At 35.5% G+C, this 72,089-nt stretch overlaps 1 pseudogene; it reads right to left on the reverse strand.

Moving 5' to 3' along the window:
• Window positions 1-9,547: 9,547 nt before the first annotated feature.
• Window positions 9,548-34,706, reverse strand: LOC150095825 (neuropeptide SIFamide receptor pseudogene; annotated as a pseudogene).
• Window positions 34,707-72,089: the final 37,383 nt, after the last annotated feature.

Below are 72,089 nucleotides of genomic sequence, written 5' to 3' on the forward strand. Positions count from 1 at the left end.
CTGACCCTTGATGCAAGCCAACTGTTACTTGAAAATTTTCTGTCTGTCCCAAACAGGTCCGAACACTTGTCTTCACATTTCTGTACATTTCCTGCACCAACCTGACATATTTCTCCGGCACCTTCTTCTCCCTCAGACACCTCCAGACTTCTTGCCTTGGCACTCTATCGTATGCTTTCTCCAGATCAATAAATACCAGATGTAGCTCCCTTTGTTTCTCTCGATATTTTTCCATCATCTGCCGAAACCAAAGATAGCATCTGTTGTTGATATACCAGGCATGAAGCCAAATTGTTCCTTTGCAATCTCCACCTCATTCCTCAATCTACCATCAAGAACCCTTTCTAGGATCTTCATTGTGTGGGATATCAACTTTATTCCTCTGTAATTTTTATAGTCTTGTGCATCCCCTTTACCCTTGTAGATGGGGACAAGAGTACTCTCCCTCCATTCCTCGGGTATATTTTCCTGTTGGCAAACTGTCATGAACAGGTCCCACAGCAGGTCAATTCCCTCCTCCCCCAGTGCCTTCCATGCCTCCACTGGAATTCTGTCGGGGCCCACCGATTTTCCATTCCTCATCCTCTTCATGGCCTCCGCCCTTCCACTCTACTGATGTTCTGCACCATCCCCTTAGAAGGCTGCCCATCTCCTCTGAGAGTCCTTGCATTTTCCTCATTCAAAAGTCCCTCAAAGTATATTTTCCATCTGTTTTTATAATGAGTTTATACACTAATATACACTTTTGGTAGCAGTTTTCTTTTACATGCACAAGTGCAAGCTGAATGGCATGTAACTCTACTGTATAATTACTGCAGTCTGGTGGGATATGATTTGAGATAATAATGTCAGGAAACACAGCAGCATAGCCAACGGAGGTGTTAGTTCTTGAGCCATCAGTACAGATGGGTAAGAAATCAGCGTGTGCTGCTCTGTGTGCATTAAATAATTGCAGGTAAATGGATGATGGGATATAAGATTTCTGTAGCTGACAAAGTGAGAGGTTGCAGGATGGTGTGCAAACCTGCCTTGCTGTTATGTTTAGTGGAATGCTGTTATGTTTAGTGTAGCTAATGTTATCAACATTTATACTAACAGCTTGCACAGTTTCTTTAATACACATACCAAAAGGATGTATATCAGTTTGATGTGTGTGATATTGAGCTTCCCAATGCAGAGAGAAGATACTATTCCATGTAGGATGATCTGGGAGAGATTTTATTTTTAGGGCATAATTAAGAGACAACTATTTCCGTCGAAGTGATAGAGCCGGCTCATTTGCTTCAACATAGAGACTTTGAGTGGGTGAGGTACGAAAGACACCAGTAGCTATCCGTATACCCTGATGATGGATGGAATCCAACCATCGTAGGTTACTCTGTCTTGCCGAACCATAGACTTGGGACCCATAATCCAACTTTGAACGTATAAGTGCACGATAAACATGGAGCAGTGAAAGTCGATCAGCACCCCACTCAGTAGAGGATAGAGTGCGAAGGAGGTTCAAAGTTCTTTTGCACTTTTCTCTTAGTTGACGAATATGGGCTAGAAATGTGAGTTTACTGTCAAAGATGAGTCCTAATAACTTGGTTTTTGTAGCTACTGGAATAACAGTATGTCCCATTCTTAGTTCAGGATCTCGGTGATGAGTGCGGTTTCGACAAAAGTGTACACAGACACTTATTTCTGTTGAAAACCTAAACCCATTATTAAGAGCCCACAGAGAGACACATGATCAATTGCTTGCTGAAGTTGTGTTTCACTTACCCTCATGTTACGTGAGTGAGAGTAAATTGTAAAGTCATCAACATATAGAGCATTGTCTACAGCGGGAGGAAGCAGTTCAATGATTGAGTTAATTTTAATAGCAAAAAGGGTTGCACTTAAGACAAAGCCTTCGGGAACACCTTGTTCTTGATGATATGGTCGAGATAGCGTACTTCCCACTGTAACTTGGAAAGTTCGCCTGGACAGAAAGTTGTTAATAAATATAGGGAGGTGTCCTTTGAGACCTAGGTTATAGAGGTCTTTTAATATGCCATATATCCAGGCTGTGTCATAGGCTTTTTCAATGTAAAACAAAACTGTGACAAGATTTTCTCGCTTCAGAAATGCATTTCTTATACAAGTTTCTATCCGAACTAAATGGTCTAAAGTTGATCGATGTCTGCGGAAATCACATTGTGTATTGGAGAGAAGACTGTTGCTTTGTAAATACCAGAGAAGTCGGGCATTAACTATTTTCTCTAGTATCTTACAAAGACAGCTGGTCAGAGCAATGGGTCGATAATTATTTGCTTGTGTTAATCTTTTCCTGGTTTTGGGATAGCAATGACAATTGACTTATGCCAAGAATTTGGAAACTCTTACTCTGCAAGTATTCTATTGTATAATAGGAGAAGAAGATCCATAGAAGATGATGGTAGATGTTTTATCATTTCATAATGGATGTCATTAGGTCCTACTGCACTAGGGTGAGATTGTAGGAGAGCTCTTTTTAGTTCCTCCTTGACAAATGGCTGAAGAATGTTGGTAGAAAAATCAGCCTTTGTTTCTCTTGCTATTCTTTCAGTATTAAAAATTCCGGAGAATATGCAGCTGTTGCTGAGATTTCAGCAAACGTTTCTCCCAAAGTATCTGCAATAGCTTTGGGATCAACAAGAACACTTCTGTTATAGCCTAAGGTGGGCAAATAGTGTGTACTATATCTGCCTTTCATTTTCCGGATTTTATCCCATACAATTTTTGGACTGGTTATTTGATTAATTTATGTAGTAAATTGGATCCATGATTATTTTTGATTCTGACGTCTTACATAACGTGCTTTGGCTCCAGCACGCTTGAAAGTTATTAACGTTGATGTGGTGGGGTATCTACGAAATATGCTCCATGCTCTGTGTTGATCTTTTTTTGGCTGCCTGACATTTTGGGTTCCACCAAGGCTTCGGATAGACTGGAAATCGAGATGATGTTTTTGGGATGGAGGTTATTGCTGCCTGGAAAATGCATTCTGTTATATATTTTACAGCTTCATTGCTAGGTGTTTGACTGATAGCATCAGCATTAAATTTTGCAAGATGAGAGAAAGTGTTCCAGTCAGCCTGGTCCATTTTTCATATAGGTATCCGTGTGGATGAACATGGTTCTTGTGAAGACATTGTACAAAGAACAGGAAATTGATCACTTCCATATATGTTCTCTTCAACGTCCCACATGAGCAGTGGAAGAATGGAAGGGAAACAGATTTTAAGATCAACTGCAGAATATGAGCCGGTAGGCATATGGAAGAAAGTATTGAGTTTATTATTTAGAAGGGAAAGGTTATTATTATCAAGAATTTTTTCAATGATTCGACCTCGTCTATTAGTGTTGGCACTACCCCATAGAGTATTGTGACCGTTAAAGTCACCCATCAAAAGTATGGGTTCAGGCAGTTGCGAGATAAGGTTATAAAGATCAATTTCATTTAACTCAGCATTTGGTGGTAAATAAATTGAACGTACTGTAATAAGAAATCCCACAGAGAAGCGAATCGCTACTGCTTGCAGAGAAGTATTAAGTTGGACCTGATGGAAAGGAATATGACTGCCCACTAGGACAGCTACTCCTCCATGAGCAGGACCACCTCCAGTTCTATCCTTACTTAGAACAGTGAAATTCCTAAAGGTACGGTCCTCATTCGGTCTTAAGTAAGTTTCCTGTAGACAGAAACAGAAACAGAAAGGCTTGTGTTTCTGCAACAACATCTTGATATCGTCAATATTCTGGCGGATCCCACGACAGCTCCATTGTAAAAATCTTCCTATTGTCTTGATTTCATTGACTTTTCTGGTTTTCGAGAGGTTGAAGGCTTACCTTTATCTGATTTATATTCATCCACTGTTTTAAGGAAATATGGACGGCCAGTGTCCATCTTTTCCTCTGGTAGAGTGTTCAAAACATCAGATGTGTTAGGGTCAGTTGGTATATTTAGTTTGCTTTCAGTGGGTATCGAGGTATCCATTTTGTCTGTTCGAGTATCTGGTGGTTTATCTTTGAGTGAAGTCTCCACGATAATTTTTTTGACAGTGAGTTTTCATCGAATGGGACCATTTTTGAAGCTGTCTCTGGAGTAAGGCCATAGGTCTTGTGATTAATGCGCTCAACAGAGAAGCACTTGCGATCTTAAAGTTCAGGTATGGTGAAATTATCAAATGGTGGAATAGACATACATGTTTGAGTTGCTGTCAGCACTTTTTTAATCGTTACGTTTTCAGCATAAGAGGATCGTAGAACAGGTGTAATGGTGGCAGCTTTCTCTTTGCATCCTGATATGTTATGTTTTGTTCTGTTTTCATTTTTTGTATCTCTTTTTCATCTTTCCATTTCTGACATGCACGAGAGTATGCTGGATGATCTCCCTGACAGTTGACACATTTAGCTTTTTTTCATAGCAAGATTTATTATCATGTTCTTTACTACCACATCGGGCACAGGTAGTAGAACCACGACAGGCAGTTTGAGCATGACCATACCTTTGATATTTAAAGCATCTCAGCAGGTTAGGGATGTACATTCTAACAGGACAGCTGAGATACACTGCTTTTACAGATGTCGGAGGCCTAGGTGTATCAAAAGTAAGGATGATGTTCTTGGTTGAGACCAGACGACCATCCCTGCGTATCAGGATGCGCCTAACACCTATCACTCCACGATCTTTAAGCTCTGAACATATCTCCTCATCAGGAACATTAAGGAGATCCCATTGTGATATCACTCCTCTACAGGAATTGAGTGTTCTGTGTGGTATTACTGCAATTTGTATTCCACCCATTGTCGTTGCTCTCAGTAGTTTCTCGGAATGTTGTTTGCACATTGTTTCCGCGAGGATATCACCAGAACGCAATTTCTTGAGATGTCCTGCCAGTCCTTCTAAACCGTTTTGGATAAAGAAGGGTGATATTTTTCCAATTGGTTTTTCACCTGTTGCATGAATGATTAAAAAGGTTACTTCTGTATTTCAAGACATTTTGAAGACATTACGAGGATTTTTAGAATAAAGGATATCAAGGAACTCATTAAATTCGATTTTTTAAGGAAGACAATTTAATCACAATTACTGAACATGTCAGAACATCTGTTAAATTAGTTTTCCTTACCTAATAGCGTCGTTAAATGTTGTGAATTGTTATCATCGGCAGCATCTTAATCTGCAGGAAGCTTTGTGCATTTTTTTAGGAACAAATTGTATTTAATATTTTTGCTGCATTCTGGATGTTATGCAACTGGAACTGTCGTGAGATTTTTCCAATTGTTGCTTTCATCCATAAAGAAACACAAAGTTTACCAAAACGTTTTATCATAAAAACAAAGTTTAATTTAAAAAAAATTAAGTTGCCTTGATTGTTTGTGAATTGCAGATATTTGTTTGTTATTACTCAATCTCCCTGGTGTAAGTTATCGAAAAATAATCAGACCACCATCATGGTCTAGTATTATAGAATAATTCTCACAAGGCTTTCTTGGAGCTTGTAAAACACTATTTTTTGATCGACTGTGTTTGTTTGTTTGTTCGTTTAATGCGTGATTTTACTAAAAAGATGACTAAATTTTCAAATCTGGAGTAAACTGACTTCTCTTTAATGTTTCTGTAATGGTCTGTTGCGTGCAGAAAATCGAATCATCTGCTGTTGTATGTAGATGTGTCCTTAATCATCAACTTTAGGTGTGCTTTGATCACTAAAACACAGTCCTAAGAAATTATATCTTGCAAGTATTTCATCCTTCTTTAATTCAACTGAGCAAATAAAATCTTGTTCTTAAGATATTTTCATGAATGGAATTGCATAAAAATTAAATTCCCATCAAACTGCCTTTTGCATCTCATAACGTGAAGCGGACTCTCCTGTTGAGGCTTCATTTCGTTGTAATAAGTGGATGAAACACCCACCATTGTTACTTGTATATGGAAATATCGCTTTTGTCTTCGAGAGGCAGCTTATGAGTTACGGTTCTCCAATTATCATGTGTACAGGTGCATTTTATTCAGCAATCAAGCGACATTTACTCATCATGGAGTGAAAAATCCTGCAACATGAGCATCTATGAGCTTATTAAAGCCATCCAAGAGTTGGATCAAATTTTCAGTTAGGACGAAACATGTTTAGGGATTGTATCCGTAGGAAAACACTATTGCAGAAATAGTCAAGTGATATTTGTGAAATTGCTACTGTTTTGATGTACCAGAGTATCTCTCGAAAAACTAGATAAACAGAATGTAGAAGAGAGAGAGACTTTATTTCTTTTTTCCGTATCTTCTTCGCAAACATTCTTTGAAGGACAGCACGCTCAAATGTTAATGCACCTCTTTGATAATATACATTATCTGATCAACAATATTTGTACACCCCTTCGTTGTAGTGGATATGACTGTATACATCATAACTTTGGCTCACACATACATCAAAGGAAGTAGACTGTCTTGCAATCTTCATAGACAAATATTAACAGCAAAATTGACCGTACGGAAGAAACGTTCGACGCAGCATTATCATAGGATACCTTTTTTGTAGTAATTCATTTCGGAAATATCGGCCCTTCACAGCTTCCCTGATCAATTGCAAGCAGTGTTAACCTGAAGTGGAGACGCAGAGTAAAACACCACTCACTGCTGAAGCGTGGAGTATGATATAATCGCCTGTCCTCTGTTAAAACACTTGCGATGGAGTTCCGAAATGCTTGTGCAAGCAACGCAGCACGACATCTGCTCGTCAGGAGTCGAAGAATATAGACTTCCATGAACGAGCAGCCCCACACAAGCGTAATGAACAAGGTCAACTACAAGCGTTTTCTGTGGAGTGGTAGAAAGCTCGCCGCCATTGGACTCCGGATCAGCGACGGCATTGCGGAACAACGCGTTGTTCTGCAGTGCTAAATCATGCTTCACTGTTAAGCAATGAAACGGCCGAGTCTGGGTTTGGCGAATATCAGGACAGCATTACTTGCCCGAATGTTTTGTGTCAAGAGTGAAGTTTCGTGAAGGAAGAAAAGGCACATGGCTTTGGGGTATTTTTCATGGTTCGGACTCCTCAAGTTCAAGTGACCGGATATCTTAACGATGCGGCCTGATATGACATTCTAGACAATTCTGTGCTTTCAACTTTATGACAACAGTCCGGTGAAGGCCGTTTCCTGTACCAACATGACAATGCCTCCGTTCCCAAAGTGAGATCTGGGCTGAAAGTGCTTTTTGCGTCATGAGATTGGTATTGAAACACTTGACTGGCCTGCACTGACTCCTGATCTCAACCGCACCTAACAGAATTGGAACCGATTGCGAGCCAGGCTGAATCATCCGACTTCAGTGACCGGTCTCACTAATGCTATTCTGGAAGAATGGAAAGGAATTACCATAGCAATGTACCAAAATCTAGCGAAAAGCTTCCCAGAACATTGAAGAGTGTTATAGCAGAAAAGAGCAGACCAACTTCATATTAATACCTTTTATATATATTAGTGAGAGTTTGGATGAGCAGGTATCCTGTTCTGGTACAGAGTTTTCGGTGATTCATGATAAAATACCACAACGACACCGATGGGTGTTCGGAAGTTGTATAGTTCAAGATCATTTTCAGTAATGATATTAGAGTTTTGGGGATAGAATATAAAATGCATCAGTTTAAATGTATCATCATTTGTTGCAAGATTCGTTTGGATATTGAAAATATGGGATTCGAATTTTCAAACAAATCAGTGACTGATATTACGTAATATTTTGGTTGCTTTTGTATTATTTGCTCCTATATTATTTATATATGATTTTAAAATCGAGTTTGGTAACTCACTTTGACTTTTCAATCATCAATTGGCATTTATAAAGTCTCTCCCTCGTTGTGATGTTAAACAGAAGGATTAACATTTTAATTATTTTTATTTAATGTCAGATGAATTTATCATTTAGTAATGTTCAGCTATTTATATTATGATATCAGTTAGTGAAATTTTTGATTAATAAATGGCTCCAAATGACTGTGTACACACATTCTTTATTGCAATGAAAACATACAAATTAACTTGGCTGAATTTATATCAGTAGCATTTTCCTTGTAATGTGCAAATAGTGGCTTTCAGATTGCATGCTGTTCTTTGTGCATTCGGTTAATACTTCAAGGTAAAATCAAATGATATATGAAGAATAAGCACTTCCAAAACGTTTTCCAAAGGTTCCTGCAGAGTCACAAGTGTAATGCAACAGGTTTGATTCGTTTACTGAACAGCATATCCGCTCTACAAATTCATATCTGCATCTCACCATTTGCAAGACTCTAATTCGGAGGGACCATCGAGATCATCGCCCTGCTTATTGGAGGTCTAAAAGTAGTTTGAAACAAAAAAAACATGTTTTCCCTCGAGCAGGTTCTCTGGATTATGTGACTCTTAGCCATCCCCGGTTAATACGTTTGCACCTTTCATGGGATTGACATAAACAAAAAGAATCTGTATTAAAATTATTCTCATGTTTTATTGAATGCATGACCAGAACAACACACAAAACTCAAATTTTACATCTACACACCTAGAGAAAGAAAATACTAAGCATTATGTACAGCTAATCAATAAACATAAAACAAACACATCACGTAGATACCATTAAGAGTCAATTGACGTTCATACTGCTGTATGCACTGTGCTCCATCAACTGTGACATATTTATATATATGCACTCTTAAAGAAACACATGTCTGAATATCGAAAGATGGATGTATTCCATGCAAGTGCTATCACTTCTTATTACAGAAAAGAAAATAATATTATTGGTGCTCCTTATACACAATGTTGATAGTTTCCAAGCTACAATATTGGATGTTCAAGATCGATACACATTGAGCCATACAGTCAGCAGTGTAAAAGTATATCGGTCTGTCCATTAGGAATTACGTAGCAATGCGCCAACAAGCAAGAGGTTATTGTTGATGAGCACGATAACACTGCACATGTTCGCTTTCCAAATATTAGAAAGTTGCTGTACACTATTTCAGCATGCACCACAATCAATACTCATTATAAAGTTGACGATTATATTATAATAATTCTTAGGAGGTAAAACAGTTTTACACCTGTTTCTAATGTCTGTACGTTGTGTTATTTTTTATTGGTTACACTTCTGAGAGAAGCATAGTTTCTTGGGAAAATGTCTATCCCAAATGTGGCCAAACCTATCTAGTTGGTTCCTGCTGATACATACGATAACACAGAATATAAACGTTATGGCATTTTTTCAAATTGTTTAAATATATGAAAATATTTTTGAATATCATCATTAAAATTAATATTACGTTTTATTGTACTGAATTTATTTGAAATATAAAAACTTTTTTATTACAAGCATTCATTAAAAATCGTTACAGTTTTTTTCTTGAGCCAATTAGCTACATTTTCAACTCATTAAATGGAAGTGGGATCTTTTCGCTTCTCGTTTTCGTTACGAGATTACTACTTTATAACTCTCAAATTGTAAAGTTCATTTAAAAACACGCATGCTGTTTTCAGAGAGTGGAATAGTAATAAACTACACTGCCGATGTTGAAAGGTAATCACACTGAGTTTCGTATCTTGAAGTTATTCTAAAAGCAGACTTCAGGACTGTTCCTCTCTTAGGCCTAATGTCGCAATGCAAAGTCGCACAACAGCTCTTGCTCTTAATGATTGCCAAGAAACCTCTCCTGTATTTGCGATTAAAATATGCGTACAAAATTGGATTGATGCAGCTATTCGAAGCACCTAACCATTGAGCAATAGGAACAACTATGCTAATAAAATTTTCTTCATGACTGTCCGATTCCAAATGGTCTCCTAGCTTTATTCGAGCAAACACGGCATAAAGAGGAAGCCACGAGAGAATGAAAATAACAACAACAATGAACATCATCTTCACGACTTTCAGCTTTGATCTTTGCATCATGGAACTGGTGTGGGTGTCTTTGGTTTCTCCAGGAATACTCCTTTTCCATACTTTCATCCATATGCCGAAGTAGCAAGCTGTGATAACGCACAAAGGTAAAAGGTAGCACAAGCCAAGATTGCACAATAAGAAATACAATTTTCCAGATTCTTCATTTGGCCATTCTTCCATGCAAAACCGACGATCAGACATTGTAGTATGGTATGATACCTCCTTGAAATACAAGGCCCAAGGTATGGTAATAGTCAACGAGAATAGCCAGATAACCATAATAATTCTTCTTGCAGTTCTTCTGGTGATCTGCCATTTAAGAGGATAGCATATCGCTACGAACCTGGAAAAAAAAGTTCATTCGAAAGTCACAGACATACAAATTTGGTACAGGTGGAATTGTTCATGGGTACTTTAGAAAATAGAGAAAAGACTGTTCAGAACTATTTTGCAAGCAGGCTTTATAACAATATCAATATGGACATTTCTTTGAGTATAGATAATTTTGATATCTTAATAATTGATTCTTAGAAATCTAGCTACTGACTTTAATAATTTATGAGCAGCTGAGCATTTAGTTGTTATGGCTCAGCAAAACAATTCTAATGGTTCAGAAAATAAATTCATCGTAGTTTTAAATGGTGCACAACACCAACGTACACTATTATTTTTAAGGGGATTAGAAATCAAAATCTAACCATAAGTGTTTTCTATAAAAATCGTAAACGAACAACACGAAATGTTTCGGATAATAATGAAACCTACTTAGTATTTCACTCTAAAACATTCCGCATCTTCACAGGTGAAGGAATGTAATTTAAAATTATTTTTAACGTTAACGAATTAAGTGTGTTCATAAAGTGCCTAAATGATGCATATTTCGATCCTTACCGTACTCGTAAATATTATAAGAAGTAATTATTATAACTGAAGAACTGAAGATATAGGTAGACATGATGTTGCAAAATGGTTCCTACCGGGTCAGTTTCGGTTCTTGTTTGTTTGCTTCGAGATTTTTTACAATGCCCCAATGCACGAAGGTATCATACGTGTTTGTATTCAATTTTCTTTTAAAGTTGGTAAAAACAGTTAGGGGAACATGGTTTGCTCTTCCGTAAATTGCATATTGCTTTTCCAAAAACTGCTGGGTGGTGTAATGTTAGTCAAAAATGATTAACAGCGAATGAGATCGATGGCCAAAGAGTCTGAAATTTTTATAGGTTTCTAATATAGCAATATTAGAAACAGATTTCTAATATTGCTATATTAGAAATCTGCAAATTAAGTGCATGTTTTCAGATGAGCAAATATTCCTTTAATCTTGAGGTTCACAAAATTCGGAAAGTATTCGATTTTGAATAAAACCATTAAAAGATATTGGACAAAGAAATGTTAAGACATCTCGAAAACGTATTTCGATAATTTTAACAACAATCTAGAAACGATTCGCAAACTTTGTTGCTGCGATATATAAGTAAGGCCAAAATGATCTGAGCGATTAAACTATTTGAAAAAAAAAAAGGATTGGGCCCAATGCTTTTTAGTTCCAAAAATATGAAACTTACAATACCCTGCATTTTCTGCCAAACAGATAATATCTGCGGTTCAATCGTTGCAATAACTCAGTGTATGCGATTGTTCGTGCAATGGATGTTTAATACACATAATGCATTTTACGTGAAATAGTTAAGCAAAGGGAGCTAGGGCCGACGCCAGTGCAGACTACGTTCGTTCAGTCCGTTGGCCAGGCAAATGCGTATTCAAAAGGTTTGTCACTGGATGATGGATGTAATGAGGTACTCCATCTTGTTGGATGACAGAACTGGCTTTTTTTTCTCTCAGGGAGCTGCAGCAGTAACCATAACGACATGTCGCAGTATCTACTTCCGGTTATTATTTTTTTAAAGAAAAATAAAGAATGGTCTCTAGATTTTGTGACATATCATAGCACAAAAAATAATAACTAATGTACCTTTGAATGCACAATAGCGATACGTGAGTTTTCATAACCCGAATATGGCTGTTCATTTTCTCTGATAAATGAAATGATGGTCCTTTAGTGAAACAAACTGGTGACCGGAATGTTGCTGCCTCCTGGATGAGGGTCATCATATCATTACAAAATTCTCTGAAGGTCAATGTGTCGTTCGGGAGTAATGGCCAGCAATGTGTGCAACTAGAGTGCGAGGTCTTTTGCAGAATTCGACACGGTATTCTATGATACATTCTCCACGAGCTACATTAGCTGGTCTATTTCGTATAAACGATTGTCTAACACAATCAACTGTTTCTTCACCCACACGTAGTCGGCCAAGACTCTCCTTCTTTCAGATGCTCCTAAATTTTGTAATACCACTCGCAAATGGAATTTGCGTTTGGATAATTTTTTTCATGTTTCCTTCTAAATGCTCACTGAACAAACCTGAACCAAATCTCGTCATCTTTCTCAGTACTAAATCAGCAATAGAGTACATCATGAGTCTAGCGGTAACCGCCCGAATCTAATTATTGCACCTACGTCTACGTACATACTAAAGCATTTTATTATTATTATTATTATTATTATTATTATTATTATTATTATTATTATTATTATTATTATTATTATTATTATTATTATTATTATTATTTCGGGCGACTCCAGGAGTCCTTAGACTCATTGAGGGAGGCCCTAAACATCATGTCCACACAACTATGCGATTACATTCTCACAGTATCTATCATACCTTGTCTTGAACTCGTTCACCGTCATAGCTCCCACAACAGACTCTGGCAGCTTATTCCACTCATTTACCACCCTAAAAGTAAAGAACCCAGCTCTAACACCCCTGCTAACCACACTCTTGCCCAGCTTCCATAGGTGTCCCCTAGTTCTCCCACCACCAGTCCTGATCGCAAAAATATCCTCTGAATTAATCCTATAGAATCCCTTTAGCAATTTGAATGTCTCAATCATATCTCCCCTCCTCCGCCTATCAACTAGTTTCTTCAACCCACAAATCTTCAACCTGTTCTCATATGGTTCATTCCATAGACCTGTTATCATCTTAGTCACTCGCCTCTGGATCCTCTCCACCTCCTCCCCATCAAGAAGGAACCGAGGTGACCAAATCTGGGCACAGTAGTCGAGATGAGGTCTTATCAAGGCTCGGTACAGAGGTACAATAACTTGCTTGTCTCTGCTCGTCAAGGTATTTTTCAACAACCAAGTGAGTTGATGAGCTGATTTAGCTACTTTTGCAGTGTGCCCCCTAAACTTCATCTCCCTATCCACCAACACTCCCAAGTCCCTGGCCTCATCAAACTCTTGGAGTACAGTTCCACCAATGTGGTATACTGCTGCTAATCTTTTCACCCCAAAATGCATAACCTTACATTTTGTCACATTAAATTGACATCCATTCTCCTTAGCCCAGAACTACAATCTATCTAAGTCATCCTGCAAGACTTTGACATCTTCTGCATTCACTATTGCCCTACCCAACTTTGCATCATCAGTGAACAAATGAATTGTTCCACTTAGATCCTTCCCTATATCGTTAATGAACAGATTAAACAGCAGTGGTCCAAGAACAGAACCTTGCGGCACACCACTAGTCACAGGCCGTCTTTTGGAATCTACTCCTGAATAAACTACTCTTTGATATCTCTCCATCAACCAACCACCTATCCATCTCACCAACCCTATATCCATTCCCATATGTTGTAGTTTACGGATTAGTATTCCATGTGGTATCCTGTCAAACACCTTTGCCAGGTCCAGCAGTATCACTGTAAACCCATTTCCCTTATCCAGTTCAGCCGTCACCTTTTTATAAAACTTGAGCAAGTTACTGAAGCATGATCTACCCTTCACAAGGCCATGCTGTCCCCTGTACAGTATCTCGTTTTCATCAATCCATTCCTGTATTTTTCCCTTGACTACTTTCTCTAAGCCCTTGACAACGACTCCTGATATGCTGATCGGTCGGTAATTTGCAACCGTAGTCTTGGATCCTCCTTTATGCAGTGAAACTATTTTCCCCTCTTTCCACACCTTCGGGACTAAGCCAGACCTGAGACTCAGATTAAACAATATGGTCAAGGGCACTGATAATTCTTTAGCCGCTTCACGCAAGACCCGTGCCGGTATACCATCCAATCCCACAGATGTGTTCACATTAAGGTTCTGTAATAGACTAGTCACCTCCACTTCATTCATCACTATTCCCGTATAAACTAATGGTTCCTTCATTTTTTCAATGTCACCACCTGGATGATATGCTTTTGCAAAGTGCGCGCTCAGTAACTCCACTATATCGACTGATTCAGTGACCTCCTTACCATCGACATTCCTTAAAATCATTTTGCCGTGTACAGTTTCTTTTCTTGCTTGCAGCATATTGAAAGAACTGTTTTGGATTCTCTTTTGCTTGCAAAGCTAGTTTCCTTTCATAATCCGCTTTTGCTTTTTTTACCACACTCGTTATCTTTCTGGCCTGCACTTTATACCGTTCGTGTGCCTGCAGGTCACCCCTTTCTTTAAATTCCCTCCACAGTTGTTTCTTTTTTTGCAGCTCAAGCTTAATGGTGTTATTCATCCATTTAACCCCTACTTGTTTTACTATTCGGACCCTAGGTATACAATCAGCCATTTCCTCCTGTAAATGCTCCTTGACCACTTCCCATGCTCTATCGACGTCCAGCCCTTGCAGTTGTACATGCCATGGCACTGATCCAAGCAATCTCCTAAGCTTGTCATACTTGCCAGCACGGTACTGCTTTTTCAAATTACACATGTTACATTCTTCTTCTTCTGCTATATACGGGTATATACTTGACAAGCTGTGAAAGCTTTGTGAGACTTGTGAGACTCTTCGATGAGCTGTGAAAGCGCGAATGTACTGCAGTATTTTGCAACGTACGACTAATCACTGAATAATAATAAAAAAAACTACATGGTACAGTTATCAGAAATCATTCAAACGAATTAAAATGTTTAATTATCGGTTGTGCGCTAGGATGTCAGCCATTCTGCAAACTCATGTAGAAAGATTAGCATTTCGATTCTCTTTTTTCTGTGGTCCGGAGTTTCCTGCAGTTCATAACAGAAAATTTTAACAGTCGTAAATGCGGGGATTTTAAAGCAAGCGATCGTAATGCGGATGTATACCGTATCTTAGCAAATTCGTGAGAGTGCTCCCACCACTTGACACTTAATAAATTTTTAAGTGGTGGGAACATTTCTAGGATATTTCGGTGGAGTACTGTTTTCTCTTCGAGAATATTGTCTCTAATGTTTGTGTGTGCGTGCGTGCGTGCGTGTGTTTTCAGTTGAACATTGTGTCATCAAGAGTTTGTATATTTAGCAAGCATGTTCAGATATAACAGTGATGGTTTCGCATTAAAATAATGACACTTCATCGGAAATGCTCTTTTGTATGCATGCATACATGCATATAAAATCCTTGCATGATCCAAAAAAAAAAAAGAAAAAAGAAAAAAAAGAAAAAAAAAGATGTATTTTGAAATCGGCTTAGCCAAGTTACGCATAGTGAGTTCAGAAGGATTTTGAATGAATGAAGTTGCCTTCTAAACTTCATTCAGAATGCAAATAAACGAGCTTCGACTAATTTGAATGTCAGGAGAGCAGCAAACAATTTGTAATATATGTTAACGATTCACATTACAGACATTTGAAAGAATTACGACTTTCGACTAGTTAGTACTTGCTTTATTTTTCGTCTGTCACATTTGAATAGTAAAAATTAAATTAACATTAAATTTGGAATTTTCAGCTCAGCAAATACCCACATGTCTCTATATGTTGCAGTCCTATGTTCAGCGTCAGAAATTCACTGCGTTGTGTTACATAAATAGCATGTCCAAATAATGAACAGTCACCTGCTGTAAACAACTTTATTATAACGGTATTTGATTTCCCCTGTGACTAATTTTGTCTAAGAATTATCGGCTCAGCACTGTCTTGATAATGTTTCGAAGCTTCTGTTCTGTAATTAATTAATTTTAGAAACTCCACTGAAGCGAGTTCGATCAAGTAATGGTTTTTTCTGGACTTTTCAACTAGAAGAAATTAGGAAAGTGAATCAGTGCAGTGCATGCAAGTATAAGCATCGTATGTATGTTTCTTAAATAATTAGAAGATTCCAAATATTTGGAAAAAAAACCACTGTTGTTTGTCGGTGTGTCTCTATCGCTGACTGGCTTTTTCAACATATATAGAAGCTCATTTTCCTAAGATCATATTGCATTAGCATATGATACGTTTGTTCAAAACTGTCACAATGTTGAAAGCAGAGCTCCAGATCATTATATCTTCTCCCAACAAATTTCACAAATTGCGACGGCGCATTCGGGCATCACCTCATTCGACTGGAAACCGGTCTGTCTCGTGATTTGTTCCGTTATACAACGCACTTGTAATACTGTAAGGAGTAGCCGTGATGTTCTTTATACTATCATAATCTGCACTCTTAGATGTCATGATTGATGTCTGACAATGTTAAAGATTGTTAACAATATGTTAACAATAGAACCCGAAACTAATTTTTAACGTAGCATCCTACTCCTAAATTGAATCTGTGTAGGCTCTTTGATCATTGTACTGTCGTCATTTCCGTACTACCCTGGCTTCCTATGCTCTTTTGTGCATTCCTTGGCTGAAGCGCACCCTTATATTTCCATGCTGATAACGGTGACTTTGAGTGAATGCAATTTTACCAATGTTACGATAGGCCACTGACACGGCATCCTATAACAGCATATCTTTCGTAGTCCGTGATTTCATTTCATTCTAAAAGAGATGAGTATCCCAATACTCATTTCATGACAATTTATTACATGTGGTGTTATCATTTATAGTGGAATGTCAATCCATGGAGTTATTATTATTATTATTTGACACCTCCAGGGAGTCCAAAGACTCATCGAGGGAGAGTGTGCCAACAGCATCGAACGATTGGTGCCCTTCCAACTACTAACCGCTCAAACTTACTTAACTGAGCCATTAGTAGCAGTGGCCTTCTACCAATCGACCAACCTTTGCCGGCTTAGTGTACTATAGTTTGACTAACTGCTTATGGATTAGTTCCCCATAAAAAAAAGAAGAAAAAAAAGAAAATAAATAAGATCTCCCTATTAAACTGCAGGTTTCCTTAATCTAGCAAATTGTAAAAAATTATTATTGCACTGTGTTCTTACACACATTCTTGCGGATTGTGGATATTAATAGCAAAATAAAGGATTTTCTCATTAAGATTAAATAATGATATTTCTTTTTATGCAGTTAGTTATGAACAGCTCTTTTATTAGCAATGGCGTGAAGGTCTTTCAGCTTAATTATTTATTTTTCTCACCTATCAAGTGAAATTGCCACAAGTGTGTTGATAGAAGCACTGACAGACACTCCCTGCAGGTATGATACCATTTTGCAAGTGAACCATCCCAGAGTCCAGGCTAATTAAAAAACGAAAAAAATTAGTAAAACATTTTAGAATTTTTTTTCAAAAAAACGTAAAAAAATAAAAATTATATTCTTCTTAAACTTTTAAATATGTGGAAGAGTTTTCAATATTTTAAAAGAAAACATTTAGATGCACACATTGCATTCGTTGCTCAGCTCGCAGTGAGACGCATTCATTATTATCATGAAACTTACATATTTAAGATGTGAGTAGAATCATTGAGATATTAAAATTTAAGACATTACAAGTAACCATCTCATTAGTATACTTTAAGGAAAACACTGAAAAAAATAAACAGATAAAGGGACTTGTTATTCTTCCGTTCAAGCAATGTTCACATGAAATTAATTCTTTACAGTTCGTTCTTGATGTGATGACTCAGCACTGATGGGCTCTTCTATTAATTACTAATGGAATTGACAGCAGCTGCTTAATAAAGATCCTAACTCAGGTGTTCAACGTTAAAAAGAATTAATTATTTATGAAAAAAAGTCAAAGCAGTCTCGTGCAATACGACTTGCTCAAGTAGTGGCTATGCATTGTGATAAACTGTTATTAAATTCTTAATAAATACTGGAACCAAGCTATTATTTTTTCTTGGACAACTTGTCGTGTGTGTGTGTGTGTGTGTGTGTGTGTGTGTGTGTGTGTGTGTGTGTGTGTGTGTGTGTGTGTGTGTGTGTGTGTGTGTGTGTGTGTGTGTGTGCATTCGAAATGTGCCTTCGATATTCTTCTCTTGGTTGTTTGATCGATTCACAAGAAAGCGACGAATTTCTCTGGCTTCAGTTTCAGAATTAAATTTCGGATTTCTCTAGACAACTCAAAAAATTTGTTTCTTATAAAACAGAATGTGCGTTTAAAAAACATTGTTACAAATACAAGTTTGGAAGAATTAAAGCACAAAGTTTTGTTGATCTAGAGGGTTATATGAATTTGGAGAGCATGTGATAATTATTATTGCACAGATGTAAAAACTGTTACAGGAATGCAATTTTTTACATCTTGCATTCCACAAAAGAAAACAAATCGTTACAGATAAAGAAATAGTAGGGTATGTATTGGCTTTCATTTAGGTCAAAGACTTTTTTAACGATCAAAATAAAAACAAATCCAATAACATTCTTAACTGCAAAGTTAAGAAACGAAGCCCATTCTGCCATTTGTATGCTGCAACGTCGATTCGCCATTTTTGAATTATTGTTCTAGTTCGAAGATTGTATTTTTGAATTTTCAGTTTGCTAGCAGGAGCCCGGCCTTGATTTTAAGTTCAGACGATCTGATTCCTTGCAGTGTTTGCTATTGCTGAGGTAGGATTTGGTAAGTATGACAGACCTGATGGGAATTTGGCCTCCAGAATGCTTGCCAAATATTCTATCGAATATTTGGCAAGGTTCACAAAGATCGCTCCAGTGTTGCTGCTCGTTGTATCCTTCGCTGATATTTTCCTTATCTCTAAGAACCTGTTAGTCTGTGGAGTGGTTCTTCAGGAATCCACATTACTTATCAAAGATGAGATTTAATTCTATAGTGACTTTCGTATTGGTATAAATCTCTCAGCTGTTTTTCTAGGTAGGCGAGCAGGTTGATTGGCCGATGCTGTACAGACCAAACACGGAACTTACTTTTATAGCCTCTTCAAGCTCCAATAACGGCAAGAAAATTCATCTACTACCTAATCATCTAGAAGCTTCCATGATTGCAATCCAATACATGGCTGTTGGTTTGAACAAAAAATTCGCGTTAATCTTTTATCTTTATTTTCTTATTTTTTTAAAGTCAGAATACTTTCATAGACACAACTTGTACGACTTTTTTTTTTGAGAAATAACAGAATTGAGAAAAATATTCATAAATTGCTATCGTAATTACATACTCAATGTAATTAAGTTGCTGATTAATTAAAATGCAAATAAGTTGAACATTAATTAATTTCAGTGTTAACGTAAATACAATTTTATACTTATGACATTACGAATTTCGCTTATATGTATTTTTAATGTTAACATGGAAAGTTTATGTTAGAAATTATTCGAAATGGATCAGAAATTAATTAATACAAATATCACTTCGCCAAACACTACCAACGTAAAGGTTTTAGAATAACACTTTACACATTCGGCGATTTAAACGTGGAAACCGATTATTAAATGCGCTTAATAATTTGGTAAGTTTTACCATCCCTATATTAACTTCTAACTAGTTCGATGTTTAACAAGCATGCATTTCTTGCACTACGTAAGGGAGTTCAATTTTATTCCATTCATCCATTATTCGTAACAACGTCATTCATGTTTTATTCATTTCACTGTTTCAATTGTTCGGAAGCATCATCTATAAGGAACATCCTTAGCGAAACTTCCTTAGAGAGAAGTATCTCAAATTGCACATCCATTTTGTTGCAGCCTTCTGAAGATGTTCCCTTCCGTATGCCAATCATGGCAGCACACTTAATGCTTTCCTTAATGAAGTCAGTTATTCAACCAGCGACAACCGAGTAGCTCAGATAACTCGCATGCTTATGAAACGTCGCTGTAGACCCTTATGCTAGTAAACGCTCTGCAAAAAGAGAGTTGACAGATATCTACGTCCTCAAATTCCATGCTATCGTTGGAAAGATATTTTTCCAACTCTACTCTGCTAAGAAATGATCGGAAGAATTTTTGGATCTTTGAAAACCATTAATATTGAAAAATGCATATCCTTTACCTTGTTCGGTTATGCCAAATGTGAAATATACATAATAACTGGTGGGAAGCCGGTGATTCAATAGCAGTTTTATTATTATTATTATTATTTTTATTATTACCAAGAGTAAACTCTCCGACAAAATTATCTAAAAAGAATCTGTCGGAGGAAAAAATATCAATGTTTTTTTCAGCAGTCTAAAATGTTTATATTTTATAAATCTCCTGCAGTTCGAATATGTTATTATATCCTGCTAGCTGACTACTCTGGACAAAGCTCAGTCCGAACTGGCATTCATCTCTAGCATTAAAAATCAAATCATAAAGCAAGCGTGGATTATATTTATGGTGTTATTTTTCACTGGCAGATATTCTCCAGCAAACTCTGTTCGTTTGCGACCGGAAAAATTCTGCCACGTGTATGGGCAGAATCTACGAGGGTGGTAGAGAGAACAAGCGAAGAACTAATTATAATATGCAATTGCATTTTTATACGTTTTTTAGTGTTAAATGTAAATAGGAATGCATAAATTTTAGTGAATAATAGGAGGCCATTGAAGTCTGTGATTTTTATGACAATTTGTATTAGACGTTGATGACTGGTTCTGTTCTGACTGCATCAGGCTCATCAGAACTGGTCATTTCACTTACGTTTTCAAAACAACCATGTGTTTATTTTGATAAACTACGATTTATTTTGATATTCTCTTTGAGATAAAGTACCTTTCTCGTGGTTTTCAAGCAGTTTCTTACATTTGTGCAGAATTAAAATGCTAAGTAACATCGGCTAGAAATTGTTGATACCATTAGAAAAGCCAAATTGATGTTTGCCTCAATCACACTTTCCAAGTTATTTGGTGTCCGTTATCTATATATATAACGGACAGCAAGTTGTATCTTATGAATGCCATATGTTGTGTCTTTGTGTCGTTTGAATACCATCTTTGTACAGTAAAAAGAGCGACATTTCGCTTACTATACAGCAGAATGACCGGGAAGTCTCCAGTGAGAGCGGAGGAGGGATCCGCACTTTGAACAATTGATCTAAAAAACGGTGTTTACCAATGTTGCTGTAATAAATTCGTATCCATTATTATATTCTTATGATTTATTCTTATGTGTTCGCATTCCAAGAAAGAATACAACTCTAGGTTATAAATAACAAAGAAAAAAATTAAAAAAAAGGTCATGCATAAGATTTCTTGTACTTCGTATTTCTAAGGTTATTTTTTTCTCAGCCATAGCAGCTAATCTCTAGCAGCAGCTTTAAAAATATTCTTAAACCCACGAGATGGCGTGATGCTACAGCAACATTCAAAATCAGCATCAACAGGTTCCCTTGTTTCTCCTCCTTGACTCCACATGCTTTAGGTTTTACACAGCAGTGCAATATATGAGGAAGTAGGCGAAGGAAGGAAGGAAGGAAGGATGTGTTTCTCTAACAGCTGAATTCAAAGTCCTTGAGAAAAATGGAACGAGCCAGAGGTAATTGATTCGCTAAGCTGAACTACGTACATGTGTTGACCAACGGCTGCTCATGTCTTTACACGAAAATGTAAAAGAACTTTAGTGTAAACCCTTTCTTGTGTTTTAACAAGGTGTAAAATTACTAAGAAAGTGTAGGAATAATATGATAGGGCCAGTTTGGTGGGCAACAAGGTCACCTATTCAGCAGATTGCCCGATTTTGATTAACATCAAGCATTTTGAAGAGGTTTGGTTTCGAAATTCAAATCTGATAGATGCCAAATGCATCTGTCAAATGCATTTTATTTTTGATTCACTAAAATCAGGAAAATCAAGCTGAGATATCTTGACACAGAGGTGGTGGAGAATCTCCTTGCAGGAGATGGATGGAAAATGAAGCTTACCTTAGTCTGTTCTGTTTAAGAAAAGCTTAAACACAACAGACATAAATGTTATCATACATAAAGATGGCTACATTTCAGAAAAATATTACTATTGCGAAGAAACAGGATTTTCGCATACTTCCGATCAGAAACTTATAAATCCGATAAACAAAAGGCGCAGACTTGAAAATGATGAAGGAAAGAGTAAAGTAATACGGCTTGTTTTTCTACAATAAAACCGCACAGAAAAAGTTAAACCTCTGTGTGGGAAAATTGAGGATTTTCCTTACCGCCAACAAGAATGCTTGGATAACAGTTTTTCGAGGAATGGTCTGATAACCTTTTGTGACATCAGCACGTGAACATTTGAGGAATAAAAATATGGAACCGAAACCACTTCTATAGCTAGACAATTACAGATGTGAGCTCACTTCTAAGTGAGCTCGCGCTATGCTAATTTTTGGATCCCATCGCATTGGATCGACAGCGTACTGCGGAAAAGTAGTAATGACTTCACAAGGGAAATCATATCTCCCTTGGTTACCTTAAATACATCCAAATGTTTCCCTTAGAAACAAAAGAGAACATTTATTATAAGATGGTTATAATAGAATTATGAAATAATATATATTTTTGATATTATGAATTGCTTATATTTACATTTCGCATACTATTACTGATGATGAATACGTATTTGTAAGACAATAATAAAAATATTAACTTCAAAATCTTCGAAAAATGCGACACACACACACACACACACACACACACACACACATAGAGAGAGAGAGAGAGAGAGAGAGAGAGAGAGAGACACTAATATTTATTTAAAGTGCAGGTTTCTCTGAAATTAATATTTCGATTAGATCCATACGCGAGATCAACTCCTTAACATTTTGTTTCCATAACAGCGCTCATATTCCCATCAATTAAAACATTCTAAGTTGCATTAACTTTGTCAGGAAAGAGCATTTATCTCACAGCGGACTTAAACCCACAGTCATATCTTACGTTCCCGAGTAATCATTTAAGAAGGAAGGTCTCCTTAACAAAATCATTTTCCAAAACTTAAAGCTTCTAATACTGTAAGGCATCTCGTTCGCCTTCTTTTATAATGGCAAGATTTAACCATTTTACTTCAATGTCTTGAATATGAGAGCGCTTCCTCAAAGCTTTTGACACAAGAAGATTTTTTCGCCTCGTTTTCACTACTCAGGAGAACTAGATATTCACTATGGTCCAACCCATAAACTACATGCTCCATATTTTGAAGATTATTTAATTACAGTTACCTCCTTATTTAATTCACCCTAACTTACATAAGGTTGAAGAAAAGAAGAATTACCTACAGATTAAAAATTAATAAAAACTTGTTTTTCGTATAAATTGTGTCATATTTACTCCAATAAATGGTCAAATTTGTATTATGGAGAAAGTTTAAGTGGTACGGTATGCAACAACATTCGTATGTATATTAAATTACTGGTGAGTGCTGAGTAGCTGAATATCCTCGTATCCAAATGGTAGCATGTATTACTCTAATTCTCATAAGATTCAGAGACAGAAAAGTTAGCTGTCACTGTCATGCAAATGCGATCGTGGTTCTATTCTTTCTTTCTTTCTTTTTTTTTTTTAATCAAAGAACTACCGGTTGATCTCCTTTTGTTTCTCCGTAAAACAGGTAAATGCCCCAGAGAATACATTCAATTAAACAATGTGAGTTACTTGATTAATACTTTTTTTTTATTAATCTTTGTACTAGTTATGGGCAGTACTACCCTTACATCACGTCTAGGCATCTCGTCCATACTTGATATAGGCTTAAGCCTTTACAAGTGTTTTACCCTATGCCTGTTATAATTATCATTGTAGTCATTCTCTGGTGGCAACACCATGCCACCAGTGTGTTCTGTAGAGCCCTTAAGGAAAGAACGTTTATATCCTTCTGCGTAAGCTCGAGCTGTTTTAAGTCCTTGTAACTATCTGCACTCGATACGCCATGTAAAGAGATGGTGGCGCTGGTAAACCTCGGAGTTATCCCATGCTCCTCCCGTTAAATCCTGCAGACTCAGATCCCCCGTATACCACTTTTTGATATCTGTCAGTCAGCCATCCTCTTATCCATGCAAATATTGTATAACCCAACCCCAATTTCTCCAATTTATGCAACAGTCTTCCATGCTATATTCTGTCAAAAGCCTTAGCATAATCCAAAAGTATCATGGTGTATTTTACCATTGAACTAGACATGGGGAACCTTGTCTAGTTCAATGGTAATGGTATAGAATGTGAGCAAGTTGCTAAAACACGACCTTCCCTAAGTAAACCCATGCAGTTCATTGCAAAGTAGAGATTCACTGTGAACCCATTTCTGAATGTGGGCCCTAACCAATTTTTCCAAAATCTTCACCACCACTCCTTGGTCGATAGTTGGATACTTCTGTCTTTGCATCGCCCTTATACAATGGAATTACCATAGAGTCCTTCCATTCCTGCAGAATCTTCCCTGTTCTGAGACTCATATTAAACATCCAGAGTAAAAGAATGGCCAGTTCAGCTGAACGCTCTTTAATTACAAGTGCTGATATTCCACAAGTCCCTATTGCTGAATTCTTATTCAGTTTGTGCAACAGTTCTAATACCTCAGCCTCACACACCTGCGTTTCTTCGTCCAGTGAAGAGGTAGCAGTGAGCTCAATGTTGCGTTCACCAAGTTGATAACTTTTAACGAAAGGGCACACATTAACTGAACAACCTCTTCTCCATCTCTAACCCTCACACCATCTGGATATAGAATAGTCATTCTTTCATATTCATTCTTTCTTTTACTTGCAGCATATCGATAGAATTCTTGCTTTACACGAAACGCACGCAGAGCCAGTTTCTTTTCATAATCAGACTTTGCTTTCCGTACAACAGTTGTGACTATTCTGCCCTGCTGCTTATTATTTTCATAATGCACATCATCCTTATTCGTATGGTATGCCTTCCACATCATCGTTTTCTTACGAATCTCTTGCTTAATAAGATTACATATCGATTTGACTCCTACTTTATTTATTCTTAGAACTTTCGGGACACATTCTGATATCGCATCATTTAAAAAAAAGTCAGCTAACGCCTATTTGTTCCCGTATAGGGAGTAGGTGGGGCCGTTTGTTTAAATGCTTCCCATGAATTGTCGATATTCTTTCCATCCAGCAACCGATCTCATTCCACTGAACTCAGTATACTCCTCAGTTGGTCATAATTTCATGCTTTTTAGTTCAGCATGTAATCTTTCTTGAATGGAATATTCATAAACTTAGTCACTTCCCAAGTGAATACCGCATGATCACTGTCACCAACTGGACGCAGAACAGTTACATCTTTAACTGATACGCCATCTGACACTGTAACCAAATCTAACACTTTGACCTCGAGTTCCTTCTGTCACATGCTGCTGAGGAAGTTGTCCCGCAACAGCTCAATAAATGTATTTTCATGCTTCTCATGAGATTTTACTGATACCCAATCAATATTTGGATAAATAATACCTCCCATTATGATTACTCTTTTCGCACTCATCTTTTCTATTTGGTGACATTTCTTCATCACTAGCAACCGATCCACCAGGTCTGTAATAGCACCCCACTATGTAATTTGTCTTGTTAGATTCCACATCACACTAGATGGCTTCAAACTCAAAGTTACATGAAATATTATTAGTAGTATTACTACAATCATAGTAGTATTACTACTAGGTCTCAACTCTAACTGGATTTAAGTCATCCGATATAATTAGCAGCACATCCCCTCCTCTCCTATCCTCTCTATCCATCCTAAAAATACCGTACCCTTGACTCTCGATACCAGTTAATGGGCCTGATTCTGATAACCAGGTCTCACTAATTCCTACAATCTGAGGTTGCAACATATTGACTAAGGAAACAAATTCTACCCCTTTGTTTCTGATACTCTTAGCATTCATGTACAGAGAGAGAATAATCTAACTGCATGTTCTTTTTTAAACTCTTGTTTGCATTCTGCCTGACACAGTTGGACAACTTGCAGATCTCTTTCTTCTCTAATGTCTTACACATATAAACATCTTTACACACATATGATGGGTCTGAACCAGACGAACACAAGCCTGAAATCGTTCTCGCCTCGTGAATATTTCCACGACAAAAACCATTTTTGTTATTAACACAGTCATATACCATTGTCGCTCTCACGCTCACATTCCCACCATTCCTCCCTTTATAATTTAGTTTCCCTGACTCTCTGTGTTAAGTCTCATACCAGTTATTAGTTTTTCTAGACTCCTGGTACCAAACGCATTCAGGTGTGGGCCGTTCCTCATAAAACTCCAATCTTCCCTCAAACTCACTCCACACATCCAAAAACTCGCACCCATTCCTTCTACACAGCCTGCGCATCTAATCGTTTACCGTCATAGCCCTTCTTTTTAAATCATTTTTATAACAGTGAGGTAAAATACTAATGATTTTCACTTTCTAACTCTTCACTCTCGCCTCTTCCAATAACCCTTTCATGTCCTCTCTCATGCTAAACTTATCGTCAGTTAAATCGTTCGTGCCTACTACATCTACGTTTCGTTTACTTTTCTTTTCCGCTTTTGAATTACGTGCATTATATTTTTAATTTTCGCTCCAGGAAAACTCAATGTCATAACTCTCTTATGTATAGCATGTTTTATTATAGAGTCACCACACCAAATAACTTCTTTATTTTTTACTAATAACGACACTTACCCGATTTCCGTTATTTCCTGACTTACCTGTTTCCTTACTTTGTTGTTTCTTATTTTCTTGTTCATTTTTCTTTTTCTCGCTGTGCTCATTTAAACGTCTCTCAACTTTTTTGCAATTCCCGCGTTGTCTCTCTGATGATCTGCTTCAACTTCGCTATTTTAGAGGTTAATTCATATTCGTCATATCCGTCAGTTATTCCCATAAATGATCCTATTCGTTTTTGTTTTAAAGGAGAACTCAAAGTGGTGAAGGATTCTGTTAACATTATCAACATTCTTAAAGGTTTTCGATAAGTTAGGAAATAAAATGGAAATTTTATTTTTTAACTTTGGAGACCAACCAATCCGAATGCCTGTTATGCACTAGTTTAAAAATAAATGTGTAGCAAGTTATTAAATTTTATGGAAATGTTTCAAAATCATGCGATTTCGCATATGGATTAGATATTCCAGAAATTGCTCTAAAGAACGAACGTGAATTTGTTCATGCTACATCATCACCTTCAATTAGGCAAGGTGAGCATCACCTAAAGGACAAAGAAATTCACCTAATCTATAAACACTAAAAGTGAAGTAGCGTTCCTTCAGTTAATGTAAAACTGTGCGGTATCATTTCTAATAAAAATAACTAAAACTCATACGAGTAATTAATAATAATAATTATTTTTTTAAAAACATACTTCTACTTGAGTAACTTTATTATTTGAGATAAATAACTCTTTCTGTATAGGGATTTAGCATCGAATAATAAATTAGTTTGTTGCTCTGAAGCTTCTGCCAGTACGTCATGCAATCTCTTAGAAATTCTCAACCTTCACCAACTTATTATTTTGTGTAATTCTGTAGATATTGAACACATCAAGTACATTCTTTACAGAATTCGCAGATAAAAAAGAGAAAAAATAGCATTTCATAACTCTGTGTCGCATTCTAATCAGAAAACTATCTTTTACATTATTCGGTTATGTACTTTTCTGTTCTGTCGCGATCTTCAGTAATTATTCTGCTAGAAAATAAAGTACATTCAAATGAAAAAGTTCCATCACCCAGAAACCGTAACCCCCAGATTTTTATTTCTTGCCATGCCCATCAATTTCCTGACATCGAATTTCGTTCTCAGACTTCAGCAGGCAAATGCAAAATTCCCACCAAGTCTTATGTAGATCATTTAGAATTTAGCGGACGAGAATGGAAATGGAACATGGCTAAAATAAAAAAAAAAATAATGTATACAATTTAAACAGAATGAAGTGAACATTTTTATTCAGCGACAGAACATTACTTTATCTAAATCTACTGTATTTGATTTTCGTATTTTATTTTGCTATTAAATGGAACACCACATCTTTTGGCTGTAATTATTAATCTTAAAGGTAATTTATGATTCATTTAACCCATTTGCGATAGTTTTCATAAAAAATGTCCAATTAATTTGCGTCTGACGAGAATGTAGTTACTTTTAGATCTTTGGGAATTTATTATTATTATTTTTTTTTTTTTCGAGCACAGGTTTATTAATTTCTATTAAATACTTCCATATTTTGATGAAAACCTAAATGGGGTTTAACGTTTGCTGTCTCGGGTTGTACTTCGGAATTAAGATTCTTATTTTGACTGAAATCAGTTTCCTTTTTTAATTCTGTTTTACTATTAAAATATTATCACACTTTTATCTAGGGAATTACTTAAACCCGATAATTGAAGCTAAATTAAACATAGACAACACTGACTACGTCAACTTTATGTTAATTATTCTCTCTCTCTCTCTCTCAGATATAGCATGGTTGGTTGGTAAATTTCATTCAAAGCCAGCTTGCAAAAGCCACAGGAATATTTATTTTGATTTCGTTAAGCGATTCCCCCTTACATTGAATGAAAGAATTTACAATTCTTATATCATGCGGTGGGCCCTTCCTCTTCGGCAATCACTAGTTTCCAGAATTAACTTTTACAGTATACGGCTGCTCATCCACACGTACTTTCTGCTATACTAAAGTTTTCGATGGCTCCTGCCATCAAAAAGGCTATTGGAAGTTTTTTTTTTTACTTTGATTTGGTCTGTGGCGTTAGAGTTTTATTTATTTTAAGGATGTATCCAAATTTCTTGATTTTAATCTTCATCTTCCCCCCTCCCCTCTCATTCGATATTTGCAACTACGTACTGTAATTGTAGTCTCCATTGCATCGTTTTTCTCATATCCCAAGAACTTGTTCAGATTTTTTTTATTGTGTATGCTGGACCAAGTTTAACGTTATTCTTTTCATTTATTTATTTATTTTTCCTGTGAGTACCAAACTCTCTTTCACTACTCAAGTACAAATAGAACGAACTTAGATATTCTGCCTTCTCGTTTGCTTTTATCGATATCACATTATGATAATGTGATATCTATAAAAGCACGATCTTCAATTATATTAATTAAATATTGCACTCTATATTCCCTCGGTCTTCCAGAATTAGTGATTAAGAACCGCTAGTATATTACTGACAAAACATTCATTAATACCGAACTGATATTAATAATTCCGCAAGTGGTTAGCTGGGATTCAATGAAATTTGGTTCTCCGCATCTTTTAAAAGTTGAAAAGATACCATAACTCTAGCACAGTTATAGCAAGTTATAACATAGTGCAGTAAATGAATGATGGCTGTACAAGAATGCTATTAAGAAACACATTTCTTTATGATCGAACGTTTAATACTTATGATTTCTAGTATATAAGCCATATACGGGTCCTTATTTCTGAAATGCATTAAAATTTTGACATGCGATTCTGATTTTTAGAAATCTATTTTATAAAAATATGATTACTATTTTAACAAAAGTAATAAAAAATTCACAAAAATGATCTAGAATCAAATTTTATTCTTGACAGTTTCAAAATGCAAGTTGACCATTATAAGACTTACTCTGCTAAGCATAATGGCTTTTTGGATTGGTACCATTATTATTATTATTATGACATCAAAGTCGCATTTATGCCAACAATAATTATGCCGTAATTTTATTATTACTATTATTATTATTCTTTTTTTTTTATTTTGAGCCCATACACGAGAGGTTGGTTAATCAACCAATAGTACATTAGTACCATATATGGGTAGAGGGTTGGGAAAGGAGAAACTTGTTTACATTTGATTTAAAAGTTTGTATTCCGTGTGTAATGCATCAGGGGAAAGACTATTCCATAGTACAACAGTTGCAGGGATGAAGAAGGAGAAGAAGAAGAAACTTGTTCTGTGGGTTTCAAGGTGTACCGTGAGAGGATGTTGGGCGGCAGCTTTACGTGTTCCAACGGGCTTAGTACGGAGTGGGGGAATTATAGATGGGATTTCAGATGAAAATTTGCAGTGGAAATATTTATAGAATACACAAATTACAGAGATCAAACGTCTGTGAGAAAATGGGGGAAGTCAGCTGATAAGAGATTTATCAATCTAATTACTCTTCTCTGTATTGAGTCAAGTATTTTGAGGGAGCTTTTAGGAGACCCACTCCAAATTTGAGAGCAGTATTCAATAGCTGTGCGGATTTTGTGATTTGTATAAGGCTAACAGCTATTCAGGAGTGAAGTAACGTCTTGAGCGAATGAGAAATCCTAGTATTTTGGAATCTGAGGATGAAATAGTTGTGAAGTGTTTATGCCAGGAGAGGCCTGATGTCAGGGTAATTCCAAGAAGATAATTTTCAAATTGTCTGGAAATTTGAGTGTTATTAAAATAATATTGGGGAAAATGGTTATTTTTTGTGAGAAATAAGACAGTATTGGGTTTTACTAGAATTGAAATTGACGAGGTTATCTGAGTCCCATTGGAGGATGGCTTGGAGATCAGAATTGAGGGCAGTGGTGTTGATGTTTTGTAGGTTGAAGTGAGTTGTAGAGTGAGGTTTGTCAAATGAAAGGGAGGAGCGCAATGTGCTGTTATCTGCAAAAGTGTATTGGTTTGCAGGTCAACTGAAGTAGCCCATTGATATATAGCAGAAAGAGGGTTGGTGAGAGGAAAGAACTGAAACAGTCCAAATAATAGGAGTTTACTTAGTAAGCCTTTGTGCCAGACCAGGTCAAAAGTTGTAGAGATATCAAGTCCAATCACTTCAGATTCGCCAAATTTCTCCATGGCATTTGTTCAGATATGGGAGAGATATGAGAGTATCTCCTGTTGATCGGCAGCGACGGAATCCTTACTGATGGTCGCATAATAGCTGGGTGCTTTCAAGATAGTGTAGGAGTTGAAAACTCCTACACTATCTTGAAAGCACCCAGCTCCTACATCTAAAGTGATGTAGGAGTTGAAAACTCCTACATCACTTTAGATAGGACTGAGGTGAGTGAGAATAAGGCGGTAGTTAGACGGCAGTGATTTGTCGTCCTTATTAGGAATGGGTTGAATATAGGCCAATTTCCAGGCATTGGGATAGATATCAGTGGATTAAGAGAGTATGTACAGGTGATATAGGATAGGAGTCAGTTCTTGTGCACTAATCTTCAGAACAATGTAGGAATGCCATCAGGGCCAGGTTTGTGTCTAATTTAGACAATAGGTTTCTGGTTCCAGATCCACCTGCCTTGTCATGATAATAAATAGCCTTACTGTACAAAAATCTTATTACGAAACACACATTTTAATGAGTGCCTGCAATTATTTACTTCATTTATTTATTTTATCTTAATTAGGTCTAACAAGTCACTAGAAACCAAACACAAGAAAATCAGTTCGTAGACTAAGTAAACGAATGGAAAACTACCTATATTGAGCCATTGTAGACGCAACAAGCTGAAGCTTAAAGCAAGAAGAATAAATAAGTTAATTATTATTTTTATAATAATTTATTTAGTATAAAAATAAAATATAGATAAATAAAATAAATGAAACAAGTTCTGAGAGTGGTTCAAATACCAGTAATTATCTGGCTTTTTTGTCATGATGTTCTAGGAATAAGATTTGTTTGATCTGAATCGGTCTGTGCAACAAATAAGATATTGAGGCCAAAATATTATGTTTGCTAGTTGCATGTGTTTTTTCTTGCCAATTTATGGGATAAAACCGAGCATTCTGGAAGAAAAATTCTACCATAGTAATAGCAATGTGAAATCGTCGAATTCAAATTCACCTGAAAAATGTATGTTGTTTGAATCTCCACAGATCCTTCTGTGGAGACACTGATCTGAATCTCCACAGTTGCTATATCTGACACAGATATAGCAACTGTGGAGATTCAGAAGGATCTGTCATTCCTTCAGGTTTCAACTTCATTGCAGTTTTTTTGCTTTGCAGAGATGAATATCAGAGTTCTGGAAGAGTGATTTGAAACTTGAGAAATATTAGTCTTTAAATATAATTAAAAAAGATATAGTTTATATCTTTTGTTGAAAGATCGAAACCCTTTCTTTCTTTCTTTCTAGTAGTTTATTTTTTTTAAATGATTGTCACCCACAAAAAGGTTAGAAACGTTTTTCGTGGGTGGAAGTTTCATAAAGGACGTAGTACGTTACATAGGCAAATTTTTTTTGTGTTTTTTTTTTAAACAAGTAAACCTCGCTGTAGTGATTAAACGCTGCCTCTTTTTTTCAGCCACTTCAGTCTTCCCAAGACCTGGTCAGCGGTCTCACAACAATCGATGAAATTCGTCTCCACCTTCGTCCTCATCACATTCAGAAACATTCCTGCCGAATGCCCGATTCAAATCCACAGTCTGTTGGTTGTTGGAGACCAACTATTTCATAGTTGGTGTCCAATCCATTCTGCCAACACATTATACAAAAACCCAAAGTATATATACAGTACATGCAGGAAGATGTAATTTTTTTGCTCGATGATGTTATTTATTATTAAATAAAATAATCAATATTTAAAATATTTATTAAAAAATATTAAAATAATTAAATGTCATTAAACAGTTAGTATCCTATTGAATGGCTTAACACATTTTAATAGTGATCCTTAGTACCAAATGTTAATTTATTCCAATTAAGAGAGGGAAAAAACTTTATTATTACTTATAAAATTGAAAATCATTTTATAGGAAAGATAATTTTTAATTATATTTCCTATAAAACGATGTATTTATAGCTAATAATTACTTTTATTTCAAACCCAAAATTTGGAATAATGTATAACGAAAAAAATGTTTTTTTTTTACAGACCATCTTGAAGTTCGATTGGTTCAGCAACCAGTTCTGCCTTGTAAATTGCATCCAGCCATCGCGGTATTTCCGCTCTATAATTTCCACTCACTTTTTTCGTTTGTATCTCCGTAAATGGTTCGCATAAAACCATGACAGGGACGACTGAATAAACGTTTGTGAGGATTCCAAATCCGATATTTCATTAAAATCTGTTAACTAATCTTAGGAGCTACCACATTTTGTAAAATTCCTAATACTGTAATTTTATTTAAATGTAAAATAAACCAATTATTCATTTTAAAGTGTTTCATGTTATTAATTGCACTTTTTGTTTACAAAATTACGTTTAATCCAAGTGTGAGTTTCCAACGCTTGGAATAAGCGAATCGTATATCATGTTAGAAGTTTTTGAGTTACCAATTTGAGAAGTAAAATGTTGTTATCTCGCAAGTGAAATATTCAAGTTTTTTAAACATTAAATATTTAATAAATATGTCATAAAATGTTAGCTTACGTAAAATATTTACATTTTTAAATATTAATATCGTATTAAGATTTTTAAATCAATAGAACATTTTTGACCATAATTGTAGATGAGTTATTAACTTCAGAAGAGAGAGGGAAAGAAATACATCTACTGATACAAAAAAATAATGGTTATATTTTTATGTTCTGGATAAATATGTTCTCCACTAGAGTTGCTGGTAGACAGAAAACAAGCACTAATATGTCAGCCAGGACAAAGTTAACTATGAAATAGCTGGTCACAGTTTGCATTCGGGGAGATCGTATCACCACAGCTATCTCGCAAGTATCACCACAGCTATCTCGCTACTACGAAACTATTGCCAAAAATACCCAGAACGAACACGAGGGAATATGCTATGCAGAACAGGACGGATACGCTAATGGAGTAGCGTAGCCACATATCTGGAGCTTGCGAGAAAGTGTCATGGTAAACATTGGTGAAATTCACTGCATTCTCAGTATCATTACCGAGTTGAATTTGAGGCGTTGCCACTGATACATAACAGAAACTGCATTTCTTGTTTGTCATAAATACTGGAAGTAATAAAGAAATGAATAAAAATCGATTAGATAAAAATATTTTACACTATTCATAAGAATTTTTTCCCAGAAGTTTCTGAAAAAAAATGAAAAACTTAATTTTTCATTACAATAACAAACAATAAAAGGATCCTGTTAATTATTCCGTAATTTTTCTGTAATTTTCTTCATTATTAATTTTTCCTTTTACGTTCTGCAGTAAAGAAAGAAAAACAAGATGAAATCATTAACGAAGCCTTTCTTGAGGATGCCACTTCTGACCTCAATGAAATTAAAAGTTAATTTAAAAGAAATTAAAACTGCCAAAAATATACGTGCGTGTGATCATCAATGCTTATGGCAGCCATTTCCACCCTCCGCATCCTTAAAACATATAAGTTTAAACTGCGTTTGGATAGTTTACTCAGAATTATACAAACTAATACTTACGGATAAATATGTTCCCCACGAGAGTTGCTGGTAGACAGAAAACAAGCACTAATATGTCAGCCAGGGCAAGGTTTACTATGAAATAGTTGGTCACAGTTTGCATTCGGGGAGATCGTATCACCACAGCTACTACGAAACTGTTGCCAAAAACACCCAGAACGAACACGAGCGAATATGCTATGCAGAACAGGACAGATATGCTAATGGAGTAGCGTAGCCACATGTCTGGAGCTTGCGAGAAAGGGTCATGGTAAACATTGGTGAAATTCACAGCATTCGGAGTATCATTACCGAGTTGAATTTGAGGCGTTGCCACTGCTGTTCGATCTTCCCAGATTGGTGGCGAGAAAGACGGGTGCATCGTATTCTTGGGGATAATGTCCGGAGGCGCAATCATCGTTTCAGACAAAAGTCGCATTTTTCTGATCTCTGACTAAGAGGTAGAATTTATTCAACTTGCCAAGATCTTCTGTCATTCCAGATCTTAAATTCCTTTTAAGTTCATGACTTTTTTGCTATTGTAACAGAGCCTCGTTGTTCACATTAATGGACTCGACACGAAGCATCTTGGTTTCGCTACGTGAAACACAGATCGGGGTTCAGGCATGAATCACACTGATTAACTAGCAGTGAGTGGCACAGTCCTGATGGGGGAAGGAGACTTCCTTACTATCGCGCTCTTATCGCGAGAGTGAATGGTTGTTGCTCCAACCTCCGCACTAAGTGTATGAGTGGGTGCTTTCAGACACTCACGTAAAACGTGTTTACTCCTCCGGCGCGCGCAGAAGTCAGTCATGAACGGTGTTGTTGTAACGATACTATCTGAGAAACTGGCAGAAAGCGATGAAGTGTGAGGGCGGGAAGAATAGAGTACAGATGAATATTTTATCGAAGTGTTAAAGGGGGTGAAGAAAGAAAAAGGAAGATTTATGTGGGTGAAAGAAAAAAAAATACTGGAATTCTAGTACTGTTTTGCTCAATCTGTTTAATTTTAAATTTTAAGGTGTCTCTTTATTTCGATGATTACAAAGCAGTGTCTGAACATCTCCCATTGCTTGAAATGTTCTCGAGAGCGAAATTTTCACTTCTGAAGAATAGTCTCGTTGAAATGTTGGAAACACCAGAAGAAAATGAAAATTTTATTTGTCAAAATAGAAATAATGAAATAATAATTTTACCAATAATGATAGAAAACAGTTTAGGGTCTTATATATTTACATTAAGACTGCTTAAATAGTGCAAAGAAATTAGGGTGGCCAATCATCCCTTACCCGGAATTCGCATCCCTCATCCTGTGTCTGACTCGGAAATCGAATATCCTGAGTTCCACGAACGAGGCATTTTTTAAAAGAAAAAAACGTTAAGGAATTTTGTAAATTATGACCTGCAATAAACCACCCAGTGAATAAAGCATTTCATTCTGGTTGGAGTCCAACTCTTATTTCAGTTGTTACGTTCCAGTAATGAACAGATTGTGTTCATGAAAGTGCCAGTAACTCATTCTTTCATTCATTTTAGGTTCCACAGTTTCGCAGACCGATCGAATAAGTCACGGTCACAAGTTCTTAGTTTTAAGTTGCAAGATATTTGTTTATAGAAATATAATTTAAATGAACCAAGTAATGCCAGTAAATATGCAGAACAAAGTAATAAAATATCAATCTCTCAAAAAAGAAGATGGAAAAGCAGTGACCTGTACAATAAAACCCTCATCTGTATTCAGGATTGATTTACTTATTTATTTTGCAGATTTAATGAAGAATCATTGAATCAAGTAAAGGGATTAATATAGATGCAATGAGTATGCATTCCAGGTTGTAACTGCTCTACCATAAAATGCCTAAAACAATTTGTTTGTTAACTAAGCCTATATATATACTAAGCCTATAAAACTATATATCAAGTTAAATAATATTGGAAACTTCAGATCTGAAAAATTTTAAACTTTTGAGTCATTAATTAAAAAACATTCGAAATTATGTTAAAATGTTGTTCTGAACGTTTAATTATACTTAAATCGTTCTTCATTAGAATGTAACACGCCGTAATAATTATGAAATTATCAATAGCATTATTAATTTAACAATAAAATGTAAACTATGTACAATATACATTTTTAGTTAAATAATTCATACATGCTGAAAACCAATGAAGAAAACAGCGGTGGGCGTGATACTTCTATTAATATTACTATTGAATAGCAAATAACTCGGATGAGATGAGGTGAATACTCATGAGGTATGAACGTGCACTACATTTAACTTAAGAAAATAAAATAATCAACCAGTTTATGAAAATAATGTACCAATTTGTGAATTTCTAAATTTGGTCACCCTAAGCAGAATATGTACTTACTAGATATGCTGTCTTCAAATCTTTATGATTATTATTATTATTATTCCAAATTAACGATTTCGAATCAGTTGTCATACCTGAAACTTCATTGTGCTAAAGTAAAAATAATAAAATAAAATAAAAACGTAAAGTTCCCTTTTCAAAGATGAGAAGAATGATTAAAGGCATTCATCTCACCTTTAAATTAAGAATTACGGCTTCGTAAACGAGTAAACTTGTAAAGAAACACTGTTTGCTCTTACGAACAAATATGTTCTTCCCAGGAACAAGCAGTAGATATATATAAAGTCTGAATGATCAGGCTGTATAGCCTCCCTCTATCCTATTCTTCTTTGTAGACACTGCTAGAGGAATAACTGTCACTCTATTTGAGCTATATACATCTTCTGAACACGAGGGGTGGACGAATCATTATTAATCTCTAGACCTTTCAACCTTTCAAGAAAACGATAACAGCTTTTGCTTGCAACTAGCACAGCAGATCATCTCTAAGTTTAGTAGCAATGAACGATTTATTTTTAAAAATCTTTATACAACTTAAGAATAATAATCTTATCATAATATTTTTATAATAATATATATATATATATATTATAAAATAATATTATTAATATATATATATATTATAAAATAATATTATTAATATATATATATTTATATTATATTATAAAATAATATAATATAAAATAATATAATATGATGTAATTAAATAATTACATCAATAAACGTCTTTTAGCAATTTTTATGTAATTATTTGTCGGTATAAACTATAAATACATTATTTTCATTTTACATCGATTTTAATGATCTTTAATTCTTCTAAAAAAAGGATTCGGAATTAATATAATTTTTAACACAATTTCATATATAAAAAGTGACCGACATATTTGATTAAAAATCAAGAAATTAATCTCAAAATCCTAAATGAAATTATTTCAGTTTAAAAGCAAAAAAAATCAAAAATTAATAAGCAAAATAATATTAATTTACATACACTTACCTTTTAAAATTGTATTTTTCTGTTTAAATTTGTTTCACTATAAATTTACAATTCACACTTCACTCAGTGATTCACTAGACACAGAAGGCAAACAAACACTGGTCGATGTTCACAACAGTTCATTTTTTTCACAAATCAGAAAAAGATGAACCAAAAACAGGAAGATGTGCTTTATTGCTGCAATAAAACATTAATTGTAGCAATAAAACTTTATTGCTGTAATGTTCTATGGCTACCCCGCCATGGGCCGAAACAGGCCAACCCATAATAAAATTTTAGGACAGAAAAAGCATCGATGTTCGAGGGTGTAAGTTACATATCTCAATCACTTTTACGATTATAATTTGTGGAATTTTTTACTCGATCAGAGGGAGGGGAGTTCCCCATTGTCTCCTTCCCTCTGCGGACGCACATGACTGTACGATTGCGTTTTTATCGATGTATGAAAGTTTTGAGAGTATATAGCTCATCAGAACTCATCTTAATATTTTCGACATTTTTTCCATTCAGTAACTGATACCATGGGACCAAAGATAGTATTCTTCTAAGTCGATCATAATTTCCAGCTTTGTAGTTCAGCATGTAGTCTGTATTAATCGGAGCTTCAATACAAGTAGATACTTCCCAAGAAAGAACAGCATGATCACTGTGTGGTGAAATTGCTATATTCTTGACAGAGATCCTTTCTGACGCTATGAGCAAATCGAACACTCTTTGATCTCGAGTTCCTTCTTTCACATGCTGCTTGAGAAAGCGCAACAATTCAATAAATTCCTGTTCTTTCTGATCACGAGATTTCTCTTCTACCCAATCAATGCCTGGAAAATTAAAGTCACCCATAATGATCATTCGCTTGGTACCCATAAGGCTAAATTGGCGATGCATTTCTTCGTCCCCTACAACTGAACTGCCAGATCTGTAGCAACATCCCACCATATATTTCATTCTGTTAACCTCCACTTCACACCAAATAGATTCAAACTCATCGCTGCATGGGACATTGTTACCATCATTGTTTCCTTGTGTTTCTACCCTAACTGGACTGAAGTCATCCGATATCATTAGCAGCACTCCTCCTCCACTCTTATCTCTTCTGTCATTCCTAAAAATAGTATATCCGTTACACTCGATCCCACTTACCATATCTGATTCTGATAGCCAGGTTTCACTAATGTTTGGTTGGTATATTTGAAATACTCAAAGTTCACGCATTCAAAATATGTCAACAATCAAGATATGTGAGAATAGGAAATGAAAGGGAAGAATAAGTGTGAATAGAAATACTTTCATTAATGCTAAAAGAATTCTTAATATTTAACATTTGTGATATGTGTGTGCTATAAGTTACTGGGTAGAGCGAATAGCACGAGCCTATAAAGTCTAGACATGAATGACTGAATTTATGATGGCATGATTAAAAAAAAAAACTTACGAGGAGACAGAGAGTATAGCAGGAATAAATGTGGTGATGGAGCAGCCAATCATTTCGTAAAATTTGTTGGCCGTGTAATGTGTATTTCTCTGGTTTGTGTATATTTCGCTCCGTTTTCCAAGAATATTCTTTTGTTTACTGAGACTCAGAGTACATAACATCCAGTCATTATTGGAAGTATCCACACTTTTGGGAATCCTACATTCCTTAGATGTTGTTGTTGTTTTTTTTCCAGTATCAGACGTTCGTCTATCTTATCAATCTCACATCTGCTGGTATTTTTTTGTAGATCAACAACATCTTATAATACACAGAATATTCATTTTTATTCAGGAAGAGATGTTTTTTACTGTCTGTTGTTTCCGAAGACTATAATAAAAATGCCTGTATACCGTTAAAAACATTGGAACCTCAACAGATGCTATACTGCATAGCAAGAGAAACAGTTAGATTTTTTTCTCCTAACATCCACTTTCAAATTTTGAGTTCCAGAAAACATGTGTAACAGCTGTTTGTAATACAGCCGTCCAATACAGAAAGCGCTCAACTTATGACAAGTGACAACGTTCAATTGGATTGGTTGACACAACAACTAGTAACAGACGCTAGGTGCTGGGTGAGTTCAAAATGTTAACTCACCTAGCCACGCTTTCTCAGCGATTTAAAAATACAACAACGCTAGGAATTTGACCCTCTTTACATATTTTCAAAGGACGCAAAAGTGTATGCATTTTGAAAGCACACCCGGGCCATTAACACGAATGTGAAGCAATGTTTAAGCGTCGAAAAGTGCCCTCCTCATGAAGCACTAGTGCTTCATTATCCGCGTGAAGAGGGCAATGAAGCATTAGTAGATTGTGTTTAATTTTAGGAATCATGCAAAGTCTGCATACAATTAGAGGAGTCTTAAACGGGAATAAATGCAAAAATATAATATCGCTGATACTGATATTTCTTGGATGAGAACCGCACACCCGGAATATTCTCCCCTGATATATATATATATATATATATCGTCGTCGTCCGTTAGCATCCTCTACCTCTAGCAAGAGGGTTGCAGCAGATGACCAGCTCTTCTCCATTTCTCTCTGTCTGTCGCTTCCGTCATTCTTAAACCAGTCCATTCCACGATGTCATTAAACCACTCTCTAGTTGGTCTTCCACGTCTTCTCTTCCCCTCAACTTTCCCTCGTAATATAGTTCTTGTCAGTTCTTATCAAATCAAGAAGTTTTAAGACGAGTTGGGATGGAAAGAACACTGCTGAAGAATATTATGCAAAGAAAGACCAGAAAGAAAGAATTAGGCCCCCCCCGGCGCGTACAGCGCCCAACTCCCCCGTGTTCCGGACTGGTAGACCGGTTTTCCTTGAATTTTGATGACTCGAATTTTGAAGACTCTAAGGGGGAGGTTCCTCCCCCCTGGAGCCTACGCCCCCCTCCCCCCGAGTTCTGACTGGTAGGCCGGCTCTCCTTGATTTCTGATGACTCGAATTTTGAAGACTCGACACTCAGGGTAGCCCCTGAGTTTCAAAAATAATATATATATATATATATATATATATATATATATATATATATATATATATATATATATATATATATATATATATATATATGTGTGTGTGTGTGTGTGTGTGTGTGTGTGTGTGTGTAGAAAGTATTTTAGCTTGGGTATAATAAATGTTAAAGATACCAAGCTATTTTAAACCTGGTGTTACTCCATTTCCCAAGTAAGCAAACAGACAAATAAGTCAAGTTTGCGCCTGCACGTATTGGAAGTCAAGCTGACCCTCAAAGTAGTGCAAGACCAAGGCAACTCTTGGTAAAAGTAGAATAAGCTCTGATCACTAATGTTCATATTTACCCTTGATGCAAAGCACATATCCTGGAGGAGATGTATGATGCTCTGTATTAAAGGCAAGGGGCTACTACCCAGACCGGTTTCGACCTTTATTGAGGTCTCATCAGTGGCAGCCAGGCTAGAAATACCAAGATTTTAGTAATACAGAGCTTATAAGTATTTAACCAGAACAAGTTGTCATAAGGTGTTTTAACCTTATTAAATAAAAATCTCTTGCACCTGCAACACTTGCAGGCGCAAACTTGACTTGTTTGTCTGTGTGCTTACTTGGGAAATGGAGTAAAACCAGGTTTAAAATAACTTGGTATCTTTAACATTTATTATACCCAAGGTAAAATACTTTCTACATTTTTATATATCTTCTGCTGAGATTTTTATTTAATAAGGTTAAAACACCTTATGGCAACTTGTTCTGGTAAAATACTTATAAGCTCTGTATTATTAAAATCTTGGTATTTCTAGCCTGGCTCCCACTGATGGGGGCTGGCTTTGAGAGGCTCTGCTTGGGGATAGGTTTTAGCCTGTCTCTGAGTAGAGCCACCGCTGAGATTATGGCTCTGTCTTATGGTGGGGTGAGCCTGCCATTGGGTAGAGCTAACGCTGAGAAGTTCTTCTCAGTGACGGAGTGAGTCTGTCACTGAGTGGAACAACGCTGAGTTGGACGGTATTTCGGCCACTATCGAGTGGTCTAGGGATCGTCCTAATTTTTAGAGAGATCTTTACTTAAATACACCTCAATAAAGGTCGAAACCGGTCTGGGTAGTGGCCCTTGCCTCTAATACAGAGCATCATACATCTCCTCCAGGAGACGTGCTTTGCATCAAGGGAAAATATTAAGATTAGTGATCAGAGCTTATTCTACTTTTACCATGAGTTGCCTTGGGGAGTAAAACCAGGTTTAAAATAGCTTGGTATCTTTAACACACACACACACACACACACACACACACACACACACACACACACACATATATATGTGTGTGTGTGTGTGTGTGTGTGTGTGTGTGTTAAAGATACCAAGCTATTTTAAACCTGGTTTTACTCCATTTCCCAAGTAAGCAAACAGACAAACAAGTCAAGTTAATAAGTCAAACAAGTCAATATATATATATATATATATATATATATATATATATATATATATATATATATATATATATATATATATATATATATACATTTGTCATTTTGTTCACATCTTTCGAATCGATGGCTTATGTGATGTAGAAGCAGTATATACCGGTAATTAGATTACTTTTTTTTTTGGCACGTGGCTGCTGTAATATCAGGCATGGTTATTGCGTGTGTTCAGTATAGGGGCCACAAAGCGCTCTTTAGGGCAACAAATGGAGCAAAGGTTGTAAGCATATTTAACAGGTCTGGTGCATAGATTGACCGATTGCTTTTCCATATGCATTATTATACGGCAATTATTTGTAATGTATGTTATATGCTGAAGTCTTATTTGAGATTAAAATTTTCCTGTTTTTCCGGAAAAGTAGAATCTTAGGATAAAAGTGTAAGGTCTAAGATTTATCACAGTCAGTAGTCGATTGTTGGTATATGCCGATCGATGAAAAGACGGGTACTATTTTGTTTCTCAAGAGCTGTTGTTGCTATAAGTTTGTTTTGCGTTATTTTTTAATTTAACTATTCACGTGCAGAAACATAGCAAGCTATACCACATATCAGTATAGACTCACCTATGAATTTATTTGTGTGTATGGATCTATAGATGATTTTCCTATTATTTGAAGGTAACATATTTTCTAACTAGTGCATTTTAAAGAGTAATATCCGCAGTTATATACATTTTTGTGTAAAATTTGCATCTTTTCGTAGCCAGTTTGTCTAGTTGCGTGATGAAAAACTTGAGATTCCCTGACGGCCCCCCCCCCCCTCTATATGAGACGGTTGAAAAAGCACTGACAATGATGCACTGGATTTTCGAACTTTGACTTTTCCAACTTGGTCGAAACGACTGAAGTAGAGATGTACCTCTTATCAGAGAAATGTTGTTCAATTCAATATTACAGTATTTAATTTAATATCACAATACATTTCAAAGATTCAGGTTTTGTCATTCTTCTTTTGGTTCTGCATGTAGGAATCAATCAAAACTCTTAAATCAGTCTGGATTTAAGGATTAATCTGAATAATCTTGCTTTCTGATGCAAGTCCGTACTGCGAACTTTATAAGCTAAATCTGACAGAATAGAACTGCTACTCATAACTGTTTTGTGGAGAATGAAATCTCGAAGTTTCCAGTTAAAGAGAGAAAAAAAACTGTCACCTTTCACCGTAATCGCGTATTTCTCTATAAAAGGGCATTTTCTGTCATCCTTCCAACTGCGTACTAACGCACTGGTCTGGCTATTATACTTATATTAGCCAAGCAAGACCATATTATGTCTTTCATTATAGAATATTTAGTGCATGATGTTGTCACTTTTCACTGAATATGACGATTATTCACTAAACCTTTAAATTATCATTATTATTCTCTTCCTGCTATTAGAAACAAAGGAAGGACAGAGAAATATTTACCAACTAGCAAAATGTAGAAATAAAGCAGCAAAGGACATCTTATATGTGAGGCAGATCAAAGACACTGAAGATAGAGTATTATGGCGGGATGTCGCATAAGAAACAGATGGAGAATATACTTTGAGGGACTTTTGAATGAGTAAAATGCGAGGACTCACAGAGAAGATGGGCAGCCTTCTGAGGGGATGGGGCAGAACATCAGTAGAGTGGAAGTGAAGGAGGCCATGAAGAGGATAAAGAATGGAAAATCGGTGGGCCCAGACAGGATCCTAGTGGAGGCATGGAAGGCGCTGGGGGAAGAGGGAATTGACCTACTGTGAGACCTGTTCATGAAAGTTTGCCAACAGGAAAATATACCAGAGGAGTGGAGGGAAAGTACTCTTGTCCCCATCCACGAGGGTAAAGGGGATGCACAAAACTGTAAGAATTACAGAGGAATAAAGTTGATGTCCCACATAATGAAAATCCTAGAAAGGGTTCTTGATGGTAGATTGAGGAAGGAGGTGGAGATTGCACAGGAACAATTTTGCTTCATGCCTGGTAGATCAACGACAGATTTGGGTTACGACAAATGATGGAAAAGTATCGAGAGAAACAACCGGAGGTACATCTGATGTTTACTGATCTGGGGAAAGCATAAGATAGAGTGCCAAGGCAAGAAGTCTGGAGGTGTCTGAGGGAGAAGAATGTACCGGAGAAATATGTCAGGTTGGTGCAGGAGATGTACAGAAATGTGAAGACAAGAGTTCGGACCTGTCTGTGACAGACAGAAAGTAACAGCTGGCTTGCATCAAGGGTCAGCATTAACTCCTTTTCTGTTTAACATTGTGATGGAAGTGGTGACGGAGGAGGTGAGAGAAGACGCGCCTTGGACAATGTGGTATGCAGATAGCGTCTTGCTGTGTGCAGATTCAAGAGAAGAAGTGGCAGCTGAACTGGAAAGTTGGAGGGAAGTACTGAAAGAGAGAGGTGCGAGACTGAGCAAAAGTAAGACAGAGTATACGTGTTGCAGATTTGACGGCGGCGAGGAGACAGACCTGGAGCTGGAAGGAAATGTCACCAGGAAGGTGAGGGACTTTAGATACTTAGGTTCAACAGTAGAAGAAGATGGAGGGGCTGAGAAGGAAGTGGGATGCAAGATACAAGCGGGTTGGAGGAACTGGAGAGAGATGGCAGGAGTGCTATACGATAAGAGGGTGCCGATCAATCTGAAAGGCAAACTCTATAGGACAGTAGTGAGGCCAGCTATGACGTATGCTATGGAAACTGTGGCCCTGAGGAAAAATAACATCAGCAGAATGGAGGTAGCGGAGATGAGAATGCTTAGGTGGATGTGCTGTGTGACCAGAAAGGATCATCTGAGAAATGACTCTGTGAGGGGAACAGTGAAAGTTACGAACTTAGGAGCGAAGATACGGAAGGCAAGGTTGAGATGGTTTGGTCATGTGATGAGAAGGGAGGACGAATATGTGGGAAGAAAGGTCATGCAGATGGATGTGCAAGGAAGGAGGAAGGATGGGCGGCCAAAGAAGAGATGGAGGGAGCTGGTAGAAGAGGGCTTGAGGATGAAGAACTTATATTTGGTGACAGCCCAAGACAGGAGGATGTGGAGGAGACTCATAATTAACAGCGATCCCACCTAAGTGGGACAAGCTGCAGAAGAAGAAGAAGAAGAAGTAGATTCTATTACTGCTATTATTATATTATCACCGAAGAAGAAGATATTTTGTTATTTTCATGAAAAAAAATTTTTGTTTGTTCAATACAACCATCTGACAATAATTCATTACATGGAATGGGCCTAAATTTGGCATAATTTATCTCCGAGTAGAAACTTAACTGAATTTTCCAACACCGTTATTAGGCGTTACCAATTAATGTTTAATGTTGTGTTTACCAATTAATGAATAAGATCATATATGCTTATTTCCGTTATTAAAATAGATCACAAAATGGAGAGCATTAATTCATCGTAGAATACAGTAGAAAGTAGGATGATTATTTCTTATTCTACTCATTTTCTATTCTCTTTATAAATATTCACAAATTGTAGCCAGTACAATAACTCTTCTTGGTTTATTGAAAAATGGATGATTATATCATACAGTTTTCAACATAATCAAAAGATGGTGCTCTGTATTTAATTATTTTTTCATTAAATTTATTTCATTAAATAATATATATATGTCCAAGTGATTACCCTAGTGGCTGTACGTTTCGCAACCATATGCCTAGGGAAGGAGTGTCCTAGGTTCGATTCCCGTCAACGACGTGAGAAGCTCAAGGATCTTCCTCAGCCATAGCCAAGTTAGCCGGTCTTGGGCGTTGACAGTAGGGTTTTCCCCCAGTTTATCCTGGGGATTTTCATCCTGCAAAACAGGCAAACCGGTTTTGAGAACTCGACACTACAGGACAGAGGATACATCGGGGCGTACGGCTGACTACCTTATCCTGTGAACCGTTTATGGTACGATGATTAATAAATCCTCGACACCGTAAGGTAAAAGAGGATAAAAAGAAGTTGAGATGATATATATATATATATATATATATATATATATATATATATATATATATATATATATATATATATATATATATAAGACTAAGTTATAGACTCGAGTCTTTCATTTCATCAAACATGTAATCCGGACAGAAGATTCATTTTGTGATCTACTTAACAGACCTAATACATTGGTTTCATAGCTTAATTTTCTTCAGCTGCAAATCAGAACAACGACTTTCTGCTTATATGTAAATCGAAATCTATACCTTACTCAAAAACGAAAATAAACATTTACATGGCAGTGGAGTAATTTTTTATATTATGCATTTATTTGCAATATATGCATAATATCTACTGAATCAAGCTCGCTTAGGTGACGATAAGTACAATAGCTATTAATTTTTAAATAACACAAAAAACTCTAATATTTGTAAATCTAATTTCAGAATGTTAGAAAATCTAATAATTTTCTAACATCCTGAAAATGATAAAAGCTAAGTCAGTCTTACATTTCGACTATCATCATATGAGTGAAAAGCCATTCGATCCATTCAACACATATGTTTCCTCAGTAATATTAGATAGATCACAACCATCACTTTGTTTCCTATGAGTCTGACTCTTCTCTCTTGTATAAATTTTTGCCCATGAAATAATTCAAGTAATCCAAGCATTTTTTAATTCGTTGGCGTCATTAGCTGGATCTGCAACGATAATGTCTGAGAATGAAAGGGCAGTATTTAGGAAGTTCCTTACAGGGAGACTTTCTAAATATTTTGTATAATTTTGATATCTCCTTATTAATTTACAGACACAATACTCGAATGCAATATTACGACAGTTTTAATTTGACCAATCAAAAACGACTTCACTCGATTTCAGTTTACGCTTTTTTGTACCCCTCTTCTTAATATTCTAACTTTGCATGTGGCATGGGAGAATCTTCCTACAAGAATATATTAACAGAAATATGACAGTCCTTGCCTTATTTCGATTCAAAATCTTATTCTTTGAATCTGTATTCAGTCTCTTTCCCTACACATGCATTTATGTATATTAAATTTAAATTCCGTCCATCATATTTTATTATTATTATTTTTTAAATGCAAATTAGAAACATTCTTTGAAGATGGAAACTTTCCATACGGCCAGTGGTTATATTAAAGGGAATATAAGCCGTAATTCATAAAGATAAATAAATGAAGCCTTGTTGGCACTTCAGTATCCAAATTACTGAAGGCTATTTATAAAATTCTCCTCCTACCAGAGTGAAGACATTTATATACATAGTTCAAGATACAAAGTTAAAAATGGATAAAGTATTTAAAGTTACTTTAAAATAAATAAATAAATAAATAAAGTACATTTCCTTTTGCATACAACTATAAACAAGTAATTTTGTTTAATAATTTTAATAATAATTATTATTAATTTATTGACATTAATATAAAAAAAGGATTCCAGAAGAGATTGTTCCACTTTCTTTTGTCAAGTAAGAACACTGGTCCATGATATATGAAGATATGTGTGTAAGATTCTTAAAAGAAAACAAAAAAAAAACGCTATGTAGTTTTGTATAATTTGGTGGTTGAGAAGAAAATTTGACGAAACTTTGTTCGATTTCTCACTGAGATCAAGCAATTCTGTTTTCGGTAATAGCAGGCATCTCATATAAAAATGTGTGCTATTATCGAATTATCTCATAAATTCATTCTTCTAGAGCAAAACTTAATCTGCTATCTTTGCTCTGGGTGAGAAACTAATTAACGAGAAGAGAATTATTAGTTAATTAATAATCGAGCTGTTATAAGAACTAATCAAGCATCTCTAACACTCTTGTTTGAACATCAGCAAATGTTTAATTATTTGATTACATCACTTTAGATCAGTGCTTCCCAAACTTCTGGATGTCAGGGCCCTCTTTGGAAAAAATAAATTATTTCATGGTTCCCCTCGAAAAAAAATCGTAATAGAGAAATATATTATTATAATATTTATTGTATTTATATTCAATACAAAACATACACAGCGAATATTGCAAAAAACAAATGCAAATATTACATTTTTAACATCTTACATACACATTCGACATGCCACATTATCTCATATTTTTATATAGATGGATATATTGTTATTGCACATTTGCCGTACAAGCACATGAAACGTAAAACGATTAGTAATAAAGAATGAATGAAAAACATAAAAGAAGTTTAATAACAATTTAATGTCATGGATGTGTTTCAATACTGCTATACCAATATCAGGTGAAATATTTGAAACTGCAATTCTTAGATTTCTGCTTTGAAATGAAACTTATATGAATAAGCGTATTTACTAATATTCATTAAGCGCAGAAATTTGTTGGTTCACAAATTTTGCAGGAAGCAAAATTTGTGAACCAACACCAATGTGCGCTTTTTGCCATTAAAATATAAAAAAATAACAAAAAAGAAATAATAAAAAATAAAAATTAAATATTTTAAGATAAAAAAAAAATCTAGTTATTCTTAAAACATTTTGAATTTGTTTTCATTATTTTACGGCCGCCCCTTAACAAAATCTACGGCCCCTGAGGGGGCCGCGGTCCACAGCTTGGGAAACGCTGCTTTAGATGTCTAAATATTAAATAGAGCTTCATTATATTTAATTATTAACTAATAGATTCGACAATTGTTTTATTTATAAAGTGGTAAATGTTGGCTATTGTGCTTCTTTAATTAAATCGGTTACATTATTCATTACAAAACTACTTTTGTGCTCATGTCTTAATGTTCATATTTATTTATTTTTCATAACAAACAAACTCAGCAGCTTTACATCGTATCCCTTGGATTATGTAGTTATTCGTCGCGGATGATAGATATTTTGCATTCGGATCCACATTAGAACATCGACCTGCTAAAACCGAATTGGAAGAGCATCAGGAGAAAAACATGCTAATGGGTATGTTTCATTAAAGCAGTGGCTGTGCTCACGTCGTACGAAAGTGGCAATTTCAGCTAAATAAATTATTACCCCAAAGGAATGCTGGCACGCCACCTGGCATCCTACAAATGACTTTGTATTAACCTGCAATTCCCACACCACCGTTCTCCGAAACAACGCCCAAGGGGAGAGACAGACAGAGAGAGAGAGAGAGAGAGAGAGAGAGAGAGAGAGAGAGAGAGATTGTATGAAGGAAGAAAGATCTTACTTAGGCAATTATAAATCCCCGGTATTCATTTAGACGTACATATATTCCTGCAGCTGCACGATATTTGTCATCCGAATGGCATTTTGGGTAATTATACATGCACCAAAACCTAAGAGAGAGAGAGAGAGAGAGAGAGAGATTTAGTGATCAGGGGTGAAGCCTAGAAATGTCGGAAAATATTTCACAAAGCGGTATGTGTTACGTTGGCTTCCAGTAACGATTCTTAATTTGTTTCCAGGATTTTCAGAGGTAATTATTCAGTGCTGATGGAAACAGAGGACGCTCAGTGTCATAATTTTGGACTTTTACTAATGCCCGTAGCCCAGAAAATGGAGCAAGAGGGTCATAGTGATATTTCTCCACTTTCGATGTTTTTATTACCTTGGGCTACTTAAATTTATGACCAACGAAAGACCTTTTCTCATGCTTAACTTACATATTTTCCGGATTAGATACTTACAAAAGCAAATGCCTGTATCAGAGTCCTTAATGCTTTGTGTCTATACAAGAATATCTCGTTTCTAAGTTCGTATTTGGCATTTACAATATTTTTATACCGTAATTAATTCCAAGAAAACATCCAACATGACATAAATGTGCTCATTAAAAACTCCATGCACCTGAACTCCGATACGACAAAAAATAAATATATTCAGAAATCCACTCAGTCAACCAGTTCACAACAAATGATATATATACAGTCATCCCACGATTTAGGTCGGGGTTCCGTTCCATCCGACAGGACGTAAGTCGATGCATTAAATCAACACAGTTATAGGAGTTAGGGACTTAACGGTAATAAGTACATATATTGTCATTTTAATTTTCAAACCTTATTATAAAACTGTACTGCGCGTTACTGCCACTATAAAACAGGAGAATAATTACCCAAATCTTTTTCCACAATCTTCATCACCTTCCCTTCACATAGGGAAGGTAATGAAGGAGGCTTTCTATGAGTTGAACTATGTCGTTATCATTCACTTCGAGATTCAGGTTGTTTGCTAGGCCCATTATTTCTTCATTCAATTTACAAAGGTCTTCATTTTTTTCAAAACTTCCCAACTCGTGCACAAACCTTTCTAATGTCTTTTTCCATATAACACTCATACATTGAGAGATCACTTCGTCCCAAACTACAGCAATATTTTTAATAGCATTATAAATATTGAATGCTTTCTACATTTGCATGAGTGTCTTGTGGTTTCCTTCAGTGGCAGAAATGGCCTTGCACACTAAGTTCTCCCTGATCCATCGGTTGGATCAATGAAGTAGTATTTGGAGAGAGAAACATGACCTTCAACTTGGTGAAGATCACCGATATAAGACGGATGATCTGGAGCATTATCTAAAATTAATAAAATTTTAAATTCTACATTTTCTTTCACACAATATCTTTTTATTTTACTCACATAACAGCTGTTTAAGGCATCAGCAAACAATTTTTGGTCATCCACGACTTCTTATATCTCCACTGATCAACTGGAAGAGCATGCTTCCTAATGTTTTTGAAGGCTCGTGGATTCTCACTGTGCCATATCACAAATAGTTTCAGTTTATATCCAGCCACATTACCCCATAACAGAATCGTAACATGGCATTTAAGATCTTTGAAACCAGGCATAGATTTTAGCTTATTGTGGATGAATTGCCCGGTCTGGCATTTTTTCCCGAAAACAAGAAGGTCTCATCCATTGGCAAATAATTATTCTCCGTAATAATTTTATCCAATTTCTCCACAAATTCCTTGGCAGCCTTTTCATCGGAACTTGCAGAGTCACCATACATTTTCATATTATGCAGTGCAAAACGCTACTTGAATCTCATGAATCAACAGGAAGAAGCGTTGAATTCGTAGTCGTAATCGGGCCCTGCTTTCTCCTTCAACACGTTGAAGGAGAAAGCAGGGCCCGATTACGTGCCTTAGTGGTTATGGTCGTAGTGCTAAGAGGTATGCGCTTTTGGTTTAGGTCCGCTATGCATGATGGAAGTAGCTTTTAAAATCACTAATAGGATCTTGTCGTTGCTTCGTCACTATCGTTGAACTTGCAACTTCTTTTCAAGATCAATTGCTCGCCTTTTTTTTCTGTGATTCTTCACTAGGTTTTTTGATTGGATGTGTAGAGGTCATGTTGCACAAAGTATCGCGAAATATTTAACGATAAATACAGAGATAACATAAATTTATAAACACAAAATCAACAAAGGAATTGTTGACGCCAAGTGCCGACTGCCAAGGGAGGTTGCCGCTGAATGCGCTGTTGCCACTGCATTGTTACTAAATAAAAACCTCTTTACTTTACGCTCGCTTGCGTCTTGTTCGAAAGTATAGTCGAAAATGCTATTTATTCCCTTTTGGGATCACGGACGTATCTTCGAAAGGACGTAACTGAACGACAAATACGCACCTGACACACTTTACAAACTTAATGAAACACAGTCTGTTAGTTCAGTGACGCATCATGACATTCCAAATTGTAGTGTGTGTGTGTGTGTGTGTGTGTGTGTGTGTGTGTGTGTGTGTGTGTGTGTGTGTGTGTGTGTGCGTGTGTGTGCGTGCGAGCGCGTGTGTCTGCGTGTGAATGAGTTTCTGATCCTACGGCTGTGGTGAATATCAGACCTATCAAACATCAGCCTATGCCCATCACAACAATCAAACTAATAAACAATAACCAACCAGTGTCATACTCAGATGAGCTTAATAAAAAGCTTCGAGGATGCAAGTTGAGATAAACGCAAATTAAAAAAAAAATTCCAATTATTACAATTACAGCACTTAAATGCATTAAAGCAAAATTTGTTAATATTTATAATTTATTGTTATTATATGTATACTGTAAAATGTAATCGTATTCAACTGCAACTATAAATTACCGGCTACAGCAACGAGTACTATTATTAATCAGTGTATAATTTCTCTCTCTCTCTCTCTCTCTTTCCCCCCCCCCCCCCTATATATTCGATATATATATATATATATCGAAAATCCGAAACACGAAAATCCGAAATAACTTCATAAAGAGATATAACGCGACCTATTGATGAAGCAAAATTTAATGTTTCGCGTGAATCAGCACCAATTTTCCAAGACAATCGATTGCTGCAGGAATGATAATCTTAAAAAAATATATAAAAATAAATACCACAGACAAAGAAAATACACTTAAATTTTGGCAAAACCTAAAACCTATGGGATAACCCTAAGAAGCACAATGACAAAGCAAAGTTGATTGAACAAATTATGAACGAATCTCAAAAACGAAAAATGGCCCAACTGAAATGGTTCAAAAGCAACTAAAAGGATGAAAACCTGGTCAACACCCGCAAGGATGAATTACATGGTTACTGTTTGAAATATCTGACAGTCTTAAACGAAAGAGTTACTGACCAATTTAACGATATTTTAGCAGGACAAAGCAAAGAAGAGTGGCTCACAGCAGGGAAAACGTTTTTGACCATAAAGGATAAAGAAAAAGGTCCAAACCCAGAAAACTTCCGACCAATAACTTGCCTGTCAACAACTTTTAAGCTACTCACAGGCATACTAGCTGAAAAAATATACAGCTATCTTAAAGCAAATTCTCTTTTTCCAATTGAACAAAAAAGGTATTTTGCAATCCAGCATGAAAAATTGGAAAAAACATTTGTTTCTGAATAGAGAAGAAATTGGAGAGGTAAACATAAAAAGGTGTATCTTTCAAGGAGACTAATTATCTTGTCATGATCCCCTTAACTAGAATTAAAATAAAACTGCTCATGGTTATCAAACTACGCAAAAAAAGTGCAAAGATATCTCACCTTTTATACATGGACGTGAAGTTGTACGCAAAATCAGAGAATGAACTCGGATCATTGCTTAATACTGTACACGTATTCAGTCAAGATATATCAATGGATTTTGGCTTAGACAAATGCGCAGTTGCAGGAATAACAAGAGGAAAGTTTGAAGATATGAACGAAATCGAGCTGTTCAATGATGAAAAAATTAAGGCAATAAAATTCAAAGATAGCTACAAATATTTGGAAATTTTAGAAGAATCAGAAATTCTGCACAATAAGATCTAGAAAAAGAAAAACTAGAGCAGAATATATGAGGCGACTAAGAAAACTCCTTAAGTCAATGGTTATTGCTGGAAATTTGAAAAAAGCAATTAACACCTGGGCCATACCTGATCTGAGATATCAGGGCATTGTTGAATGGACCCAGCTAGAGGTGAAGGATTTAGACCGAAAAACTCGATAATTAATGACAATGCACCATGCTATCAATCTTCACAGGGACATTGATAGGCTCTATCTATCACGCAAAATAGGAGATAGAGGATTATTACAAATAAAGTAAGTTATTGAAGAAGAAAACGAAATCTGAATGATTATCTGCAGTAAACAACGAAAAAATTTCTAATTGAGGTAAGGAAAGAGGGTTTATTTAAACCCATGGAGACAAAATTGGAATACGAAACCAACCAAGTAAAAGTAAGAACTGAAAGATGGAAAAATAAGGCATTGCATGGAACGTACTTGACTGCATACAGAACAGTACTGACAGCAACTTGACGAGGCAATGGTTGAGAAATGGAGCACTAAAGAAAGAAACAGAATCGGTAATTTTTTCAGCACAAGAAGGGACCATTAAAACCAATGTTATGAAGGCAGAAATACAAAAAAAAAATTCAAGAAACGGAAACACTAATTTTGGAAATCACAAATAGCCACAATAGTATCAAATACAAAATAAACACAATATACAGACCCCCAGATAATAATCCACTCAGTTTTCTTCACGGGTTTGAAACATGGTTAAGCGGCATCGAACCGCGTACAACACACAGGCTCATCCTAATAGGAGACATTAACATAAATACTCTTGACCACGCTTCTTCAACGACTAACACATATATACTAAGTCAGTACAACATAAACCCTACCATTAACTCCCCAACAAGAGAAGAAATACTTAATAACTCACTAACACAATCATGCATTGATCATATCAACATACATCAGCAATTAACGTAAAAATTGCCGAACACACTTTGTCTCAACTTCGTTTAATTACGTTTCGTACCCCCTCCCACCACCACAAAAAGTCGACAAAACTCGATCATACTAAAGAGCATTATCGAAAACCAAGTAAAAAATACAGAATGGAATTCCCTACTTAAAATAAACGATCCTGTAACATTATACGAGAATTTTCAACTAAAGTTCACAGAAATATACAAAAAAGCAACAAAACATACACAGACGAGGCGACAAACAGACAACAATCCATGGATAAATGACGACGTACTAAATACTATTACTGAAAAAGAAAATCTATGGAAAAAGCTTAAAAACCTACCCAGTAACACACATTTATAAACCTTATACAAAAACACAAGAAATAAACTAACAACAAAAATTCGTAGGGCAAAAAGACGCAACTACTTCCAAAAATTCATGGACTATAAAGACAACATTAAGCAAACATGGGCTACACTCAGTCAATTAGTAACCCGAAAAAAGAAAACTTCAGCACAAGATTTTATTGCAAAAAGCTTCGGTCAGGACACAAACCAAGAGGAACTAGCAGACTCATTCAACCATGCTTTCACAAAAAACATCACACAACTCAAAAAAGACAAACTACCAACGATCAACAAAAATCTACCGACACAAAGTCAACAACAAACGATGTGTTTTCCACCCATAACAAAACAGGAACTGAAAGAAGCAATCCTAAAAATAAAACCAAAGACCACTCCAGGAATAGAAAAGATAAGACTCACAGACCTTATAACACACTTTGAACAAATAAATCCAATACTTTTGAAAGTCATGAATATAATATTCGACACAGGCATTATCCCACAACAACTAAAAACTGCAGTAATTACGCCAAATCTATTCAAACACGGCAAAAGAAACGATACTCAGAACTACAGACCAATAGCTACACTACCTGTCATTTGAAAAATTCTAGAAAAAATAACACACACACCAGACTACAGAACTATTTACAGAAGTACAACATCATCTCACAAAAATAATACGGCTTTCAGAAAACAAAAAGGACCATTACTTTATTAGAAGACATTGCCAACACAATAAACAAAGCTCTCGACAAAAACAAGTACGCCGTCCTTATACTGCTGGACCTAACCAAAGTATTTGACACACTTGAACATGACATACTACTCACCAAACTATACTCAATAGGTATAAGAGGAACACTGCGTACATGGTTCAAGAACTACCTCTCAAATAGAACACAAGTCACAAAAATAGGTACATGTCACAGTCGGAGTATACAAGTAAAACACGGTGTATTTCAAGGTGCTATATTATCATCTACTCTATTCAAAATATACATTAACGATGTTCGTAACATATCCATAAGAAGTCAAATATTTCAATACGCAGATGACACTGCACTACTAGCAATCCACACAGACATTAACACAGCTCTCTGCAAAGCACAGCAATACGACCGAAACGAAATCACAACATACTTCTACCAAAACGCACTTCTAATCAACGGCACCAAAACACGGATGTTGATAATACACAACCCAAGAATCATACACCCTGCATCACTATCGATACATTGTCACACATACCGCTGCATTAACAACAAAAATACCTGCAGTGTTCCGAAATCAAACCTGTAACACACGCAAAATACCTCGGTCTCTATACAGATTCCCACCTTAAATTGACAAAACATATAGAATACCTACACACCAAACTCCGGATCATCACAGCAAAACTCTTCCAAGTTAAAGACATTATTCCACCCAACATAAAAAAAACTCATATATCACGGTATCTGCGAATCCCTACTCAGATACGGAATAACAGTCTATGCAAATACATCCAACAGCCACCTAACAAAAGTAGAAACACTACACAGGAAATCGTGTCAACAGTGATCTGAACACCTTACATGCAACAACCAATATCTGACAAGCACATGGCGATACATAGAATTCTTTAAAAACCTGAAACACTACATGACATTAACAAGGAATTACTTCAACATCACCTATCGAAAAATCATAGACACATATCGTATAACACGACCTACAACAACTCTCTACATCCCCACACCCTTCAACAACTCATACGGTTCTTTTGTGATATCACATCAGATACCCACGCAAATCAACAACTTACCAAGAAAGTTAAAACACGTAGATAACTACAGACATTAAAAAATGAACTCTGGGAAATATACCAACAAAGTTAAGAAACCATTAACACTAATATACACATCACAAATCACTAGCATCCAATCCCTACATCCCATACATAAACAGTAGAAACAACACAAATAGTGAAGGCTAAATCCCACTCTCTTCATAAAAGCTAACCCGAGCTTCGAAGTAGGTGGGATTAACTTACCTCACTCATCTACAAGTAATCCTTATAAGCAAATGAAGAAATTTGTATGTATAATCACTCTTTCTGAAACTTAAAAAAAAAATAAAAATAAAATAAAAAAATAAAAAATTATAGAAAAAATTCTGTATAATCTTCATTGTTAATATTAGAACATTTGTTGTAAATACATAATATAAAGGCAAAAAAGTATTATTAAAAATTTTAATTGAAATCCAATGTAGGAATTGTAGCACTTAGTGCTGAACTCTGTAAAATTATAAGGTGCAATGTTACACAAGGTGTTTATTGTATGTATAAATATTTTAGCAATCCATAAAATATATTAAAAAAATGTATATAGGATGTATAAAAATAAGCTATGATATTGATACTGAAAAATATATGTAAATGTGTATATGTATATAGGCTGTATAATAATAATTATTATTTCTATTAAAAAAATCATTGTAATCTACATTTTGTACTGAACAGAAATTGGAATACTATGATTTATTGTAAATATGTAAATAAACAAAAAATGTTATTATAGTTAAAAAATTGTAACTAATAATACAAGTTATCCTGTTATAGCATTGCACAGTACGCAAATTATAATGATATTAATTAAAATTTTTTCTTGAAACACATGAAAGAAAATGTAGTATCATTGCTTAAATTCTATATGCATGCAATTTATTAGAGACAAAATAAAGTATTAAATTATATAAAAAATATTATTATTATTATCAATACCTATCATACTTATCCTTAAACGCATTACTCATGAAATGCTCATATCGACCTCTGACAACCCATTCTGCCCAATCACCACCCTCCAAGCAAAACATTTAGTCCTAACACCCTTCTTTTGAGCTTAGTACTGAATTGAACTTTGTAAAATAAAATGTTGGAATGCCACTCAAGATGATTATTGCATATATGAAAATATTTTAGAGGTCAATGAAATTATTATTATTATTATTATTATTATTATTATTATTATTATTATTATTATTATTATTATTATTATTATTATTATTATTATCACAACATAAAGAGTGAAGGCTAATCCCACTCTCTTCTATAAAAGCTAACCCATGCTTCGAAGTAGGTGGAATTAAAATGCCTCACTCATCTACGCGTAATCCTTACAATCAAAGAATGCAAATTATGTAACAAAACATTCAATAAAGGGTATAATAATAATGAAGATATTGATATTAAAAAAATTGTGTATATGTAAATTGGCTGTATAATAATAAGCTATGATATTGATATTGAAAAAAAATTATTTACATTTATATTTAAAAAAATCACTGTACTCTAACATTTTGTACTGAACAGAAAATGTAATAGTATACTTTATTGTATATATGTAAATGCTCTGTAAGATTATAAATAAAATTTATTACAGTTTTAAAAAAATATTTTACGGGTTCATGTAATCAGAGGATTATTTTAATAGCTATTTACACAATACCTATCATATTTCTCCATAAACTCATTGCTCGTGAAATACTCACATCCACCTCTGGCAACCCATTCTGCGCCCAATCACCACCCTCCAAGCAAAACATTTAGTCCTAACACCCTTATTGACCCTGTCTTACACAATTTCTATGCGTAAGCCTTCATTCTCTCACTCCCTGCCATGTAATTAAAAAAAATGATAATCCTATAAAACCCCTTTAATAACTTACATGCTTCTATCACATCTCTTGTCTTACGCCTATCAGCTAGTTTTCGAAGCCCACAGACCATCAATCACAGGGAGAACTGCATAGACCTGTATAGTCTTTGTCACTCGCCTCTGAATCTTCCCCGCCACTTCTTCACTACCAAGAAATCCAGGCTACTTGATCTGTACGCACTATCCCAGATGTGGCGTTATTAATGACTTGTAAAGTGGAATAATAACTTTCGTTTCCTGATTTGTCAGTGTGTTCTTCACGCTGACGACCGATAGTTCAACTAAATAGCGAAGAAACTAAAAATATCATAAAAAAATACACCCAAGAAAAATCAAAATTGGAATCACATTGGAATTAGATTCAAAACATAGATTATGGAAAGCTATAATAAAGCTAGCAGAAACAGCACTACTTCCCTGGCATGTCTTCAAATAAATCTTCAACGCTCTATTAAAGCTGTAAATAACTTAACAGGGCCCATAAATAAAACAAGTATAGGACTAGCATTAATACAAGAACCCTACAACATTAGCAGCAAAATATTCGGCTTTCTAACTAATTATAAAATATTTTCCAAAGGATCAGAAAGAAATAGAGCTGCAATAGTCGTCGTCAATCCTGAAGTCGAAGTAATATTAGGTTTTCAGCACAGCAACGAGGACTCGGTACATATCGAAATTACGTACAGAGGAATTAAAACTTTTGCTGCAAGTATGCAATCTAAACTATTACACTGACAAAATACGACTTAGAAAAAATTGGCAACGTCGTGGATTTTCAATCAACCACAACCTAATTCTTGGAATAAATAGTAACGCCCATTCGGTTTTATGGTTTAACGAGAGCACAAAGAGATAAAAATTGGGAAGCGTTCTTAGCATCAAAATCCCTACACATACGCGCATTGAAGGACGACTGTCACACTCCATCATTTGAAAATATCAGAGGAAGCAGCTTCATTGATCTTACAATAGCAAACAACGCTATTTTACCCCGGGTTTCTGAATGGAGATGCGAAGAAGAGGAAAGCTGTTCTGATCATCGCATATTAAGTTTCATTATCGGTAACAAAATTTTAAACGGAATACACAACACAAACAATTGCGTTAACATCAAGTACTTCACCAATAAAACCAATCTAGAGATTACTTAAATTAAGGGGATATTAAATCCCACATAGTTTTAAAAACGAATAAGAAACTCAAAGATTGGAATCATAGAGTTTCTTGCTGAATATAGTAAACTATAAAGTATCGGCGATCACTTAGCGTGAGCTAATGCAAGTGACCCTAGTACGTAGTATAATACCGGACGACTCGTTGCAAAGGTGGGGAAAGTTCAGATCGCTATTCTTAGGTATTTTCCATAATGTAAAAACCGCATTTTATAGGAAAAAAAACGCATTTTATGATAACTTTTTTGGAAAAAAAATAAAAAAATGCTTTTTTTTAATTTTTTTTTCAAAAAAGTTATTATAAAATGCGTTTTTTAAAATATTTTTCCCCAAAAAGTTATCAGTATCAGTTGAAGGTGACATCACTAAAAGATATCTGCAAAAGATGAGCTCACTCATCTCAACTAGGCTGAGCAGACATCTTCTGGAGGATAGGGGAGAGACTAGGGTGATGGGGTTAGGTTGGGGAGCAATACAGGGAAGACATCTGTCACCCTCTGTGATATCACAGAATGAGAGACATATGTTCCCCAGAAATATCCAAACACATAACGTCATTGTTGTTATGTTTTGTTTGGCTATGGAATTGTGGGTGATATTTTTGAGATAAGATATCTTGGAATTTTCCCAGGGTGACACACATCCGTCATTGTCGTCATGTTTTATCCAACAGCATGTAGAAACATGTCCGTGAATCATCTGTGCAAAAGTTTCATTTTGGAAGGAACGGTCAGGGTTAAGGTTCAGGCAAACAGTACTATAAGGAAAAATAAATGAATCAAGTGTCTTTGCAGTTACGACAATTCGTTCATCCTGTGAAGTTATCGTATTGTGTTGTGGTGATTGGTATCCAGGAAAGTAAAGTAAAATAATGGGTGAGCCACAAAAGTCATTGAAATTTTCTTTCTTCAGGAAAATAGCACGAGACAAAACTCTTCACCTAGCTCTAAAAGGATGGAAACCGATTATTATTTTAGAAGACATGTACATTGTGATGTATTTATCCAGGACCACTTGGGAAAAATTACACAGGAAGTGGTCTGATATCCTTGGCAACTTGTAAAGAAGAATTGACTATGAAATGGACCTCGGTGAGTGTTATATTCTGAAATGCCAAGATGGGGAACTAATACTTGATGATACAGGAGCTGATGGAAGTAAGGTTTTTTCTATTAGTTGTGAAGAAGCTGAGAGATTTTCACCAAAAATGTACGACATTGGTAATCATTTACTACTTTTGAAAACTGAATTACTATCTCTTCGTATAATGGGGAAAATTATCGCTAATCATTTAAATTCATCAATGGTAAAATTAGACTTTCAAGATTTTATCCAATTCGATAAAGATTCTTTATTTTGGGACATTTACGAACATTTTACAAAAACTGTTTGTGTATATTTGCTGACAAAAGAATACACAGAATGTTTAGGGAAGCATGGTGTCATTTCCAGACTAACACAATATCAAACATATGGAAGTGTGGTTACCATGGTATCTGATTTAAAATTCTTTTGCATGACCAGCTATTTTGATGTAATGTAACCAAGAAACAGTGAGTATCAAAAAATTTTATTCATTGAACTCTTTGGAAAATATTAAGAATCTAAACTAAAAATTGTGAAATATTTTTAGGTAATTACATGTTTTTTTTCGAATTTTTCTCAGTGAATATACTTGTAAATAGTATTTCAGCAAAATAAAATGTGCATTTGTAAACTTAAATGAACAAAGATGTGTGTTTTTGTTGTGTTTTTCCACAGTGAATTTTTACTCAGTTATTCTGATTAGATCTTGATATTTAAATCCACAACTTTATATCTTAATGCAATTCTGTTTAATTATTTTTAAAAATCACAACTGTGAAATTAATGCCAGCTTGGGAAAAAAATAAAAAGTGTTGAAAACTAATATCCATGTATTGATTATTTTAGAAATTGTCTAATGTTGCCTATTGACATTATTTGAGTTATCCGAAAACAATTCGTTCACATAATCGAAAATCGAACTGTTAGAATTTGGTTATTTTACAGAGAGAGAGAGAGAGAGAGAGAGAGAGAGAGAGAGAGAGAGAGAGAGAGAGAGAGAAAGCACCTAATTAACCCAAAACGTGACTTTAACTCTTCTTTAAAGTTTGGTATAGAAAAAAATGTTGTACTCTCCAGGTAACACATATACAAATTTTACTTTTACTTTTCCCTACACAAAGTAAGATAAAAACACACCAACACTATATCCAACAGCATGTGAGAGCATGTCGTTGAGTCATCTGTGCAAAAGGTTCATTTTTGAAGGAACGGTCAGGGTAGGGCATGGTAAGTGTAAACAGTACTATAAGAAAATACCATAGAGTCGAGTGACTTTGGACTTAAGGTAATCGTTCATCCACTGCAGCTGCTGTTTTGTGTTGCGGTGATTTGTGTTTAGTAATGTAAAAATAATGGGTGAGCCACAAATTCTTTGAAAGTTTCTTTGTGAAAAGTTCTAATTGTTTAGAAGTTTGTAAATGAAAGTTACCATAAAATATACGATCAGAGCTAATAATCAGTGAAATAATAATAATAATAATAAATAACTATTTATTTGTGGTGCCATATAAAGTAATCTAAGAAGAAGAAGAAGAAGAAGAATGAAGGAAAACGATTATGAAAAATCGACAGTGGGTGAAAAATACGAATTTTCAGTTATCATTGAGATAATTGACTGTCAATTTCTTTTGAATAAGAGTTCAAATTGATTTCCTAAAGAAATTTGTATTTCTGATGGAATTAGTGTAAGATATGCAGTGACAAAATCACCTTGTAGTTGGAAAGAATTACCTGAAATAGTTAAAAAACAGAATTCTTGGTTAATAAAATATAACCATCAGCTGAAGTGGGAATTGGTTCACTATCTTTGGAGAAGCTAAGAAATTGGATGATAGAATCAACATGCAATATCATATATTACTTGCCAAAGGAAGAGAAAAATCAAAAACATTAACGAAATTAATAGGGAGGCCTGTTCTTGATTTAAATGAAATTGGATGCCCAAAACGTGAAAACATAACGTATACTTTTAAATGCTTTTGGAAACATAACGAAAGATTCTGCGCTTTTAACAATTCCCAGAAGTATATGTATTGGATTCAAAGAAATAAATATACAACCCTTAATTTTACTACAGTAATAAATTCCCAACGAACACGAAATGAAAAATAAACTTTCAGATGAGAGTCACATTGTCAAAAATCATATGATGGCAATTCCACAAGCTTGGGAAGAACCTGTGATGTATTTTTCAATTTATTTATTTATTTTCTGTATTGTTAGATTCAGTAAATACAATTTGTATATAATATTTCATTCAAATAAAATGTGTAAATTGAAATGAACAAATTGGGTGTCGTTGATGTGTTATACAAATTTAAGAAAGACGATAACATTTTTATTTTATTTTATTTATTTAATTATTTTTTGACTCACTGAATTAAAAGTCTTATTTGTTCATGCAAGCCCTCAAATATTTCAAGAAACTGTCAAATCTTGGAAGCAAAAGGAATAAGGTATTAAATTAATAGCCAGAATTTTAGTGGAGAAGATTTCACCTGAAAAGTTACAATACTGTAAGAATTTGGCTATTTTATTTTACAGAGTCATTTGTTAATAATAATAATAATAATATTACAGTCAAATAAAGGCAACGTAGAAATTAACAAAGTATATATTACAGAGCTAATATTCATTTGAAATATTCAACCCTTGGAAGCAAAAGGAATAATCGGGTATTCAATTAATAGACAGAATTTAGTGGAGAAGATTTCACCTGAAAAGTTACAATACTGTAAGAATTTGACTATTTTACAAACCCATTTGTTAATAATATTACAGTCAAATGAAAGGTAACATAGAAATTAACAAAGCATATATTACAGATCTAATATTCATTTGAAATAATAAGAAATAACTATTTATTTGTTGTGCTGGCATAAGACATTTCTAAAGAAAAGGCAAGGGCTAGTTCAAAAACCTTGTTTCTCGCAAATATCCGTTACTTAAATTTACTAATGCTAAAGAAAAAAAAATAAATTTCAGTTACAGAAATAGGTTAAGGAATCGCAGGTAAAATTAATAGTCAATATTGGTTTAAAAAAATTAAATGTAAGCATTAATTTACTACACCAATAAATGCCAACGGTAACGAAGAATGAATAATTTAGGATGTGTGTCATCCAAACATGTGAATACTAATCCCTTAGTCATATGTAAGTATTTGAGAAATATTTCAAACTTAAGGAAATGCTACCTTTTGAACAATACTACAATTTACGGATGTGACTCATGTCATCTTCATGAAAGACCTCTTTCAAGAAAACCGCTCGCTGAGGGATATTGCACATGACGAAACCACAGCATCTACGGTTGTAATCTAAAGGACGAGGTACTTAACTAGTTCAGGTTACAGTATTTACAGAAATTCATTCTTTGTGGTGTTTGTGTTTGTGTTGTGTTGTGGATATAAAATTCAACTATTTTGGAATATTCGTATTTAGAAGAGCCATCTGGAAAGCTGTAAGTAATTTTTTAAACTTAAACATAACAACAGGTCGTATGTTTTTGGTAAGCGTAATTCTAATACTGAATAGTTTTTTTTTCATAAGAATAATCATAGGGTATATATTAGAGTATCAACATGGATACATTAGCGATTTTTTATGTCTAATGTGTATGTGTGTGTGTTTAAGGGACACCAGTACATAATTAATTAATCAGAAAAACTCGAAACACGACAGCCATCATGCCTTTCTCTAAGAATTCCCACACTTTAACAGGAAATGAATACCCAAAATGTATTGGAAAATTAGTAAAACCATCTACAGAAGAAAAAATTATTTATTGAACTTTAAGATCTTACTTTAGCCAAATGAAAATATTCGGATGAATTATGAATAAAATATGAACTTGATTAGAATATGAATATAGAAGAAAATACGGATGAACTATGGGAAAAAAAGTGTGTTTGAGTTACATTAGTATATATAATTAAATTATTCAGAAAACCGCCATCACGACATACTCTAAGAATTCCCACCCTTTAACAGTAAAGAATTACCCCAAAATGTATTGGAAAATTAGTACAACCGTCTATAGAAGAAAAAAAACTGTATGTTTGAGTGACATAGCATATAATTAAATTATTCAGAAAACCTGGAAATTGTGAATTTGCAAACACATAACGTCACGATTCTTATCTCTAAATATCACCCACAAGGCAATAAACGAACCCAAACACCACGTGGGCCTAGCGAAATTCCAAATATTCCAAAATTAATAACAACAAACATCCATTCACGATTCCTTATCTTATCTTGATCTTGATCTGATTTAAAGTGTCCCACCAATCGCGACACGATTCCTTAAACACTAATATCATCCTTTCCATTCAAAACAATAACGTCACTTATTTACAACTAACAAATGACGTCACTGATATTCATCTAACAACAACAAACATTGACGTCACGATTCCTTATCTTATCTTGATCTTGATCTGGTTTAAAGTGTCCCACCAATCACGACACGATTCCTTATCTCTAATATATCTCCCTTTTCCATTCAAAACAATAACGTCACTTATTTACAACTAACAAATGACATCACTTATTTACAAATACCAAATGACGTCAATTATCTACATCTCATAACAACAAACATTCACGTCACGATTCCTTATCTTATCTTGATCTTCATCTGGTTCAAAGTGTCCCACCAATCACAACACGAATCCTTATCTCTACCATCACCATAATGCCATACGCGAACCAAAACACAACAACTGAAGCGATTGACACATATGCCTCTAGGGAAATTCCTAACATTCCAATCCCGTGAAGCCACGCCCACAATGACGTCAACCAACACGTCACGATTCCTTATCTTATCTTGATCTTGATCTGGTTTAAAGCGCCTACCCTACTACTACCAGTTTACAACGAATGCCTAAAAAGAGGGCGATTTCCTTTAAAATGGAAAATTAAAATATTCCTAAAATTATACCCATAAAACCAGAAAAGAAACCCGACGAAATTAACAAATACAGGCCAATCAGTCTTATAAACGTCGCTGGTAAGGTTCTAGACTTTTGATAAACGGAATAATGCACTATGGATACTCAAGAAATCTATTAGGCGGCAATCAATACGCATTTAGGCCTCAATCAAGCAAAGTAGACGAAATTATGGAGGTTGAAGAGTTCACAGAAGAGTCTACAGCAAAAAAAAAAAGTCTCACTACTGATCTCACTCGATGTACAAGTAGCCTTCGATGCTGCGCGGTGGCCAGCCATAATCGATCAATTATAAAAAATTATCTTACAGACAGAAGAGCAACCATGACATTAAAAACCCCAGCTGTAACGAAAGAAGTCAAACGAGGCTGCCCGCAAGACTCCTGCTGTGGACCAGGCTTCTGGAACATCCAGTACGACTCGCTATTAAGACTTCCTTTCACTACTGAAACAAAAGTCATAGTTTTCGCCGATGTTGCCATGATAATGATTTGGGGATGCAACAGCTTACAGTTAGAAGTAACGGCCAACGAAGAACTCTATAAAACTGCAGAGTGGGCACAAGAAAGTTACCTTCAATTGCACCAGATATAAAGTGCTTCACATCTCACTTAAAAAATCAAAACAACCTGTAGCGGTCTTCCTAAACGGAGAAGTTCTCGAAGTAGCCAGTGAGCTAAAGTACAAATTTTTACAAAAATACAGTTTTTTTTTTCTAGCAAAGTCATCAAGGATTAGGCCAACGATTGCTGAAAACAATATGTACCTGAGCTATAATGCCACTAAATATCTTATGCAGCACCTGCCTGGAAACATTCACTAAAATCAAAGAAAACCGACAAAAGCTAAACAGAGTTCAACGCCTTATAGCCATAAGTATAATTAAAGGATACAGGACAATATCTTTCGAGGCAGCTTGCGTTATTGCAGATCTAACAGCGATCGGCCTGAAAATATATGTATGAAGGCACTTCCGGATGATATAACGAAATTGCAACATTGATCATAATTGCTACGAACGTCCGCTTCCCTATAGTAGGTGACCTCCCCAAGCAAAGAGAACATACATTAAGGAGAAGGAAATCCCTGAAAGTTACGAATTCCATATATACACTGACGGAAGCAAAACTGGAGGGAATGTCTGCTGGACTTTCATTGCATATAACAGGCAGTCCTTTATACAAGAACGCTGCTCTAGACTGCATCCTTTCTGTTCCAGCAACCAAGCAGAACAACTTGCTGTAGTTTCATTCATTTATATATCCCCGGGAATTAGAACCTAACACCTCCCATCAAAAGATAGCAACAATTTACAGTGATAGTGAAGCACCACATACGGCATTAAAAATAAAACCCAGAACAACCATATAACGTTAATAGAACAGACAAGAAATCTGGTTTGGAATCTCACTGTAGAGGGATGGGAAATCAACTGGGAGAGCAGGAAACGAGAGAGCGAATCAGCTGGCTAAAGAAGCTGCCAGAAACGAACGGCTAGAAACAAGTTACTAAAAGCACTCGAAATCTGCTATAAAAACATTCGCAGAAGAAAGAAGCCTAGACTTATGGGAAGAAGAATGGAAAACATGAAACAAAAAAAGTAAATAAAAAAAAATAATAAAAACAAAAACATCGATCAACAATAAAAGAATTCTTGCCAAGCATCAGAAGCCGATTCCGGCTGAAAACACTCGATTTCTCCAGGTTTAACCACGCTACTAACGGACATGGAAAACACCACTTACGCAAATTGCAGGATATGTGTTTACATATCCTGGAATCGTCATCATGCACTTATAGTCCACACATTCAACATAATGTTGATCACATACTTTATGATTATCACCTAATGGACTCCATCAGTATGCCCCTAATACAACACGTCATCTCTTCCGGAGACAAGTGGCCAGTGTCAAAACAGACTTATCGAAAAGTATTACTCAGAAATTAATTAAATTTTGCCAATAAGATCAACTTCCAGTCGTTGTAATGTAACATAAATTAGTGATATTGCATGAATTATATAGTGTAAATATATATAAGATAACGCCTTTTATTCCCTTAAACCCTTTCTCGCTTTTGGAGACTGAGTGGGTTGTTTAATCTCTACCGGTAACCAATCAGTGATAGCTGGCCCATGCCTATCACTAATTATAGGCAGCCACCGATGAAGAGACCGGCAAACAAGTGCTGCCATCTTTTGGTACCTAATCCTGACAGGATATGTTACTGTCTGAAAGAATATGCTTTCTTCAGTCGATTTTCTTGAGTTAACGAGATGAAAAACCCGAGTTTTTTCTCCCGGAAGGGAGAAAAAAATCTCTTGCTCATGAAAGAGATCGAATTCGGGAACCGGTCGAAGAAAGTCTTAGAAAAAGTTCCTCATGTCAGCAACTAGAGTAGAACTATAAGTCTTATCTTTGTGCGGCCTAGCAAAGGATACAAGCGTCATTTCCATTGAACTACGCCGGCTAAGTGTGTAAATATAAAATGTGTGTGTGTGTGTGTGTGTGTATATATATATACAGTATATATACCAAGCAATTTTTAAACCTGGTTTTACTCCATTTCCCAAGTAAGCAAACAGACAAAAAAGAAGTCAAGTTTGCACCTGCAAGTGATGCAAGTCTAGCTGATCCTACAGGTAGTGCAAGACCAAGGCAACTCTTGGTAAAGGTGGCATAAGCTCTGATCACTAATCTTAATATTTACCCTTAATGCCAAAACACATCTCCAAGAAGGGGATGTATGATGTTATGTATTAAAGGCAAGGGGCCACTACCCAGACAGGTTTCGACCTTTATTGAGGTCTCATCAGTGGCAGCCAGGCCAGAAATACCAAGATTTAGTAATACAGAGCTTATAAGTATTTTATCAGAACAAGTTACCATAAGGTGTTTTAACCTTATTAAATAAAAATCTCTGGAGGAGATATAAATGTAGAAAGTATTTTACCTTGGGTATAATAAATGTTAAAAATACTAAGCAATTTTTAAAATTGGTTTTTAAAAATTGCTTGGTATTTTTGACATATATATATATATATATATATTATATTCTTTCAGAACCTCCAAGCGCACTTCAGTTGCTTCTTTAACTTCATCCACCCATCTAATTTTTGGTCTTCCTCTTCTCTTGCTTCCGTCAACTTTAGCAAGCATCATCATCTTCTCCAGACTGTCATTTGGTCGCATAATACTGTCATTTGGTCGCATAATATGTCCGAAGTATGACAATATTTGCTTGATGATCATAGCTTCAAGGGAGCAATCTGGCTTTATTCTGCCTATCACTGATTTATTGATTTGCTTTGCAGTCCATGGTATTCTTAGTAAGCGTCTCCAAACCCATAATTCAAATGCATCTAACTTCCTTCTTTCACTCTTTTTCAGGGTCCAACTTTCTCATCCATACAACACCACAGTGAATACCATTGCTTTCACGATTCTGATTTTTGTTGTGAGGCTAATATCTCTTGCTTAAATCTGTCATTGCATTTTTTCAGAGTAATAATCTTCTTCTAACTACTTCGGTACAATAACCATCTTTATCAATTCGGGATCCTAGGAACACAAATTTTCTCCCCATCTACTTCAAAATCATTAAGCCCACATGTTGCCATAACTTTTCTCTTTTTGAGGTTAAGTTGAAGACCATATTTAAAACTTTCTTCTTTAACTTTCATAATAAGTTCCTTCAAATCTTCTTTGCATTCTGCTAGCAAGGTGGTATCATCTGCATACCTCAAATTATTAATATTTTTTCCACCAATTTTAGTTCCAACTGAAGACCCCTCCAGCCCTGCCATTCTTAAAATGTCTTCGCTGTACAAGTTAAACAGGTATGGAGATAAAATACATCCTTGTCGCACCCCTTTACCTATTGTGAAATACTTAGTTTTTCCAAGATGTGTTCGGACAGTAGCTTCTTGTTCATAATAAAGATTCCTCAGAAGGATAATGAAATGCTCTGGGATTCCCATTTTTCTTAACACATTCCAGAGTTTCACATGATCTACAGAGTCAAAAGCCTTGCTATAGTCAAGGAAACAAAAGTAGACATTCTTGAGATATTCCTTTGCTCTTTCTATTATCCATCTTACATTGGCGATTTGATCTCTTGTTCCCCTGCCTTTTCGAAATCCTATATGTTCATCTGGCATTTCTCTCTTCATGAATTGTTCCAGTCTTTTCTGAATGATCTTAAGTAAGATTTTACCTGCATGAGAAATCAATGCTATAGTTCTGTAATCCATGTAGTTGTGATCCAAATTTGCTGACATAGAACTGTTATAATGCTGACATAGACACACACACACACACACACACACACACACACACACACACACACACACACACACACACACACACACACACACACACACACACACACACACACACACACACACACACACACACACACACACACACACACACACACACACACACACACACACACACACACACACACACACACACACACACACGCACGCACGCACGCACGCACGCACGCACGCACATTCTTAGAATTAGCTTGTGTTTACTTACTCTATTTCATTTCAGTTCACTTACTTAATCTATATCTGTAGAATATATTTCCTTCTTCTTAGGGCCAACCCTTAAGGAGGATGACCAATATTGCTTTCTCCTTATTCTTATAATTTAACTTTAAGAATAAGCCTTCTTTTCGTTAACTTTGCGCTAATTTTTCTAATATTAGATATTTAATAATCATTGTGATACCATTTAGTATAAAATTATAGGAAATAATATTAAATCATGATTTAAAAATTGACATTGGTATGAAACTTTGAATGCTTTCGTCACTAAATTTGGTTGCTCTAAAGCAACCAGCATTTTAAGATTTAACGTGTAGTCATATTTCAAAAAAACTTCATTTCATTTGTGAATTCTTTTGAGCCATTCTGCAAACCCTTAGCTGTTTTTCAACCACACGCTGTGAAACACTGGGAGAGAGAACCAACGCTCTCTTTAACAGTCAAAGAGAAGTGTGGGGTGGAGAGACAGAGTGCCAATCACAGACCTTATCAACGCTTAGATAAACAGAAGCCTGTACTTCATCTGGACCGATGTGTAATCATAGAAGTGTTAAAATGATGGATTACTCATATCAGGTGTGATATGATGGCTCAATCAAGATGAAATTATTATCCTGGCGTCGAGAGAACAGAAGGGTAAAACTCAGTGAAGGAAGAATCCGTGCTTATTACAGGCACCATAAATCTTCTGCTAGGTCAGAGGTCTCAGCGGTAGTTGACAGAGAAAGCAAAGGCTGCTAGATGTGTTAGTGAACAGGAAGCTACACCCATATATGGCACAGTACGGAAAGTTTTTATTTTAATTCTTGACGAAAACTAATAGACTGATGAACTGCCACCTAGCGGACAATTCCAGAGAGTTGATGGGCATGGATGCCACAGAAGAAACCAAAAATCATAAATGGTACAGTTATAATGTATACTTTAAGAGCGGTTATTACACTGGCAAAAAGAAAAAAAAATGATCCTTTGATTTGAATGAAGTAATTTTATAATAAAAAGCCACAGTGGCTCTTTGATTTTTTTTTTTGGTTCTTTTAAAAGAAAAACATAACAGCCACCTCACTTTCGTTAAAGTCCAGTAAGAGTTCGCACATTGTACGGAGATCTTTATATTATGGTAAATCAAATTTGTGATGCTTTTACTACCATATATATATTTAAAAGAACTGAATGACATAAACCGAGAGCAAAAGAAAAAGGTTTAATGGTATCACACGACTAGTTTCGGCTTTTTACATCCTTCTTCAGGTGTTTGCATAAAAGAAAAGAAAAAACATTAAACATTGAAGATAAAAAAGTGTGGACAGCACAGGAAAGTCACTATACATACTTAACGTGAAAACGTTGTAGTTAACGTATTCAAAGCTGTTCCTTCGTTGGCCACATCAAAGTGATGCTTGCGTATATCATCTCATGAGCGCCAGCATGTCATCACAGCAGAATGACAGTACGGGAGGTTATAGCTTAAATTATTATTTAAATGTACCGGGTTGAGAATGATTTCATTAGATCTTACATTAAATATGTATAGTGACTTTCCTGTGCTGGTCACAGTTTTTTTATCTTCAATGTTTAATGTTTTTTCTTTTCTTTTATGAAAACATCTGAAGAAGGTGTAAAAAGCTGAAACTAGTCGTGTGATATCATTAAACCTTTTTCCTTTACTCTCGGTTTATGTCATTCAATTCTTTTAAAAATTATGTTTAACAATCGAGTAAATCAACCTCCGTATATATATATATATATATAATCAGAAGTTCGCCTTTTGAAGCCCTTTGAGTGAGGCTTCAAATAAGTGTGTTTGTGTGGCTGGATAGAAAGGGGATCGATACTATCTATTCGGCCAACCAGGACAAATAACAACTTGTTGTTATTTGTCCAGTTGTTTTCAAATAACAACCTGTTATTATTTGAAAACTCACGTTCTCAAATAACAACTCAATTGTGTAACCATTCGCGACATCGGAGCTTCTGTGTTGGTTCCAATTTGACTGTTGTCTGATACTATGCATCATTAAGTATTCCAATACTTAATGATGCATACAATATTAA

This window comes from Typopeltis vanoorti, chromosome 19, assembly GCF_054136105.1.
Source record: "Typopeltis vanoorti isolate ZY-2024b chromosome 19, IOZ_Tvanoo_1.0, whole genome shotgun sequence".
Classification (NCBI taxonomy): domain Eukaryota; kingdom Metazoa; phylum Arthropoda; class Arachnida; order Uropygi; family Thelyphonidae; genus Typopeltis; species Typopeltis vanoorti.